At 46.2% G+C, this 72089-nt stretch overlaps 1 long non-coding RNA gene across 1 annotated transcript; it reads left to right on the plus strand.

Moving 5' to 3' along the window:
• The first annotated feature begins 5656 nt into the window (after positions 1 to 5656).
• LOC125942602 (uncharacterized) lies at positions 5657 to 43006 on the plus strand. The gene is made up of 4 exons (XR_007465251.1): positions 5657 to 5763; positions 18067 to 18178; positions 22063 to 22122; positions 40730 to 43006. It is a non-coding gene; the product is annotated as an uncharacterized LOC125942602 (long non-coding RNA).
• The last annotated feature ends 29083 nt before the right edge of the window (positions 43007 to 72089 follow it).

A 72089-nucleotide genomic window follows, 5' to 3' on the forward strand; every position in this document is an offset into this window, starting at 1 on the left:
AAATTAGGACGCAGAGAAAATAAAGAAAGGCCAAGGAGGTTTAAATAAAATTGCTGGAGTGGAGGGACGCCCCTGAGTTGAGGCCGCGTGCCGCCATGTTGCCAAAGGCAGAAAGCGCACCTTCTGCCACGGCAGCCGCAGTGCGTAGTCAGCATGGTGGCGTCCGGACGTTGTAATGGCATCGGGCGCTGCGTACGGCTGCACAAATCGAGCGAAAATGACTCTGGGATTACGTTTCACTTGTAAGTAGCACATTTCGTACTTCATGAAAACTTCTCTGCCTGTCGCAACACATGCTGACAGCTCGCAATCTGTCGGCAATTTGACATCTGACAGTCATTGTTTTTTCCAAACAGGTTTCCTAAGGACACAAATGTGCGAAGCACGTGGGAGCGGGCTGTTCGGCCGGAAGGCTGGAAGCAAAAAGACGGCGATCACATATGTTCGAGGCACTTCAAGCCGGGTTGTTTCGACCGGACCGGGCAGACGATACGGCTACGACCGGGAAGTTGTTCTACCGTGTTTGACGCATTTCCAAAGCACCTGCAATTGCCGTTAAATACACATTCTTGTGCTAGTTGATATCACCGGTGCGGAGCGTGAATAGGAAAAGAACGCACCGTTTGCTATTCGCTAAAATTAAATAGATGACCCCCTAGGTTTCGTAATCGGTTGCCCTGTGTTGTCTTAATAGGTTTGCTCGCAACTACGAAGTGTTAAGTAGCGTCGTTTGGGCAATATACGAGCAGTTGTTTTGTCTTACATTTGTACCTTTGCTGTTCTTATATTTGGGGTTGCTTTACGCAATGCCGCGAGTAAAGCCAGTAGTTTTAAACTGCGCAATTCTCTTTCCAGCTGAAAAGAAAGCGACCACCACTGAGGCCTCGGAGTACTCCAGCCGACAGAGGTGTTCAAGTTGACAAAGTTGTTGCAGGTGTGGCAGTTGAATCACCTACAAAGCAGCATTTCAAATAATTGCTTCATGTTTCTCAAGAGGAGATAACACAGATCAAGAAGTTCAAAATCCTGCAGCTGAGGAAGCAGACATTTAAAAAAAACGAGACTGCTCAAGAGATAGTGAGGGATGTCAAGGACCGAAAGCTCATGTCTGAGGAGGGCATGGAGGCGTTCACTGCAACCTTTTCCCCTGATATACAGCAACTCCTCAACAGGGCAGGAATAGACCACAAATACACGTACCCATCTGAGCTGCGTGCATTTGCGTTAACGCTGCACTTCTATGCTCCGTCAGCTTATGACTATGTATGTACACTCGAAGTTTAATGGAGCACTGCCAACACACCGCACTATACGAGAATGGTACAGTTCCATCAACGGGGATCCTGGTGGTGGTGGTGGTGAATTGTAGCAACAGGCGGGTTTAGCCTGGCGATCAAGGCCGGCAATTGCTCCTCCTGAGCGTCTCTTACAATATCGCTGAATGGTTTCACCATATGTCCATCAAACCAGTCTCTCTTAAGAATTCCATAAGGAGACGTGAAGTTTCTGTGCGGGCTATAACTGATCCCTCGGGAAATACAAGGTGTTGCAGGCACGCATGCGGAAGGTCCTTTTTTTTTGTAGATTCTCCAGGAGAGCGTCCCTTTCAACTTGGAATTGCTGGCACGACCACAGAAAGTGTTCAATATCTCCTGTCTCATCACATGCCGTACAGTTCGGAGAATTGATTCGTCCCGTCTTAAATAACCAGGCCGGTGTACTAGCAGATCCTGTCCTGGTTAGATATAAAAGTGAGGCTTCCTCTCGATGAAATATCTTGGTTATGCAGGACATATGTGGTGGAACCCAAAGCGACCCAAAGTGATTTCGAATGTCCGATTTTTTCACTTGATTACTCTTTGGAGCCTTGACTTTGGGAGGATGATAGAGTGCTGCGTATGCAAGCGCATCAGCTTTTTCGTTGCCAGTAATACCAATGTGGCAGGGAATCCACTGAAACTTTACCGTGAAGCCTTTGTTCTTGAGTTCTTTCACAAGGGCTAGTGATTTGCGTGGGAACTTGATGAATGGCAGACCGCGGTATAGTTGTTGTAACGCGGCCTTTGAGTCTGTAAGGACAACCACATTCTGCGAAGGCAGAGTATATAGTTTGCGCAGAGCAGAAGCTATTGCTACGCCTTCCACAACTGTCGACGAGGCCATACAGTCCAGACGGCCAGACCATGTATATCTCAGAGAGGGAATACAGAATGCAGCTGCACAGCGGTTTTCGTCTACTTTGACAGAGCCATCTATGTATACTTGTAGGTGGTTCGGGTAAGTCGTGTGCAAATGTTCGAGGACTAGTGACTTGGCTTCTGCAGATGGAATGCAGCTCTTCGACTGTAATCGTGGTATACTTAAGTCACATGTGATGTCCTCGAATGTCCAGGGCGGTTCTATCTTTTTCCTCTGTCTCGAGCAGCGCAATCCTAAGACGCGAAGTGTGTTTAGTGCTGCATAAAAATGTGAGCGCGGCCTGTTACTTATACGTCTTAACAGGGCTTTGCCGGGTGTAGACTCACTCAATCGTAGTAACTGGATCTTGAGAGTCTGGGAAGCCTGAAGTCGCAGAGGGCGTGACTCAGCTTCGTAGAGCACTTTCTTGTTCGACGCTGGCTGAGGGACTCCAAGGTAGAGCACTGCACGGGCTCAGGCTTACCCGAAAGCCCGGGCCGGGCCGGGTAGCGCTGTTTTTTTCCGGGCTCGGGTCGGGCTCGGGCACGGCATGTGCTTTTTGACCCGGGCCCGGGCCGGGCTCGGGTATTTTGACGCGGTCCCGGGCGGGGCTCGGACTTTCTGGTGGTGTGCATGTAACGTGCAGTGAGTTGTCCTCGAGCGCCTCGACTCTGAAAAACCTGTTGCCCCAGCGCAGCTGGAAGCTAACAGTGCTACTCTTGTGTACTTCCCTTTTCTTCCGTCGTATTTTGCGCTGTTTGAACCGAATGTAAAAGTCCAGGAAGACTGAAGTCACCTCAAGCCAAAGGGTTCCATTGTATTCCTTACCTAAATCAATGTAATTAATGCTTTCGGTGCTGTGCAAGCCCGTTTGCGACTTGCTGATTCTTCAAAGGCGAATTGGTAAAACGATGACTGGTAAGATAAGATAATTCGTCACGCGGCTGAAATATGGCACTGCGGCTATCCATGATAGCACGCATGTTCTCAACCGGCCGCCTAGCAGCAGCGCATTACGCTGTACCATGGAGGAACGAGAAGCTTTCTTTCTCCATTTACTCCATCCATGCGCTGCGCGCACGACCGGTCGTGGCTGCTCTTCGGCTGTAGTGTACTATAATACGGTTGAGTGGAACGAGCGGCTGGGGCGGCGCATGCTTCGCAGTGAGGCGCCCTACGTGGAAAAATAATGTGACGGCGCTGCGATAGAAGTGGATTGGGCCGCATCAAGGTTGCGCCGTTGGAAACTGCTGGCGATACTGCTCGGCAGGGTCATTCGTACTACTTCGCGCGCTGGTATTTGCATTCAGACCACCCAAATGGTGTTCATAATTGCATATGACATGTATTCATGCCTTAAGAATAAATTCCTTTCATTTTCTTTTTTATTTTCTTTTTTAAATGCCGCTCGGTGATCTTTTTCGGTCTCGGGCTGGGTCCGAGCCGGGCTCGGGCCTAAGGTAAAGGGATGGCGGGCTGGGCCGGGCGGGTAACGTAGATTGTTTCCGGGCCCGGGCCGGGCCTGGGTATCGCCATAAAAAGTTTGGTCGGGCTCGGGCGGGCAGCTCAACGTAAAAACGGGCCCGGGCCGGGCCCGTGCAGTGCTCTACTCCAAGGCAAAGTCGAATACCTTTTCTGTGGATGGCTTCTAAGCGCTCGTATTGGCTATCTGAGGGTGGCATCAGGGATAGCTGGTATAGGATCCGACTGGTAACCAACGCTGTATGTAGCCGTAGCAGCGACGTCGGGTGGTTGCCCCAGCGTATGCCAGCGACTCGCTTGAGCACATGTAGCCTCTGTGACGATGACGCCACAACGTGGTCAACAGCGCGGCGCCAGAGTAGCCTTTGGTCCAAGGTAACGCCAAGAAATCGGACGTTGGTGACTTGTAGAATGTGGTATCCGTCCATATTCAGCTTCAAGCGTGTAGATTTGCTTTTAACTCCAGGAAATAGTCCGAATGATGATTTCGCTGCTGATAGTGATAGTCCAAGCGTTGCCAAGTGGCCCTGAATGGCATTTACTGCTCCCTGGGCTATTCGTGCGAGGCGCCGATGCTGGTAGCTGGAGACCCATATGCAGATTTCATCGGCATATATAGATATCTTCTCTGGTGTTCGATGGTTTAGTACTCTTGGGAGGCTAGCCACGGCGATGTTAAACAATAAGGGAGATAAAACACTCCCCTGTGGCACGCCGCGAAATATCTCTATTTCATCGCTCAAAGTATGACCAAGACGGACTGGGATGCGGCGATCATTGAGAAACGTATGTATGAAGTGCAAGAGATGACCCGTGACGCCTATAACTTGTAACTGGCTGATGATGGCTGTTGGAGACACGTAGTCGTAAGCCTTGGAAACATCCATAAAAAACAGCAAGTGTCGAGAGGCCATCCGCACTGTAATGTTCTATGTGGCTTAGCAGGTCTAGCACATTGTCTTGAGCACTTAGACGCTGGCGAAACCCAGTCATGCACGGCGGTAGTTTTCGACCCTGCTCGACATACTAAGTGAGTCTTGTGCACGCCATCTTCACAGCTGAGTCACTGTCTTTCTTGAAAAACTTGTCCACTGCCACACAGAGACTCTGTAAGGTACTTTGATTGTTGATGACATGTCATTCAGGAAACATATGTTGAGCTTGTGGGCGACAAAGTGGTTGGATATGTGGACTTTGGGCGTGGAATGCGTGATGACGGTGTCCCTGAAGCCAAGAATGCATCTGTGTGTATGCTCATCGGCTTGAACTTGCGAATTAAGTTGCCATTTGGGTATTTTTTTAATTGATTCATTGACAAGAGCAGACAGAGCCGAGCTAAAGAAACAGTATATTGAAAAGCTAACGTCAAACATCACATGGCGACGTGGCTGAACTCTACATAAGCATCAGACTCCATCACATGACGATAGAAAAAACAGGGAAATGAGGACCGGAAATGTGAGGTCTGCTCTTACGAGGCTGATTATTTTAAAGACCAGTGATACAGACCCTTCTCCGGTGTTCATGCTTGCAAGGAGAACGCCAAAAGAAACAAAATAAAGTGGATTGCATTGTTATTTGCCATTTGACTTCTAATTATTGACTACTACCCCCTTAGTGCTCGCCATAGCCGTTAAGAACCACGGTGGGGAGACGCAGTCAGCGCGGCGGGCGCGTTACGAGGCTTGCGGCTCCCGTTTCTTGCCTATGGCAAGATGGCCGCGGCGTGAGTGGCGCGGCTCCACCGCCGCCCATTGGTAGGTCTAGGCGACCTCCGCTCTAGCAGATTTATTTAAACCTCCTTGGAAAAGGCACTGTTTACTCTCTCCGCCAGATACATAATATCACCATAGATAACGCTGTTTGAACATTATTCGCAGGAGAATAGTAAACACACACAAGAGTAGTGGCGCTGCTTACCACCCTTCATCGCGCCTACACGCTGGGTTGCATTTCTCCGGAACAACAGTAATACGAGCGTTTGCAAATGGCGGTGGGCGAAGCTGTGATTCCTGTCGCTATTGGCGTAATAGTTCAGCGGAAATTGTCGCTATTGTGATTTCACTCTGAATAGGAAGGAAGCGGCGCTGGATTGTTACACAAGTAAGTGATTTAAGTGTCCTTTTTTTTTCGTTGTTGGTGCGCGTCGCGCGTGCGAAATGCTCCGCGATGGCTGGTGTTGGGCTCAATTGTGTTGTGTGAGCCACGACCTACTGAACTACAGACCTGCACAGATCTCCCTGCTCCAGCACGCCTGGTCTAGTTCACCCCTTTTCCCGCTAGGGATAGAACGTACGAGCAGAGTGGCGCTAGTTATAACCTGTTCGCTGTCGTCTGCTTCTGCGATCTGTTCCAGCGCTCGTGCCGCTATTTCGGCAGCCCCAGATTGTTTACATTGTTTGTAAATGCATAAATTCACGAAAATAAAAAAGAAAACAAAATTTGCGAATGATTGCTTCTCATTTCAATCACGAGGTACACAAGGAAGAGCGGCGCAAGAAAGGAAAACAACGAGTACAGCCGGCAGACGATAACATTTCCTCCCGTTGCCTTCGCAGTAGAGGAAAAAAATCTGATTACCAGAAGATTCATAGGATAAAATATAGTACAATGGAGACATAAAGAAATACAATATAAAGAACTTGATATATTGATATGATCAACAAGGACATTTAAAAGAATCACGCAGACGATATGTATACGCAGCCCACACACAAACTGCTTGAATTTGCAGACGCTGCAGAAGGCATGTAACTTCAGCTTTAGCTACATGCAGCTTGCTTGAGTTAATTACAGACGGGATAACGTAAACGATCACATTGTGGTATATTGCTGTGTGCCATCATGTAAATCATAACAAAGCAAGGACTCTAGCATCAGTTTTCACAGTTTCATAAAAGCTTTGCGATGCATATTTGACGGGCCGAACAAACACGTAAACAATCACTCCATCAGTGAGTTTTTTCTTTTTCTTGTGTGGAGTGGCGCGAAATTTCCGCATAATATCAAACCTAGAAAGAATTCGTGTACTATTTTACGCGTTATTACATATCAATACAATGAGTACACTTAAACAATTTTTACACACTAGCTGTTGTCTTCGTAAGAAATTGTCACATTAGCTAGCAGCCCGCTACAGAAGAGCAGGCGCATACATTCGAACATGGAGGAAGGAAAATGTATACATGGCTTGCACGTGACGTCACGTCCGCCCGCGCCGCTGCGTCCGCGCCATGCCGGAGCACCGCGCGCGCCGCCTTCGCATCTGATCGCGTGCGCTTATGCGGTCTCACTGTGTTTTCTAAGCGGATTTCACCGCTCCTCGCGAGAAATGCCACCCGTTTACAGTAGGCCTGCGTTTAACGAGGCATTTTACGCAGGACTGATCGGTTCGGCGCGTGCACGATATCAAGAAAAATTGAAACTGTGCGACGATGTGGACCCGTACACGTTGCGACTGAGTGCGGATACGACGATGGACGTTAGCGCTTTTCCCGAGGTCTCACACGGGTGCATTGTAAACTGCCTAGTTTTCTCTTCAAGCTTCGCGACACTGGAGGAAATGAAGGCTTATAAATCGCTTGAATCCCACAACTACTTCACAAGCGGTTGGGTGAAAACACTGTCGGCGAAGCGGCTGCAAGGAGAAAAGGTGCTCCTACTAGGAGATGTAGGCTGCAGCCCCCGTTTTCCATGCCGCATTTTGTTTATAACATTCAGAGGCATTCCCTGGTTAGTCAGTGGTGCGTGCAGGAGACACGCAAGATTGGAGCTTGGTGCAGAGAAGAAACGAACTGATACTGAACGTCCATTTAACAATCACGTAAAAGCGGAGTTTATGTGCTAGGGTCTGAAAATTTTCAAACAGGATACGCAGCTTGCGCGAGTGTTTTGTGGCTGGGAGAATGATGTGCGTACTTTCCATGCTTTATTTGGATCGATATTTCTGCATTGTTTACATGTATGTTTTGATTTCAACAGTTTTCAACGGGTTGTCTGTGTATGTGCGGTCGTCGTCACCGTCGTCGTAGCGGTTTTCGGGTGGCGTTTCGCCGACTCCAAAAGCTCTTGCCGGTGCAGCGGTCACCGCGTCGACCTCGGGAGTCGTTCGTTTAAACCATCGCCTTGCAGCACGCTCGTAGCGCGCAGTGCCTTCATTATTTGCTTTGCAGCCTAGCAAAAGCGTTGGCGCCCAGTCCGGGTTCGTTTCTTCACAGAGCTTGGACGGTCTTCCTACAAATGCAAACAAATCTGATTCTAGTGCAGCGTTAAGTGCGCATTATGTAATATTGCGCAGGCTTAGCTGTTACGAAGTGGGCTGCCGCACACTCGAATGTTTGGGAGATCGCCCTTGAGATCAGCACGCTTGATACGCGCAAGCCACAGGCTGCGCCGCTTCGAGCTAAGTGCTTTCGTTCGTTCGTCTTGCCATTCCACAACCTTCGGAAGCCGAAAAAGGTTCGTGTTTGCCGACTCCTTCCTCGAGCTGCTTTTACTGCGGTTGCAACACCCAACAACTGCGCAAATAGCCATTACAAAACAGTGCCATTCGCATACGACTAACAGTGTGGTGCCATATGGTGGTGCTCCGGGTGCTCCGGTATGGCGGAAACCTAACCCAGCATTGGCGGAAGTGACGTCAGTGCAAGCCATGTATTCGAACGCCGCCCAGCCACCCGCCAAGTAGCAGACGAACAGGTTATAAAAGCGCCACCTATGGCCACCGGTTGAACGAAAGTGGGCGCAAGCTGCTCCCATAGAAGCCGGACATCTGTGCAGGTCTGTAGTTCCAGTAGGTCGTGGTGTGAGCACGCTCTGTAAAGGCCCAACTACAGGCACGCTTCGCCACGCGCCGGCACGCGCAAATGCGTCAAAAGCGTCAGTCGCGAACGGGGTGACGCGTGCCGGCGCGCGGAGATTTTGCCAGCTGCCAATGCTAGAAAACCAGCGGCGCGAGCCGACGCGACGCCGGCGTCCACCAATCAGAGCCTGCAAACCGTCGCCGACGTCCACCAATCAGAGTCCGCGAAGCCTCTGGCTGCTACCGTGCTACGCCTGATGATGCCGCCGATGCGAAGGCGCCGACACCAACGATCGTCCGAGTGCTTCGGACGCACGACGCGCACGACAGTGTTTCTGAAAGACAGTGTTGTGATACTAGGCCGACACGACCCACGACCGTGGGTGGTGGAAGTGCGACATTCGTGCCGGGCGTTCGAACGACGCCGCCGAACCCAACCTGCCGGCCCGCTGGATTCCGCCGATCTCAGTGCGATCGTCTGCTAAAACACCCAACCTAATCACGATTGCAGACGATTGCGGCAACGCCTGTGCTTCTTGTATGTATATTTTCTTGTGCTCGAAACGAATGGAAACTTGCTTTCGAAGTGCGAAGTCTGGATAATCAGCACTCGTCTACCGCCGATGTTGTTTACATTACGCGTAGGCCTAGCGCGTCTGTCGAGTTCGACCGGCGGTGAACGAGCCCAGCTGAGAAACTCTGCCGAAGGAAATGAAATTTCAGTTGCGTTTTGCGCTGCTGTGATTTGAAATATGGCTCTCCTGACTTCGTGCTGTGTGAGGTGTGGTGTAAATGAACCGTGTGGAACTTCAGGTGGTGAACCGCGGCGTGTTTCGTGTGTGAATTATGTGGACTCGGGTTTAACGGGCGAGCTCTGCGCTGTTTCCAGCGGCAAAGATAACTTGCGAAAGCAAAAGACACTAGTAGCCGAACAATGGGAAATGCGCGTACATCTTCAGCCATGCCATCCGTTTAGTTGAAAGTGCACTCTTCGATTCTTCCTGTGAAATCTAGTTCAGTACAAGTTCACAGTACTCCTTCACTCACTTCTTTCAAGTGCAGGTGTCTTATGGGCTAGTTGGCGATAAATCGCTCGTACAGCGCTCAAGAACGCTGACACACTGAAGGAAACGTGATACAGCACTGTCATGTGTTCTTCTAGTTGAGCACTTGGAAAAAAAAAATCTGTTTGCACTATGTGCACCGTGTGCAATGCATAGGAGGACCTGCGTCATAAGGAGGACCTTATGCATGCTGCTGCGTATACCAGGATTGCTTCGATGCCTGCTTGACAAGCAGCACGTACTGAGTCAGTGAAACTGCAATTGGCTTTTGATATATTTTTTGTTTTGTTTATGGAAAGAGCAGGTGGTGTGAGTGCATGCATTGCAGGGAAGGGGTAAAGGTGTCATCAGTGCATTTCGCAGTCTGTATGCTTAAAAGGCTGTATTTCAGCGCTTAGTAAGGACGAGGACAAAGAAGGAGACGAACGGACACACATGCGCTACTCACAACAATGAAGTTTATTGCCTTGACCACGCTGAACAATATAGTGCCATGGAAGTACGTCACCGACCACGTGAGCCACATTGCTCGCGGGGAGCAGGGTGACAAAAAACAGGGCGTGCAAACAGCAATGAAAATTTACTTGTACATGCGCAAAAAAGCAAGTTCCTTGTCACTCAATGCTAGGGAAGTCTTACTAATACAAGAGTCACCATGATAGTTTATCTGCTCACTCTCGATTATTAGACGGGTTAGTTCACACTTGCTACTTCCAACTATCTGAGTTTTGTCAAAGAGAGGGATACACCCACAGGTATGGCAATGAATAGCTAAAAAACCATCTGAAGGCGTTTTGTTAACTTTGTAGTTATGCTCCTTGAGCCGTTCATTTACGCAGCGACCCGTCTGCCCAACGTAACATCGGCCGCACTTCAACGGAATGCGATAAACGACGCCCGATCTGCACTCGGTGAACACATTCTTGTGTTGCTTTTTGCAGCTTTTCTTTACTTTCTCAGTCGGGTCAGTAGTCCTACATAACCTACCCAGCTTGCTAGGTGCTGAGAAAACAACTTGTACATTGTCCCGAGCAGCTAGTTTCTTCAGATTGTGCGACACTTGATGGATATAAGGGATAACTGCTACATTACGCTTCTGAAAAGGAGGCCTAGCATCCACGTTGGAAGAACCAATACTGGTTTTCTTGCGTCGAAGGACACCCTCTGCAACTGACACCAACACATCAGTTGGGTAACCGGACTTTAAAAGCCTTGAAACTTGTTCGTTGAAGCTGGATGGCACTAAATGGCAGCAAGACTTATCAAGTGCGTTATTGAGGCACATCTTAGTAATACTACGTTTTATCAGTTTAGAATGGTTAGAATGAAATGCTAAAAGCGCTTTGTTAGCTCTGGGTGCATAACACCAACATGTGCGGTGATCAGTGAACACTAATTTCACGTCTAGGAACCTAATGGTACCGTTAGCAGGCATTTCGACAGTCACTACAAGGGGAGAAAGACAATTACGTATAGCTGATACAATGTCATCACTCTCTTTTTGTAGCTGCTCAAAGGAGCAATCCAGGAACACGATAAAATCATCTACATATCTAAATATTTGCACGCATTTGCTAAAAAAATCTAGGCGATGGGACAGGCTACGGTCAATTTTTGCTAAAAACAAATCGCTTAACACCGGTGCAAGACAGGAGCCGATACAGACTCCTTTCTTTTGTAACAAGGGAATGCTATTCCATTGAATGAATGTCGAACAGAGATAAAAGTTAAGCATTTCTAGAAAATTGTCGACGGAGATACCAGCTTCACAGGAAAACTTAACGGATCCGTATTCATCAATGCATTCCTCGACGCAACGTAACAAATCATCATGTGGCAAGGAATAATATAGATCTGTCACATCAACTGAAAAGGCTTTCAACCCAACGTCTGCGTGGGCCTTGACAAATTCAATCACTTCATTAGAATTCTTTACCAGAAATGGATCTTTTATTTCCAGCCATTTCAACATGTCATTTAGATAGGAAGCGACTTGCTTGTGCCACGTGCCTTGCTCCGAAATGATGACTCTAAAAGGTATCCCCTCCTTGTGTGTTTTGGCACTGAAGAATACATCTAATGACATGCTATCAGATTTTTCGATACCTTTGCGCAGTTTATCAAGACCCAGGTTCTTGCAAAGTTGCACAGCACGTGCCTTTACTTTAGCCAAGGAAACTGACCTATGCTCATTAAAGACGGCTGACAAAGCATCGTTAGCTTTTCTAAAGAAACACTCGCGTGAAAATAGAGCAAACCCGCCCTCCTTATCCGCGGAAAGGACACAGAGAGAGTGATCTTTAAGAAAGGATGAAACACGTTTCACCGGAAGACCACAGGATGAAGGCTTATGCCGATTCAGGACATTCACTCCCTCAGAATTGAGCTTATGCGCTTCATCTTCAGGAACCCGCTTCGAAACTTGACGTACAACAGAAAGAAGCTCGGCATTTGTCCTTTTAGAGCCTATCCCAAATTTTGGTCCAAGTTCAAGGACGCGGCGCACGTAGTCTGGAAGGCAAATGCCTTCAGGAACGTGGACGCTGCTGCTGACCTTTTGTTGGGATTTGGCAGTAAGGTTCCGCAGATGTCGGAGCTGGATGTTCCAGAGGTGCTCCGTAGCTTGGTCAGCAAGGCGCCGATACTGCTATAGCTGCTCGGGACAATGTACAAGTTGTTTTCTCAGCACCTAGCAAGCTGGGTAGGTTATGTAGGACTACTGACCCGACTGAGAAAGTAAAGAAAAGCTGCAAAAAGCAACACAAGAATGTGTTCACCGAGTGCAGATCGGGCGTCGTTTATCGCATTCCGTTGAAGTGCGGCCGATGTTACGTTGGGCAGACGGGTCGCTGCGTAAATGAACGGCTCAAGGAGCATAACTACAAAGTTAACAAAACGCCTTCAGATGGTTTTTTAGCTATTCATTGCCATACCTGTGGGTGTATCCCTCTCTTTGACAAAACTCAGATAGTTGGAAGTAGCAAGTGTGAACTAACCCGTCTAATAATCGAGAGTGAGCAGATAAACTATCATGGTGACTCTTGTATTAGTAAGACTTCCCTAGCATTGAGTGACAAGGAACTTGCTTTTTTGCGCATGTACAAGTAAATTTTCATTGCTGTTTGCACGCCCTGTTTTTTTGTCACCCTGCTCCCCGCGAGCAATGTGGCTCACGTGGTCGGTGACGTACTTCCATGGCACTATATTGTTCAGCGTGGTCAAGGCAATAAACTTCATTGTTGTGAGTAGCGCATGTGTGTCCGTTCGTCTCCTTTGTCCTCGTCCTTACTAAGCGCTGAAATACAGCCTTCATGATGAACCAACAAGCCCATCTTGCCACTCTGTATGCTTAAGCTGCCCAAATCTCTTCAGCTTGCACTAAAATGCATCTCGCTGTGATACTATAAACTATAGTCGGGAAAAAGATTAACTCAAAACCAATTCCTAATGCATCTTCGCAGAATGTGTTTAATTCACTAGTTAACACTTGCACTGCAGCATTATGCCAATACGCAGCGCAGCATATGCGCTTGAAATAAATACATTTTGTAAAGGTGGACGACTGGGCCTACAATAACAAACTTTGTGTTAGCACTGAAATAAGTGCTGCCATGCATATCAGCCACACCACAACCTCTGTGCACCCAACCTACTTCCTCGGTGGCACCCCCGTGAAGACCGTTCGGACCCTTCCCACCCTGGGTGTAATATTCAGCCCTTCTCTCGACTTTTCCGCACAAGTCACTAGGCTCGTCACATTCTGGGATTTCTGACCTGTCTCTCCCTTCCCTGGGGACCTGAGGTTTTCAGAGCACTCTACACTTCTCTCGTACCACCACAGCTTGAGTACTGCTCATCAGTTTAGTCCCCTTACCAAACTCATCTCGCTGACAAACTTGAGCTTGTTCAGCGCCGGGCAATGCACACCCTCTACTCCCATCTTTTTGATCGTCGCAAGCTCATGCCAGCCTACAAGGATCACCTCAAAGCCCTTAAGTGGTGCACCCTGCAATACCAGCGCAAAATTGCACTTGTCCGTCTATTCTGCAGGGCGCTGTGTGGCTCTCTGGAAACACTTATATTTCTTCTGTCCGTCTGAACAAGCCATCAGGACAGCCTGAGCCCCATCACACCTGTACAGTCCAACGCCGCAACTCCATTCTTATACAGAGCTTTCTCTCCATTAGGACTCCCATTCCTTGCGACCGTAGTGAAACGGCACTCCTGTGCATTGTGCACCGTCGACTTCCCAGTTATTGCCCTGTATGTGCGTGTGATGTGTTCTGCAAGTGAGCAAGCGTGTTTGTGTGTGTGTGTGAGCGAGCGAGCGCGTCATCTAGAGTAAATTCCTGCTCTAGATGGCTGACTATCAGACGCTCTAGCGTGCAGGCATGAGCCTTACTTTAAAAAAAAAAAACTTGCGAGCTGTCTAGAGTGCCATGGTACTGCTAAGGTTATTATTATTGTTATTATTATAGTTATAATGATCCCTACAACCACATTGATGGTGTTGAAGCCAGCATGACACATAATTCAAAATATTTTTGGAGCTTCGTGCACTGTCATTCTTCTAAAGAGAGCACCAAAGAGGTGTCTTCTTGATGAAAATGGTGATGATGTCTTGAACACTGGTGATGCCTTTGCAGAACATTTCTGTTGTGTCTATTGTGTAAAGGATGCTTCAAGTAACCTTCCTTCTCAGCCTGGCACAGTGTTTATGCTATCAGTCAATGAAGACCTTGTTTTCAAGTGTATGAAGTGCCTCAAACCTTCCCTTTCTTGTGGTGTTGATGGTATTCCTCCCACATTGCTTAAGACGTATAGAAGCGTCCCTGTTGTCCCAAGCATCTTCCATAGTTCCCTAAAGTCTAGCATATTTTTTAGCACTTGGGTAGGTAGCATGGATATTGCCCGTGCACAAATCGGGTGCTGCGAGTGCAGTTACTAACTACCAGCCTATATCTATCTGCTGCATTGAGTCAAAAGTGTTTGAATCGGTATTGCATTCCCTGCTTTCTGTTAGTGCTAAGAACATTTTAATAGATGGACAGCATGGCTTTGTATGCAGACGACTTAAGGATATTTAAGACTGTCAACAGTGTTCACGACTGCATTGACCTCCAAAAAGACATTTTCTCACTCTCAAGCTGGTGCAGAAACAATAATGGTATGTACTCTTAAATGCTTCCAAAACTATGGCATTAAGTTACACGTGCAAAACATACCATGTACAATTTTCATACGCCCTTCGGGATGCTCCACTGTCCAGTGTCGATGAAATCAAAGATCTTGGTGTGTACTTCGACAAAACACTAAGCTTCTGTTCACACATTAAATATGCACAAAGTGCCCTTCATGCTCTTGGAATTGTATGTCGTATATTGCATGATGACCACTCACCTGTTCTTTTTCTGAAATCGTATGCTACTGTGTGCCTTCCACTACTAGAGTATGTCTCTGTAGATTGAGGTACAACATGCAAATCTAATTCTGACATCACTGCATGCATCCAGAATAAATTGATATCTGTCTTCCAACACCACTTTTGCCATTCTGGCGACCATAGTCCAGCACTCTCAAATGTACCTCAACTCACACCTCTAGACTCCCTTACACCTCACCCCTTCGATTAATGAAGTTGTTAGTCACTCATCCAAGACTTGTTAAATCATGCCTTTTCGTTCCTGTATAAGGTGGTCCATGGCATTATACTATCCCAAAGCTGCGCAATTTGTCGTGCTGCAACAGTATACCAGGTAACATTCCGCATTTTCTGCCTGGCCTTGTTCCAATAAAGACTGTCCTATATATGGCTCGACTCCAAAAAACATAAGAATTGTGCCTGCATTGACATATTTCAGAGTTCATTTCTTATATATTGTATATATGTAGATAATCATGTTGTATGATTAACTGCAGTTTACGCTTCCTTGTTTTCTTTTCCCTTATATGTTTCTCTATCTCGCATTGTTTTGTCTTCCACATTTGTGTTCTCTGTACATTTTGTCTCGCATATTGCTTTTTAAGTGCACCAGTCAGAGGCCCTCTAGCTGTTTCAGGGCCCTATAATAAACATTTGATTGATTCGTTATTGTTACTGTAATATGAAATTGATCTTTAAATATGTACTAGTATATTAGTCAAGTTCAGTAGCTTTTGTGCAATATTATTATAGTGTGACAGTTTTTTAAAGCATCCATTAAGTGTAATAAAACGCTGTTTGCTTGATCATATGCATTGTGCCATTAATTTCTTCTGGGGTTTAATAATGGTGGGCTGCCATGTCCAGTGTTGTGCAATATATGGCACAGCAATTGTTACATGCCTCACATAACAAATTAAATGTCTTTCTCATTCGAAACATCATTGTAGGCTGAAAACAATAAACAAACTGGTATTTCTTTCCGTTTTTTTTTGTGGGGACTTGAAGTGTATAAATTTTAAAAATAACTAGTTTACATATATTTTTTTTCATATTATGCAAATGAGCTGCCCATACATTTGAATAAGTGCTTCAAGAGTACGAATAAGTGCTTCAAGGCCTCCCGATGCGGTGTTGATGCTTCAAAACAACCTAGAAAAATAAAAGGTTCCATGGGAAAGATTAGACAAACAAGAATCAGGAGACAAGCTACGAAACTGGTAAATTTTGGCTGTTCGAAATGTCTCTTTGTGAGCGCCACAAGTGTTTCAATTATTTTTTTTTTATGATTTTCTCAGAACCCACTTACGCGTTTCCTTCATGCACCAACAAGCATTATTATATTTATAATACAGATTCTTCACGGATACTTTGCGTAGTTCCTACGTAGTTCTTAGGTAATTCTTACATAGTTGGCTGTGCAACGAACTACAAAAAAAGAGATCGTACGAGAGCTATTGATGTGACATGCAATGCTCGTGCAGGTGTTTGCAAAGTGATCTTGCAGACAACGCGAACGCAATCGCTGATGTCGATAGCTTGTGCAGTTATGTTCAAGGAAACCGTTGCAGCAGGCGTACATTCATTAATCAAACGTGTTTTTTTATTTCTAAAATAGCATACAGATCACTGACTTATTGTTTCAAGCTCAGTTTACAGAAGGCTGTTTTAGGCCGCACTTGGATGGTTGAAGACAAAATGGTCAAGCAACAGTGCACCGCAGCTGAGGAGCGAGCGCCAGCACGCGTCAGAGCTAGTATCCTGTGGTTGCGCGCCCTTTTCCTCCAGCCGACGCGAAGCGGCGCGTTCGCTTGTCGGCGCGCACGGAAGCGTGCCGACGCATGCCTGTGGTTGGGGCTTAACGAGGTTCCTTGGCCATGAGGATTGACAAAGTGACATTGCGAGTCTGTGATAAATGGGTGTTGCATTTGTTGTGTTGATTGCATACTGACTAAAACTGAGACGCGTAGGTAATATAAGCAGCGTTGACGCCTCTGGCAGCTCCTTTGTCGTCTGTATGTGGCCGCTGGCTTACTGACGTTAGCATTCCAGTTTGTACTGTGTTGTGCTGTGTGCTTGGCGTTCCAAAATTAAGTGAAGTTGGTGTACCCCTTAGCAAGCTCTCCCAACGCGGTGCAACGCTATGTTACCCATATTTGGCGACGCATTGCATCACAGTGAAATTTTTAGCCCTTAATATTTTTATTTAAGCTTCAGACACAGTGCCCTGGCTGAGCATGCATAATCGCAGTGTTCACACCCGGGATTGGAAGATTGCTTAGCCTTATGTATGAAGACCTCATAGAGTTTGCTCAATGCGCGTGTCCCTTCATTACAATGAAATGACGGTGTAGCGTGCTTGCTACCCTAACCTTGTGACATTTGCAGTGTTAGGTAACGCGGGTGTCACTCGATGCCCTTTCGTTTGTGATTGAGCCCGAGCAGTCGTGCACGATGCAGTCGAAAGTGTCCGCGTGGTACCCGTTAAGGGTCGTTGCGAAGGAAACGGATTATTTTCTACATGGCAATCTGTATTCATATTTTTTTTCTTTTGACAGCTACCAGGCTGACGATTAAACGTTCCGACTTTCACATATTCTGGGAGGGAGGATTGCAACTTAAGTTCTGTCCATATGCGGCTGTAATTGTAAAGCAAATCCATACGATAAGGAATTTTTAATGTAACCTTGACATAAAATAGCGGTGGCCAAACATTCTTTATGGACATTCCACAGTTACAACTATTCCAAACAAGTAGAAAAACAAACCAAAACATATGTCAACACTGATGTTTAAGGAAAGTTCACACTGTCTCGAGTTGCGTAGACTAATTTGCAGCTTATACGCATTACTACAATAATTATTATGAAATGCATGCGAGTTATGCAAGGCAAAATGTCAGCTCTTTTGTCGTATAGAAGGTGCTTCATAAAGTTTTTTTTTGCGAATGAGCTAAACGAGGCCATTAGCACTTTATAAAATACTGTGAGTTGTCTCACAGCAATAACAGTAACTCAGTGATGAGCTTATATGCAAGAGCTTGATTGTATATAAAAATGTTTGTGCTTTGCTTTGGATGACCTGTCAGAAAGTAACTGATATCAGTATTTAATTTGCAGGTGTTGCACCAGTGAAGGATGTCTGTGGGCCACCTTGCATTCAGTTTCTCAGCCATGAGGGCCTGCTTGCAATACCAGTGGCACAGCAGTCTGTTATGTTGTGCTATTTCTGGTAAGTTGTGCCATTCTATTGTACATCGGTGTTGAATATGGAGTCCTAATGGACATTGACTGCAAATGTTGGTGGAATGACAAGGCCTATGCAAGTAGAATAATTGTTGCAGATGCTTCTAACAGATAATAAAGGATGTTTTGTTTTTCCTTTCGCAACATATTGGTTCAGCTTGAGAACGTCAACTTGAAAGTGGTATTGTTTCATACTTGTCTAGGGTGTGCATATGAGTGGTCTTGAAAAAACACTAATAGCGCCGGAATTCAGGATTTGAGGCAACAAATAAAACATGCAGCAATAAAATAATTCTGTCTAGTGTTGCCTTTATGAGTATGCAAAAGCACCTGCATACTGACCTCTAGCACTGTCATGCCTTGGCTCCATGGTAACTAAGTGTAGCCACTGTTAAGCTCATGATTAGCCACTGTTCAGCTGACTATAATAGGTGAATATGTCCCGACAGAATTGCGTGTGACATTGGAAGGTGTCATAAGGTAAAATTATAGCCTGAGCACGCAGCTGTGTGATGTGGTCAGGTGACCAAAATATATGAATATTTAGAAGGGAATGAACAGTACTACTGCCACAACGAAGTGAAGGCGACGGACACAGCAACTTATTCACTTTGTCCTGTCTGTAGCACCATTTGATTCCCTTCTAAACATGCACCAACCAGCCCAGTTTGGAACGCTCCCGCAGTTCATGTGGGGGCTATTCTGCGAGTTTTGTATGTTTTGAACCTGTGTCATGAGGATTCTTTATTGCTCAAAACTTGATGTACAACTGCACAAAGCAGCATCAATAGCTATGTTGCTCCCCCATCTTGTGTCAAGGGTCTGTGCGTGTTTCCTAAGATAGTCCTTGAGTAGTCCTGTTTGTCGTACATAATTGCTGCTTCAGGGCAGTAGGATGTTCTAAACAGCACCAACTGCACTTCCTATTAACTCTAGCACATACTTCTTGATGGAGACTTCGCGTCTTGGCCTGGTCCGATTGACATTTTCGTACGTGCCCATATTGCTTGGCCCTGAAAATAAAAAGGTAGTTCCAACGCTCTCCAGCAATTTGCTTGAATTGATGGCTTCCTTTGTGTACATACTGTATAGCAGTGGTAGGCCTTGGGCTTCCTTGAAGTTCTCCAGCCTGAGACGTCACCTCTGTTCAACACTGTTAAATGCTTCTTGGCAACGCATGCCAAAAGGCAGTGCGAACACACTGTTAAAAGCAAACGTACTTGGGTCTAGAAGCTCCCGTCCACTTCGTGGTGGTATTAAATGCTAAGAGTGCTCCCTTGTGTTCCTGTAGCAACAACACGCTTCAGTGTTCAAATGCACTAATAGGAAAGGCCAAAACACTTTTGAGTGTGGGGCGTAGCTCCAGCACAATGCTCATGACTGAAAATCTTTAGGCCAGATATCAGAGCTTGCCTTCCAGTAGTTTTCCATGAGCACACCTGGCACTGTGGAGGAGACAGTAAAAATGGCTCAACCCTTGAGTAGCCTTGCTTGGCAACTTCTCACAGACAAGAACACTGTCAACTAACCGTAGAACACTAGCTACTGTGGACACCACTGCAGTAAAGTTATTCTGCTTCATTGGCAACTTTCTCCTCTATATTAGTTGAAGTTGGGCTACTAAATGGGTAGAGTGATCTTTTTCTGTGGTTCTTTACAGTGCTAGATGAGTTCGTGTGTGGGGAAAAACTACCACTAGACAGTGATCTTCAATTTCGAGACCACAGGGTTTTCTTTGGTGAGTTGTGTGCTGGAGCTATGCCCAATGTTTGGAGGGTGCTTTCTGCGTAAGCACACTCTGTGGCTGTGAAGCTCGGCACAGGAGCACCAAAAACCGTCCTGAACAAGTCGAGGCATCACCATGTGGAGGAGAGCTTCTGAACCCAGATCAAACATTTGCTTGCAGTGGGGTGGCCACTCTTATATCATATTCACAAGGTCAGCCATAGTCTCAAATCGACTGTTGGGAGAGCTGGAACTTTCCTTTTATTTTTCACGTCGAGCAATCGGGGTACATTGTGTGAAGAGGTGAGTCAGACTAAGCTTTGGCACAAATTGTAGCAAGAGGCACAAACAGCAGTTCAACAACTGTGCGGTTGTTTATGACATCCCGCTGTCCCGCAGCTGCAACTACGCAGGACAAACAAGCCTAGTATATATATGTTTGTCTGTAAACAAAATTGTTTCCTGCACTCGTGTTGTGTAGCCTTCTCACATATTTTCGTGCTGCCACCAAGTAATCGCATAGGTACACTCTTGCAGAACTTGCAATTATGAGGTTCATGCTTTGGAATATAATCAAACTGTGCCATATGAATGACATAGTTCATTACACGTGTTGGTGTAAAAAGAAAGTAGCTGTGCAGTCTGGGTAGCGCTTCAAATGTGCTTGTTTATAGCAATTATTACGTTACTTCCGAAGCTTGAGATTCAGTTATTCAAGCTATGTCTGTGAAAACCGTGCATTATGTTACAAGGAAATGTTACAATGCTCATAGGAAATAGCTCGGTATTATGAGAGGTTGTAGAAACTTGCTTTCAACTTGCTTTCTACAAGTTTGTAGAAAGCAAGTCGAACAGTGTAGCAAGTGTACAGCATTTTATAAAGATACTTTTCTAACTCCCGCATCTGTCATGTTCATGTCTCATAACGAAAGTGTAAACAAGTATGAGTAATTATGCCTTTAGTTTCAGTAAAGATTATATGAATATGATTAATCCTTTCACACGCTATGTACACAATTGTGTTCACCAAGATAGTGCATCAGCAGCAATAGCATTGATTAAAGTAGGGATATTTAAAATGTATCCCATACATCTTGAAACGCTTCTGATTGAAATAGTGCTGCAAGTTTGAATTACACAGGCAAATTGTTTTAGTAAAATGAGTATGAAGGTAGATGGTTGGGTACTTTGCTTGGTGGAAGTCATTGTATGTAGCTGGTTCACTTTCATTGTTTTTCGCAGTGTGTTGCACCAGTCATAATTTTTGAGTGGCTGGATAGGTTCTTTTCAAGCCTGGCAGACATGAAATAGTTCATGTTTGCATATCTGATGTACTTGCAGCAAGTTTTCGTATGGAGTCCACATTCTGTAAACTTGACAAAACTCACTAAAGAAATGAAAACTTTTAATCGATTGTGCAGCTGTAAGCATTTTATGATTCTGAAGATGTAAGAAATGCGGTGAAAGTAAGTTTTCAATCAACACAACTAGTTAGCATGTGAAAGGGTTAAGGAGAGAGACTCCTTGAAACAATTTCTTGAAACATTGCAACATACCACCTGAGGGTCTCCTATCTTAACCTCTTACATCTACTGTTTTGCAAATCACAATGGTGACTGATTTCAATATTTTACTGACCAGCCTTTCGTGTAATATCAACAAAATTAACACGCCTAGTCTTTCATGAAGATAAATTTGAAATCATTTATTGCACTTGCTTGGCAGCAGTTCTGAACTGTTCTTTATCAGTATGGTACTTGCAATTCACCATTGTATTGCTGAGTACAGGTAGAGGTATGGTTAGTTATTTACCAGAAAGGGGGATCCTGAATTTTTCACCTTCTGATTGTAGCATAGACAGTCTTTTGTTGCACTTAACAAGGAGTGGGCTGTGGTAGCTAGGAAATATAGTTTTCCTGAGAATTTTCATACATGCAATTTTGATACTGTCTGCTAGCATATTTGTATTACAGCGTGAGTTTCATAGATTAGAGGCTCTATGAAAGTACATTCTGTCATTGAATGTCTATGAGATGGTTAAGCAGGTTGACTGTATCTAGTTACAATTCCCCGTGTTCTGTGGCAGTTACGTTAGTGTGGTTCGGTGCTGTCAGTATAAGCTTAACATTTCTTTGGTTCTCCCAGGATGGACACAAGCATTGCTGAGGAGACATTTGACCTGCCACTATACCAATACTGTATTTGGTAAGTTCTATTACAGGTTTTATTATGTGTAGTAGTACATGCTATAATTGTGTATAATGTGTTCAGACCTTTAGGCAGGGTGTTTGACAACAGGTGTTTACAAACAAATAACTAAAGATTTTCAAGGTCATTAGTTATGCAATTGTTGCACACTTCTGCATTTTGCTGCGAATTAAATGATGAGCCATCCAACAAGTGCTGCTCTCTTGCCTTGCTGTACAAACCTTCAAATACTGTTAATCGGCTATGGTGTTGGGCTGCTGAGCACGAGGTCACGGGATCGAATCCCAGCGACGGTGGCCACATTTCGATGGGGGCGAAATGCGAAAACACCCGTGTACTTAGATTTACGTGCACGTTAAAGAACCCCAGGTGGTCCAAATTTCCGGAGTCCCCCACTACGGCGTGCCTCATAATCAGATCATGGTTTTGGCACGTAAAACCCTATAATTTAAATACTGTTAATCCTGTATCACAAGTGTACAGCAGTCAGGGACAACTGTTCATAGCGAGAAGTTCTTGTTTACTTACATGCAAAAGTGAGGCAAAGGTCAGGTACACTTTTAAAGTTTTCCGAAACAAGTTCATCATCGTAGTGCATAGTTCATTGAAAGGTTTGTTGCAAAACTCTCACTTCTAAGAACACATCAACAAGTGTCGAATGACAGCTGTCTCTAGAGCCAATGTTTGGGCAAGAGGCTAGTCTTCATCAGGCCACTCATGGCAAAATTTGTTACTCATTGTAGGTGTTTAAGAAAACAGGAATGAATAGGCCACAATGCAAGGTCTACAAGAAATATATCAATTTACTCATCTTTACGATGCAGCTTGAGTAGATCAGCATGAAGACATTATGTAGAACAGAAAGCATCAGTGCTCTTTCACGCACATTATGTCCACTGCGGGACGAAGGCCTTTCCCAGCAATCTACGATTATGTCTCGCTTGCGTCATTTGAATCCATCCTATGCCTGCAGATTTCCTAATTTCATCATGGTGCCTAGCTCTTTACCGTCTTTGATTGCAATTTTCTTTAAGGGGGACATGGGTTGTGGAAATTATGTCCTGCATCTTATGACCAATTCTGATGAAAATAGTCAGGCTTGCTTAGTTTCTCGTGCCGATTTCAAATATGTGATAAGTTTTCTTGTAGGTCCATTTGTTCAGGAGATACACAAATCTGCCACTCTATTGTTTCCGGAGACAATGGGAAAAAACTGCTCAGTACAAAGTGAATATTATTTCATAGCTAGGTACTATAATATGCAATAACTGCAACGCTGCAAAAAGTATTCAAATTAAATAACAATTAGCCGTTCTGCTGGTGATCAAATTTCTTTCCTTGTCCTATGGCTACCACTACAAAAGAAAATTAATAAAATGAAAATGTGCAGAAATTTGCAATTCTGCTCTCAGCACTTTGTAATACACAGATTAGGCTTTCTGATAAAGAAATAATTATTGCTGTAGCTGTTCTAGATCATGAGATATCACTCTGACAATCTGGTGAAGTCACCCAAAAACAAGTTTTGAGAAAAGTGAGAAAACATGCAAAACCTTTTTTATTTGCAAACTTACAGCTGGAACAGCTCAGTAGGCACCAGGCATATAGTCCTGCTGACTTCCAGCCCCTGTGTGCCGCTTTTTCAGGGACTGGCGCAAGTTTTCTGTTGCTTTGTGCTTCTTAGCTGATGCTGCCATTCGACGCCTATTTTTCTCAGCTATGCGGCTGCGACTTTCCTGGATCGGATTTAGACAGTTCTTTCATTATGTCCTCTGAGGCCCTTGCATTGCCTGCATTAAACTTTAATACTGCCTCTGCCACAGCAGCTTCGACCGTAAACAAAGAAGTGTGCCGGTCTTTTGGTCCCAGTGTCCAGATCATTGAATGCATGCTTTCATTGTTATTTTGCGTTTTTCCACGCTGACAGCGTTGAAGCAGCTTATCTGAGAGGCGTTCATATATGGGAAGTAAAGCCTGACACACATGAGGAGGAAGGTTTCGAGGATGTTTTGGAACCGGCTCACCCTTGGCCACTGAAGCATTTTGCTTGCACCAGGAGTTTGGCCCTGGTGGACAAAGAGTGTGATTAGCCGCATCATCGTTTGATGTAATATGATATGTGGCCATCACTGCTCTTTGAGTGGCATCTACATCTCCTTTGTGGGTCTTAAAAGCCCATCTATAGTAAGAGGTTAGCTTTGAGATCAGGTCTGCTGTCAAACGGCCCTTTCCACCAAGACTCTCATGTCCAGGGCCTTTGTGTTTTGCTACCAAGTTGCGCAAAGCCGTCCCCATGTGCTTTTGCATGTGATTCACACAGTCCTCTTTTTCAATTGGGATATATCCACACACTTCATCACCTTGTAAAGCAAGATAACTGCGGCTGTCCCCATCACAAAGTATCATTGTATACCACAAATTGCGCCGCTCCAGTGATCGCCTGAAAAGGATGAGGGCAGCTTCCACCTCCATCCTCCCCAGCTTTCTTATTACTGTTCTGACACTTGTGGCCATCCTTCCATGCTCCATAAGAAGGATCACTCTCCTTAGGCCCTGACTCGCACCCAACACAGAAATTGCTCAGCACAACAAAGTCGAGCACAAGTCCGCTGAACAACTCGATCACAGTGCCGACGCCAATGTGGGATGTATGACCGTGAATCATCCATGACCCATCATACTAAACCGCGGTGTTCCCATTGTGACCGCTGTTCAGTTCGGCGTAAAGTTCGTGAACCGACCGCACGCAGTCGCTCGTCAAATTACGCGCCGCGCGAGTGGTTGCGGGCGTCAGCTTCGTCTTCACGTAGCTCTGCCACATTTTGTGTGAAGAGCCCCACGGCTGATGCCCATCAACGAGAAAATATAATTTAACGCAGTCTGTTGGTTCCCCATTGCCTGCATGGCACGTGTAGCCAAAATGTTCACAGCGAAGGGGTTCATTCATTCAGCACTATTAACGCGCAGCAAGCTCCACACCGACGCAGTCTCCACAGTTTGCGCACATAAAACGCAGCTTCACAGCGAGTCTGTATTCCCGCTCGTCTCAGACGATTTCTAAAGCACCACTGCAGATTTTGTATGTCGCAAATATTAATAAAGTGTTCACTGCACGCAAATCCACAATCGTAAACGTAGTGTCATCAGCCGGGTGAAGTGCATCGTCGGTACTGTCGCCCACGAACTCGCGTTTCCTCTCCGTCGCTGGAGCAGAAGATAACACCGATAGCTTCGCTTTGGCTTTCGCCGCTTCCTCCTCCAGCTGGGAGGGTTGCCGGTAGACCGTATCTTGCCGTACGTGAGCCAAGGATGAAGGCTTGGCGGCAGACAGACTTTGAATTACAGTATCCGCAGCAGCCGATGCGGTTGTTAGGCTTACCGTTGCTGCATCGACGATTTGGGCATTGGACGCTGAGGTTGTGGCGTTTTGCGGCGCCGAGCAGCGTTCTTTGAAGTTTTTGATGAGCGTCCGTCGCACTTTTTTCGCACGAAACTTGTGCCGTGTCCGAAATTGTGCTCCATTTTTGACATCGTGGCTTGCTTCCTCGCTGACACTGGGACAAGATGGTGACCTCAATGCGCGTCTCCAAGTGCAGAGCACAGGATGGCCAATCGGGAGGCAAGCTCAAGTCACGTGCACCAAGTGACGAATAGGAGGGCGTGTTCGTACCTTTTTTTTGCTGCGCATTTTTAAAGTGGCCAATGGTTGAATGGGGCCCGTTCTGGCGGGAATTTGAAGGGAAGAAGCGGCTCTTTCAAATGAGACCAAGATGTCCGCGCTAGCACACGTGGAAGAGCAGGCGCGTGTTCCGGAAAATGTGCCGTTTCAGCATCAGTTTCACCTGAAATTCAGCTAGTACATGTCGTATAAGGCGTCATTGCGGCTAAAATATTGACATGATCGGTATGAAAATAACAATATAGGTCAATAATAGCTATACATTCCAACAATCCAATTAAGAAAGTTTTTCCACGATTTTTGGTCGCCACAACCCGTGTCCTCCCTTAAGTATCATGGCTGTCAATTTTTGTTATTCTCAAGGTTCATTTTTATCATGCCAGGTGTAACATCTTGGGTTTGTGTAAGCACAATGCAATGATAATACTTTTCGAGATAATGATAAGCTTTTCTTCGTGACAGTAGTGCATGACATAAGTGTTCCGACCAATTTTTATTTTCTAAATTTTATGCTACTGATCCAGGAATCCTGTGACTACTTGTCTTAGGTAAGATACTCTGTTGCCTTCTTGCCCTAGAAAACATAACTAGTGCCTTCTTGCAGGCCTTTAAACTGGTAACATCACCACCGACACTAGGGCATGTTCAGATAAATTCAACTAGGCATACCTGGTGACCGCTTTTCATTTTGCTGCCTGAGCCTGACAAGAATGTAATCAATGTTATCTTTTATTTTGTTGTAGCGCAAGCTGAATGACAGGGACAACAGAAAGCCACATTTGACGCACACACAGCACTCACTTTCAACAACAGATTTCTTTTGAGTTCTCATCACTATATGTACCCTCAAAAAGTCATACATGTGTAAAAGTTCGGTAAACATGAACTAAACAAAAAACCAGGAACCCCACACAGATGCAGTTTTTTGGCCACACAGACTTACAGACATGTACACGTTTAATGCGAACAAAGATAATCGAGCTTATTTGGGGATAATGAAATTGAAAGCTCACTGATGCATGCATCACCAAATGTTGGTATGTTTCTAGCTTCTATTTGAATCTTGGTTTGCACTTGCATCTTTGGCAATGGAGGTCAAGAAAACCATCAGCAGCCACATTAGTTACTTTGTTGTTATGTTCTCGTAGCCTATCATTTATACATCTACCAGTTTGACAAATGTAGGACCATCCTGAGAGTGGCTTGTTGGGCTAGTTGGTACATGGTTATACTTGGAATGCCAGCACTGTGCACAAGCGTTTGAAAATGAAAAACAGAGGGGATCGCGAAGTACGAGACAAAATAAAAAAGAACTTGGAGGTTATGCCGTATATACATGGCATTTCACACAGATTGAAAAAGGTTGCGGCAAGAAACGACGTCAGATTGGTTTGGTCCACGCCTTGTAAGCTTTCAAAACTGTGCATGAAGGACTCGCAGCACAGTTCGCGAAAGAGTACGTGCAATACCAAGCATGTCGCGAAGCACCGCACATGCGACACATGTGTAGTGTACAGTATTCCCTTGAAATGTGGTAGAGATTACATAGGACAAACCGGTCGCTGTGTGAATGATCGGACGCGTGAGCATGCGAATCTGATACATACAGGCACAGGAGGTAATCTTCCGCTACATTGTAAGGAGTGCGGTTGTAATCCCACCTTCAGTGAAGTTTCAATCTTGGGGAAGGCTAAGACTCAGCAGGAAAGAGAGCTGATTGAAGCCTATCAAATCTATAAACTAGGGCCCGAGAAGTGTGTAAGCGCGCCATCGGTGTTCCTTACCAAGAAAGAGTTTTTATTTCTTGATCAGTGTAGACATGTATAGATTAGATGATGACCGTATTTATGTAATATTGTGCCTTGCGCATGTTCAGTGCAGACTTGGGGGACGTCGTTTTCATGTATGAAGTTCAGTTGTTAGTCCAGCCACCTTCCTGTCACTTTGTCTATGTCGTCTTCTCGATTTTTTCTACTTCCAAGTTTGTTGGCATTCCAAGTATAACCATGTCTTCTCGATTTTTTTCTATTTCCAAGTTTGCTGGCATTCCAAGTAGGACCATCCAATTCGAGAGGAATGCGGTATACAACACACGCGATACAATCAATGAATTTGTTTTTATGTTCCTTTTTACATGCGGTATCTGCGATTATTTGTCGCCTTGTCTTCCTATACAGGCTCACCAATTTATCAGGTGCCGAAAAAACAATGTTGATGTCACTTTCCAGCAATCTTCTTTCATCTGGAGGAACTATGTATGTAGGGGACGACAGCAACCTTTCTTTTTTTATGTCGGTGCTTGTACCATCCACTTGCTCAGAACCTTTTTCCACGTGGATCAGGTCACCAGCGCCACCTAAATGTGAGACTTGCGGTCCGAAGCTATCGTGCATTCGTTGCTCGCATGACTTACCCAGTGCTTCACTGAAACACATCTTCGCAAGTCCCCTCTTCACAAGTTTTGTATGCGCAGAATGAAATGGTAAATGTGGCTTCCTTGCCCTTGGTTCGTAACACCAGCAAGTTTTGTTATCGGTGAGCACAAAATTAATGTTAAAGTATCTAATGTTCCCGTCATATGGCTGTCTTGCACCTAATGCACGATAGCTTTGGATGGCAAGTCTCATGTTTAAGCGGCGCTGGTTACCCGAGCCATGTGCTCGTGTCAGTCGCAGAAAGACTGCTTAAAGGGACCCTAAAACGATTTTGTATAAACGTACTGAGTTGTTAGAGTAGGTCTTTCTGATCATTAATTGACGCATCTAAGCGTTCCACGTAAAGTGTGTAATTTATTATAAGGTTTTAAAAAGGTACACCCCCCGCAGGGGCGTCTGCATCAGCAGGCGTTTGGTGTGTTGCGACACCACGGACCCGAGCACACGAGGGTTGGCCCCTCCCGCGTCTAACCGTGCGCGGCTTAGCCGTGTCCGGGGAAAAGGGGATCCTGGGGGTTGAGCCAATTTTGGGTGTTTGGACTTTACGGCCCCTCGGCGGAGGCAACACACCCCTTTGGCCTCGGCTTCACGTAGACGGCACCCCGGGACTGACCCACCCGGGGGAAATCGGTAGTTGCCTTTTCCTGTCCTCCTCTTCAATCTTCGTCTTTTTTCTCACTTTCAATCTTTCCTGTCTCCTTCTCACTTCTTATATTCTGATTTTCCAGGCAGCTAGGGTTAACCTTGTGTGAGATAGCCAGCCTTGGTTATATCATATTTGGTTATAGTGGTTGCGTACAGCTGGCGTTGGCAGGTCTTGTTCATAACAACCCTGTCGCGTCCCCTTGTTGGGCTCCGCGGTCGGCGGCTGGCACTGCTGCCGAAATCAATCTAAATTGTATGGCATCCTCATACCCCAAACTGCCTGATCGCCCTCTCATAAAAAGAGGGCGCACCGATGAATCCTTGAACTTCTTCGCAAATACCACCGAAATTTTCCCACGTTTCCACGTGATTCACTGTGAAAACACTGACAAGAAAGCGACAAACATTTCACCCTGCTTGGTTTCAAAATGTCTCACGGAGGTCATTGGAATTGGCTACAAAGCCACCAAGATGGCAAGTGGTGACCTTCTGATCGAAGTAAAAGACAAAATGCAGTATGAGAAACTTACAAACCTGGTGGCTTTTGGCGATAAAACCATATCTGTGACTGCACACCGAACAATGAACACCGTCAAGGGTGTGGTTTCAGACGGCGACCTCATGGATTTGACTGATGAAGAACTCCTGAATGGATGGAAAGAAGAAAACGTTATAAATGTACAACGCATAAAAATCAGGCGTGACAACAAAGAACTACCAACCAAACACATAGTACTTACTTTTGGCTCTAGCACACTCCCGGATGCAATAGAAACAGGCTACCTTAAACTGCATGAAGACCTTACATTCCAAATCCACGACGCTGCTACAAATGTCAGAGGTTTGGCCATGCCTCTCAAAGCTGCCGAGGACGACAAACTTGTGCGAAATGCGCTACAAAAGATCACTCTGCTGAAGAATGTATTGCTGAGGCCCATTGCGCGAACTGCGATGGCGACCACCCTGCATATTCCAGATCTTGCGCAGCGTGGAAGAAAGAAAAAGAGATAATTACAATCAAAGTCAAAGAGAATATCAGTTTCCAGGAAGCGCGGCAGCGTTTGTCACCTTCATTTTCAATGAAAACTTTTTTTGCCGAAGTGGTGCAACAGGGGGCAGCATCACGACAGACCCCGGCGGTCGCCCAAAGCACGCGCAGCGTACTGAGGCGGCTGCCACCTGCCCCCATGGTGGGAGCAGCTAAGGCTGCCCTGCCCTTCCCGAAATCGGCCACACCAGAGCCTTCCACTAGTGCTGGCAGCAGCCATCGCAGCTCAGAGGCTAAGGAGGACCCATCGGCTTCCGGGCTGGTGAGGCCACAGCCTTCGTCCCTCGAGGCGAAGGCTAGACGACGTACACATCGCTCGTTAGAGCGAGTGTCCAGCGCTTCGCAAGAGGCTATGGACACTACTCCAAGCAAGGTGGTGCAGCCAGCACCTAAAGAGCGGCCAAATTCCTTGGACCACTCTAGAAAAGACAAAACCAAAATTACAGGGCCGCAAACGGCTCTGTAATCTAAGGCAACACTTCCTTTTTGTACACACAGCACCAATTTACTTTTATTATGGATACACAAGTCATACAATGGAACGTCAGAGGCCTTATCAGGAACCTCGACGATATCCAAGAACTTCTTAACCAACACAATCCAAAAGTGCTGTGTGTACAGGAAACGCACTTAAAATCAAAACATACAAACTTTCTCCGACAGTATGTTACGTTTCGTAAAGATCGCGATGATGCTCTCGCATCATCAGGCGGTGTTGCCATTGTAATTCACAAAAGCATAGCATGTCAACGTTTGCAGCTACAAACGCCCCTTGAAGCAGTGGCAGTTCGACTTGTCCTTCTGAACAAACTCATCACCATTTGCTCGCTTTACATACCCCCTCATTACCACTTACACAAACATGAATTGCAGTCCTTTATAGACGAATTGCCAGAATCTTATCTTGTTCTTGGCGATTTCAATGCACACAGCAGTCTGTGGGGCGACTCGTATCAATGCGCGAGGTCGTCTTGTTGAACAATTTCTTTTTTCCTCTGGTGCGTGTCTCCTGAATAAGAAGGAACCTACATTGTACTGTATCGCAAATAGAACCTTTTCTTCTATTGATCTTAGCATAGCTTCCCCGTCTCTATATTCAGAACTTGAATGGGAAGTTATAAAAAACCCTTACGGGGAGCGACCATTTCCCAGTACTGCTGAGAGCAACAAGACAATACGAGTCTCCACCACATGCCCGCCGGTGGAAGGTCGATGCAGCGGTCTGGGATAAATTCCAAACACTTACCAGTAAGCTCTCGTGGGCTGACATTTCATCGCTCGGAATGGACGGTGCGGTCGAGTATTTTAGTAAATTCATAATTGATGCAGCCTCTAAGTGTATTCCCCAAACAAGTGGACTTTCTAGCAAACCCCGTGTTCCGTGGTGGAATGAACAATGCCAGAATGCATGTAGGCAGCAGAACAAAGCATGGAGGCAGCTTCGCGATTATCCTACTGCTGAAAACCTTGTAAACTAAAAAAAAAATCAAGTCCCAAGGTAGGAGAACACGCAGACAAGCCAGGAGAGAGAGCTGGCAAACATTTTTATCAAGTATCAACTCGTACACGGATGAGGCCAAGGTTTGGAGCAGGGTCAATAGAGTAAGAGGACGACAAACGCATCCACCTCCCCTGGTACACACGCAGGGAGACAGCCTGGAGGACCAAGCGAACCATCTGGGTGCACATTTTGAACATGTGTCCAGTTCATCACACTATTCACCAGCATTTATAAGATATAAATCAGCAATAGAAAAACAAAAAATAGACCGAAAGAGCACTGGGAATGAGCCATATAACCTACCTTTCTCCCTAGCAGAGCTGCATGCATCACTCACCTGTTGCAAGCAATCTGCCCCGGGCCCTGACCGTATACTATATGACATGTTGAAAAACCTACCCTCTGAAACGAAGAAAACCCTTTGTCTCTATAACTCTATATGGACCTCCGGCGAGATCCCCTCTGCCTGAAAAGAGGCCATAGTGATCCCTATCCTGAAGCAGGGCAAGGATCCATCATCCGTATCAAGTTACCGGCCCATAGCTCTAACAAGCTGCCTCTGCAAAGTCTTCCAGAAGATGATAAACCGCCGTCTGATACATTTCCTAGAATCAAACAAGCTGCTTGACCCATACCAGTGCGGTTTTCGCGAGGGTCGATCCACCACTGACCATTTGATACGTATTGAGGCACAGATACGTGAAGCTTTTGTTCACAAACAATTCTTTTTATCTGTGTTCCTAGACATGGAAAAGGCCTACGACACCACATGGCGGTTTGGTATATTGAGAGACCTTTCCCACTTTGGTATACGTGGTAATATGTTAAATGTCATTGAAAGTTACCTGCTGAATCGCACATTCCATGTTCGGGTTGGCAGTGTTTTATCACGACCTTTTGTGCAGGAAACTGGAGTGCCACAGGGTGGGGTGCTCAGTTGCACTCTCTTCATTATAAAAATGAATTCCTTGCGTCTATACATCCCACGCAACATGTTTTATTCAACGTATGTCGATGATGACTTTCTGCCGTCCTCGACTGCGCTTCCCTTCTCTTGGTATCCATTCTGTAACCCTAATGGTCCACCGGTTATCCATCCTACGCATTACATGGCCTGCCCAGCTCCATTTCTTCCGCTTAATGTCAACTAGAATATCGTCTACCCCCGTTTGTTCTCTGATCCACACCGCTCTCTTCCTGTCTCTTAACGTTACTCCTAAGATTTTTCGTTCCATTGCTCTTTGTGCGGTCCTTAACTTGTTCTCGAGCTTCTTTGTTAACCTCCAAGTTTCTGCCCCGTATGTTAGCACCGGTAGAATGCAATGATTGTACACTTTTCTTTTCAACGACAGTGGTAAGCTCCCAGTCAGGATTTGGCAATGCCTGCCGTATGCACTCCAACCTAATTTTATTCTTCTGTAAATTTCTTTCTCATGATCAGGGTCCCCTGTGAGTAATTGACCTAGATAAACATATTCCTTTACAGATTCTAGAGGCTGACTGGCGATCCTGAATTCTTGTTCCCTTGCCAGGCTATTGAACATTATTTTTGTCTTCTGCATATTCATCTTCAACCCAATTCTTGCACTTTCTCGATGAAGGTCCTCAATCATTTGTTGTAATTCCTCTCCATTGTTGCTCAATAGGACAATGTCATCTGCAAACCGAAGATTGCTGAGATATTCGCCATCGATCCTCACTCCTAATCCTTCCCAGTCTAAGAGCTTGAATACTTCTAAGCATGCAGTGAATAGCATTGGAGAAATTGTGTCTCCTTGCCTGACCCCTTTCTTGATAGGTATCTTTCTGCTTTTCTTGTGGAGAACCAAGGTAGCTGTGGAATCATTGTAGATATTTGCCAAGATATTCACGTATGCCTCCTCCACTCCTTGATTACGCAATGCCTCTATGACTGCTGATATCTCTACTGAATCGAATGCCTTTTCATAATCTATGAAAGCCATATAGAGAGGTTGATTGTACTCCGCAGATTTCTCGATTACCTGATTGATGCCATGGATATGGTCCATCGTAGAATATCCCTTCCTGAAGCCAGCCTGTTCCCTTGGTTGACTGAAGTCAAGTGTTGTCCTGATTCTATTGGAAATTATCTTGGTGAATATTTTATATAATACTGAAAGCAAGCTAATGGGTCTGTAATTCTTCAGTTCTTTAACGTCTCCCTTCTTATGGATAAGTATAATGTTGGCGTTCTTCCAGCTCTCTGGTACACTTGAAGTTGTGAGGCATTGCGTATAAAGGGCCGCAAGCTTTTCAAGCATGATATCTCCTCCATCTTTGATTAAATCTACTGTTATTCCATCTTCTCCAGGCGCTTTTCCCCTGGTCATGTCTTTCAAGGCCCTTCTAACTTTATCGCTAGTTATAGAAGGAGCTTCTGTATCCGGTTCATCACTATTTCGAATGGAAGAAGCTTGGCTGTTTTGGCTACTGTACAGGTCAGTATAGAATTCTTCTGCTGCTTTTACTATGTCATCGAAATTGCTGATGATATTACCATGCTTATCTTTCAGTGCATACATCTTGCCTTGTCCTATGCCTAGTTTTCTTCTTACTGATTTCATGCTGCGTCCATATTTTACGGCTTCCTCAATTTTTCCCACGTTATAATTTCGAATATCCCTTACTTTCTTCTTGTTGATCAGTTTTGACAGTTCAGCGAATTCTATCTGATCTCTTGAGTTGGACACTTTCATGTTTTGTCGTTTCTTTATTAGGTCCTTTGTTTCTTGGGAGAGCTTCCCTACAGGTTGCTTTGGTGCCTTACCTCCCACTTCAATTGCTGCTTCTGAGATCAGCCTAGTTACGGTTTCATTCATTAGCTCTATGTTATCTTCATCTTCCTGTTCTAAAGCTGCATATTTGTTTGCGAGCACCAGCCTGAATTGGTCTGCTTTTACCCTTACTGCCTCTAGGTTGGCCTGTTTCCTCTTCACTAATTTCACTCTCTCTCTCTTCAAATTGAGAGAAATCCTAGACCTCACTAACCTATGGTCACTGCACTTCACCTTACCTAACACTTCTACATCCTGCACTATGCTTGGATCGGCAGAGAGTATGAAATCTATTTCATTCCTTGTTTCTCCATTAGGGCTTTTCCAGGTCCACTTCCTGTTGCTGCGCTTCCTGAAGAAGGTATTCATTATTCGGAGCCTATTCCTTTCCGCGAATTCTACTAACATCTCTCCTCTTGCATTCCTAGAATCGATGCCGTAGTTGCCAATGGCTTGCTCACCAACCTGCTTTTTCCCCACTTTTGCATTGAAGTCGCCCATGACTAAAGTATACCGAGTTTGCACCTTTCTCATTGCTAGTTCAACATCTTCATAAAACTGTTCTATTTCTTCATCATCGTGACTAGAGGTTGGGGCATAGGCTTGTACTACCATCATTTTGTACCTCCTGTTCAGCTTTATTACGACGACTGCTACCCTTTCATTAATGCTGTAGAATTCATCAATGTTGCCCGCTACGTTGTTATGCACTAGAAATCCTACCCCGGATTCTTTCTTATCTGGAAGACCTCTGTAGCAGAGGACGTGGCCGTTAGTCAGTACTGTGTAAGCCTCACCAGTTCTTCTAACCTCACTAAGGCCAATAATATCCCAGGAAATGCCTGATAAGTCTTCAAATAGTCCTGCTAAGCTAAGGACGGCAGAAAGTCAGGTGGGATGATGAGGTTAGAAAATTCGCAGGCGCAAGTTGGAATACGCTAGCGCAAGACAGGGGTAATTGGAGATCGCAGGGAGAGGCCTTCGTCCTGCAGTGGACATAAATATAGGCTGATGATGATGATGATGATGATGTCGATGATGTACAGATTGGATTTAAATCGTGCAACCTTGCAATCAGTGAGCGGCAGGTTCAGCTTGGTGTGAACAGGGTGGCTAAATGGGCAGACGAGAATGGGTTCTGCCTAAATTCACCAAAAAGCACCTGCGTCCTTTTTTCTCGAAAGAGAGGTCTGTACCCTGACCCCGACATTGACCTGCAAGGACAGAGTCTACCTGTAAAAACGGAACACAAATTCTTAAGCATAATTCCTGACACAAAGCTAACATTCATACCACACCTAAAACATCTAAAAAACAAATGCATGAAAACAATGAATATTTTAAAGGTGTTGTCACGCACTACATGGGGTAGTGACAAAAAGTGTCTGTTAAACTTGTATAAAAGCCTCATTCGAACACGCCTAGACTACGGGGCAATAATTTATCAGTCATCCACCCCAACCGCGTTGAAGATGCTGGACCCCGTCCACCATCTAGGTATTCGCTTGTCTACAGGTGCGTTTAGGACAAGCCCTGTAGAAAGCCTTTACGTGGAATCCAATGAGTGGTCACTCCACTTGCAGTGGACCTACACAGCTTTTATGTATTTCCTTGGAGTGAATGCAAACAGTGAACATCCCTGATATTCCACCGTAAATGATTTGTCCAGCTCCCACCTCTTTCATAACCGACCTGCAGTAAGAGAGCCCTTCTCGTTGCGTGTGAGAAGTCTGGCTGAGGAAATGAATGTCCCACTCTTTGAACATCGTCTAATGACACCCACTATGGAGGTCTCGCCGTGGCAGTGGCAGATTGTAGACTGTGATTTGTCATTTTTACATGTTACGAAGCACGCCCCGGTTACACACATTCGAATGCACTTCCTTGAACTGCAGCAGAAATACTCCTGTCCTGGAATTCTACACAGATGCATCAAAGTCTCATGGTGGCGTCTCTTATGCAGCGGTTGGTCCATCATTTTCAGATGCCGACGCCCTGCACCCCCTAACGAGCATTTTCAGAGCAGAGGCCTATGCAATACTGTCGACTCTTAAATACATCAAAGAATCAAAAATACCAAAAGCAATCATCTACACAGACTCGCTGAGCGTAGTAAAAGCCTTAAAATCTCTTAAGAGGCACAAAAAGCCTGTAATAGTATCGCTTTATTCATTCATATGTAGTATTTATGCATCTGGGCAGCATGTTGTGGTGTGCTGGGTGCCAGGAGACCGAGACATCGAGGGAAATGCACTGGCAGACCAGCTTGCCACATCCATCAAGGCAAAAGCTGGCAACACATCTATGCTCGTCCCTGTTCTCGATATGAAGCCATTCCTACGCAAGAGACTTAGAGTCCACTGGCAATGTTTGTGGGACGGCCAGATTGATTCATAACAAGCTTCATTTAATTAAGCCCCGTTTAGGGAACTGGCCATCGACCACGAAATCTAGAAGAAATGATGTCCTATTCTGTAGGCTCAGAATAGGACACACTTATGGCACACATAATTACCTGTTGTCTGGAGGCGAACCCCCGACCTGTACTAGATGTGGGGAAGCACTTACTGTACTTCACATCCTAGTACAGTGTCCAATAATAGAACCTGAAAGAAAAAAGCACTTTGTTCAAGCCTATAAAGAGAATATACCCCTTCATCCAGCAATGTTTTTACTAAAGACCCGATATTTCAGAACGATTCAGTTTTAGCCTTTTTAAACGACATCGACATTTAGCAAGTTCTCCTCCAGGCCCTTGCTTCTAAGGAACTCTGTGAGGCAGTAGTGCCTTGTATCGCTTACAACTTTTTGTACTATATTCATTGTGCCCCTATCACGTCATTGTCATGATTTTATTAATTTTGTCTCTTTTACGCACCTTTAGTGCGCAAGATTTTAGGTCCCTTTGCAGCCACCCTACACCTGCCCACTGTCATTGATCATACCATTGCTCACTCAGTACAATACGTATTGGCGCTCTTTGGTCATAGCTGGCCCTTGCGCCAGAAAACAACATATATCATCATCATCATCATTAAAAAGGTACATCGCTACCGATCGCTGCACGCCAATCGGCTGAGTTTACTGACCAAGTGATCCGATTTGACCATATCATGTCACTGGGCCAGCTATCCGATTGGCTGCCCAGGGCGTGCCATCGATGATTTTTCCAACATTATGGTGAACAAATGTTGTTCGTAGTAGTTTAAATGTTAGGTAATTTGTTTCTATAAAAGGAAAGTACCATAAAGAGAATGCACAAGGACATGTATCACTACACTAAAAGCACTTCCGGCCCACAGCTAGTGTCATCTGCTTGTGTTCAGACGTGCTCCGTGTTGACGAAAGCTGCGCAGTCAGTGTTGGTCTTGTTCTTTCTTTCTGTGAGCACCATGGTTAGCCTTTGTTGCGTTGTGGGCTGCAAATGTAGGGATCGGCGACATGTCAAGCTGTGACATCATGCCCCGCTGCAAGGCATCAGACTGTCGGTATCCAAACGGCGCCAGCATCTATGCATTTGCGGCCGTCACTTCACGTCGAAGGATTGCACAGTAGAGTTTAGCATGTTCAGTATTCAGGTAAATGCAAGCGCAAGTGTACTGGCCGTTTTACCACGTTTTACGTGATGAACGGAGGCACAAACGTGAACTGCTTGCACGGTGCAGCCACCTGGCAGCACAAAGCTCAACCAAACACATAGCTAATGCAGCAGTAACCAAGTTTTTTCTACTTTGCTGCTGGCTCAAATTTTTGGAAGGAGCGTAATCTTGAACACATTATCTTTTTGTATGTTTAAAATGTTTTACACTTTGTTACAGGGATATTAGCTCTCTATTTGGCTGGTTAAGCTCTGCGCCACCAGATGGCTGGACCGTGCATGCCTGATCAGGCTGCTCACGTACGTCTACGAAGCTCCTTCATCACAGCGGTATGGTGGGGCTTTAGTTTACGCCTCTGCCTATCTGTCAGAACACCCAGCTCACCTGTGGTTACCGTAATATTGGACACGCTCGGCGCTGCGACAGAACGCTCGCAATGCACGCTGCTTCATCACTCTCGCTGGGGATCGACGGCCGGGCGGCTAGTGGAGAGATTGGAGAGCCTTCGCGCGCTGGCTCCAAGACAACCGGAAATAGACGCCACACGTCACAACATGATGTGGAGCCAGCGAAAGCAGAGCTTAGCCCCGATCACTCGGTGAACGAGTGATCGGGGCTAAAGAGGAAATGCATGGCTAGGGAGGAGGGTAACTTGTAATCATCCGTAGCTCTCTTAATATGAGACGCTTCACTTAAATTGTGACGTGAATGTTTTACTCTAGCTGTACCCTGCGCGTCTACAAAATTTGTCCGAACCGTTTCAGGGACCTTTTAAGGCACAGAAAAAAGGTTCTAAGCAGGTGGATGGTACAAGCACCAACATAAAGAAAAGAATGGTTGCTGTCATCCCCTACATACATAGTTTCTCCCACAGAGTAAATATTGCTGGACATCAGTGTTGTTTTTTCGATGCCTAATAAATTGGTGTACCTGTGTAGGCATGCGAGAAGGAACATAAAAACAAATTCATTGATTGTATCGTGTTGTATACCACATTCCTCTCAGGTGTAGACGGTCCTACATTGGTCAAATTAGTAGATGTATAAAAGATAGGCTGCGAGAAGACAATAACAAAGTAAATAACGTGACTGCTGATGGTTTTCTTGCCCTCTATTGCCAAAGATGCAAATGCAAACTCAGATTAAAAAAACATTATCGTGAGTAGAAACAGGTGCCAGATGACGCGCTTAAAAATAGAAGCTAGAAACATACCAACATCATGTGAAGCATGCATCAGTGAGCCTTCAATTTCATTATCCTCACAAGAGCTTGATTATCTTTGTTCGCATTAAACGTTTACATGGCTATCAATCTGTGTGGCTAAAAAACTGCATGCGTGTGGTTCTGGGTTTTCTTTAGTTCATGTTTACCGAGCTTTTACACATGTTGTATGACGTTTTGAGGGTCGATATAGGGACGAGAACTGAAAATAAATCTGTTGTTGAAAATTAGTGCTGTGTGTGTATCAAATGTCTTTCTGTTGTCCCTGTTCAGCTTGCACGACAAAAAAATAGAAGATGCCATACCAACAAGTTCCTGTAGCTACCCTCATTGAAATCTGTTGGTTTCGCAAGAAAAAGAATTGTCTTTGCAAAATAAAATACAGAAGCATCTGTTCAATTGGAAGCATTTTTCTTGAATTTTGCCAAATCCACAATTTAGTTAGATCCCAAAGAAAAAGTGTTGTGGCTATGGCCCTAAGAATATTTTGGCACAGACTGCGGGCCAATAGCATGAATTCCAACTAATTACCATGGAGTATCCCTGCTACGATATGAAGTAAAACTTTGAAAACATAACTTTGCACATATTTGCCAAAGTTTAGTTTTTTTCTCTGCATCTATTCATAGCACAGAATTTGGGGGAAAAAGCTCTGCCCTCGCTGACTCTCAAAATCTACGAGCAGTGCTCTTGTTTGGGCATTGTTTTAGTTTGAGCTCTACTTTAACATTGTTTAGGAGAGGCTGGATTAAAAAAAATTCCAAAGTTAAGCACATCACAGAAGTAATGCAGTCTGGGAAGTCATGTTGCATTATTTGTTTGGTTGTTTGTGGGATTGCAAGTCAAGGAATGGACAGAATAAACGGTACTGCCTCCAGCTACTACATATGGGGCCATGCGTGCTTGTTGCAGGTTCCTTTCCTTTAAACATCACAGAAATGCTACAGGTTGCTTCGAAAAACAAGGACTGACAAAGCGGCAAATGTTCGGGTGAACACAATGCATAATTATAACTTTTTAAGAAGATTCAGGTGGTATGTTGACACACTGATGACAGTAACTTTCAATTTTCATTGCTTAAGTAAAAAGAATATTGCACATAGATACTTCTTTCATGACACAAGAACCAAATCTGAAAAGGGCTGAAAGGCACACATGTTGTGGTGCAAGGTATGTTTTCTTTGTATTGTTACTAATTTATCAGCTTGGGGTCATCTCGACAGTATATCTGGCCTGCTTGTTTTGCATCGGAATATTACAACATGAGTGGTTTGAGCTTGTTTAAAGAGTGCTTCATTGTTTTGGGAAACAATGAAATCTGCAAGGTTGTTTATTAAAGCAGTGAAAGTTGAAAGCTATGGTTTGCAGTATGTGGTCGTGGTAGCTATAGCTAAATGCAGAAAATGTAATCTCTGATTGTCATAATGTGCATGTGACATCTTTGCCTGTTCAAAGCAAACCATCAATTGACTTGAGTACTTTCAATCTGAAGCTTTTCATCTTATAAGGCTAGGAACATATACTGACAAGGCTGAGTATGAACCATTTGTTTTGACAAGAGCACTGGTAAGGACATTTGTGAATTGGAAATCGTTTATTGTTCATGTATCTGAGTAAAATGGTGATGATGGGGGTAATATTAAAGAGTCTTAATTGATTGGTCTTTTTTTTTCTTTTTCAGGCAAAGCAGAAGGCACCTGCAAGCAACCAGTCATTCCGATTCTCAACCAATCCTTCCTCTAGTCAGCCCATTTCTAGTGTCTTGTCATGCAACTTGCCAAGGTTGAAGACTGGGCGTGTTGGTATAGCACACTAGAGGTTGGATTGAGCAACATTTTGACGAGACGCACAGAAGAGAAACACACACCACAGAGCGCTACTTGCAACTATCAATTTATTCCCTTGTCAGCGGAATAAATACAGGAAGATACTCAAAGGGGGAGAGTGACAAAAAAAACTTTACAAACAGGGCCATCCGTCAGTACCAAGCCGGCTTTGTCACATGATCATTTTTGCTGCACTCGACATCACAAAAAAGAAACGAGGATACAAAATTGCAGATTAGGACATGAGGAAATCTATTTCTTTTGTGCTAAGCAAGACGGATGGCATGCTTACGCACATACTTCCCATACACAGGCAATCTCAGTGGCTTCGATTATCTCGCATCATTTGGCAAAGAATGGCCAACATCCGCAATCTCTACAATGTATCCCAAGGTGTTCAGCGACTTCATGCTCCTTTAATCTTTCGTTCAGATATCGTCCAGTCTGTCCGATGTACTTCCTGCCGCACTAAAGTGGAACAGAATATACCAGTCCCTCAGTGCAGTCGACGAACGTCTTTCTTTATTATCTGGGAGGGAGCCTTGCATTTCAAACACACATGAAAAAATAGTGGTGATAACGTACATTCATTCGATAGCGCACTGTGTAAAGAAAATTGGTAAAAGATGCAATGTAAAAGTGGTGTTTTCCGCACCGGAAAAATTGCTGAGCACGTGTGCGAAGGTAAACCAAGGTGCCACACAGATACGAGGCTGTGAAACATAACAGAGAATGTTCGTCGACTGCACTGAGGGAGTGGTATATATGCTGTTCCACTTAAGTGCGGCAGAAAGTACATCGAACAGACTGGATGATGTCTGAACGAAATATTAAAGGAGCATGATTATGTTTCAAAAGCAGTCGCCAGACACCTTGGGATACATTGTAGAGATTGCAGATGTCGGCTATTCTTTGAGAAGTGCAAGATTGCATACCTGCCAACTCTTCCGAATTTTCCGTAAAATGTACGAATTTGGACCCGTCTTAAGGTTTTACGAATGTCGGCTCAATTTTTACGGAAAAGTGGTTATATTCGCGAAATTATTTTTTAAAATTCCTAATAAAGTCACACCGTTGCTGGTGGGCAGGGGCGCCACTTACATAGGGGCGCATAGAGATGGGGGTGTGTGCCGTAACCTGTATTGTCTGCAGAGTAAGGACATTTTTCACTCTGTGACGTTGCCTTCGTCATCAGGTCGTCGGACGTCACTGGTTGTCGTTACGTCGCCGTCGTCCCCAGAGACGACGGCGATTTCGGGTGGATGCGGCAGGCACAGTTTCTGTATCAGAGGCCGTGGCTTGTCGTCTCACCTGTCACCTTCGCGAGGCTTTTTTCTCGAGTATAAGCTGTTTTGTGGGCCTCACTTTTTTTTCAGTGCGACTCCGGTACTCCGGTGTTTCGTAGCCGTAGCGCCTATGAAGTGTGATGGTGTGCTCGAAGCCTCGTCAGTACTAGACTCCAGCAGTACTTCCAAGTGTGTTTGTGAAGTCGTACTCCTTGACAGAATTCCCGTGCTGCCCCCCCCCCCCCCAGGTCGCGAGTTTACGAATTTGAAAGTCTTGGGGTTGGCAGGTATGAGATTGTGAGCAAAGATGGCAGCCAAATGACGCGAGAGATAACCGAAGCCGCTGAGATTGCGTGTGTGAGAAGTATGTGTGTAAGCATTCCATCCGTTTCTCTTAGTGCAAAAGAAATAGATTTCTTCAGGTGCTAATCTAAAATTTTGTATCCTCGTTCCTTTTTTGCGATGTCGAGTGCAGCAAAAATGATCATGTGACAAAGCCAGCGTGGTATTGGTGGATGGCCCTGTTTGTAAAGTTTTTTTGGGGTTTTTTTTTGTCGCTCTCCCCCTTTGAGTATGTTCCTGTACAGTGGAATGTCGATACGAATCTCACGGGGTTACGAAAAATATTCGTATTAGCCGAAATTCGTATCATCGAAACACAATTAAAACTAGCTAAATTAAAGAGTCAGAGGGAACTCACTCAGGCACACGCACGTAAAGAGCATCTACAGTATAGACCACTTATAACATAACCATTTATAGTGCAGAACTGGCTACAATGCAGCCTTTTCCAACTCCCATTTACACTCTAATAGAACTCCATGTATACGCATACCTCTTAGAGTGCAGCCGCGACTCCTTCCTCCGCCGCGACTCCTTTCCTCCCATACCCCCACGGCCCTTTGCGCGACTTCCATCGCACAAAAGGCCGTGGGGGTATGGGAGGGAAGGGGGGGCGACGCTGTGCTGCGGCACCAAATGCGTATCTTGCAACCGGGCACAAGGGTAACTGGCGACGCCATCTCCCACGTGAAAGGAGCAAAGCAGGAAGGCAGCGCGGGAGGGAGAGGGGGGGGAGGCGGCTTCTAATCTGCCAACAAATGCGTTCTTGTACTTTGCACTTGTTCCGGCTGTCGGTGTTGTCGCGCGCACCATATCTTGAAAGCAATCTCCACACGGCTCTGACCTTTGTATGCGTTGTGCTTACGCCGCTCAGTTTCCCTTGAAGCAGTAGATCGCACGAACCTTCGCTCGCTGCAGCGGCCGCGCTTCCCAACGCCTGCGTGGGGAAAAGCACAAAAGGAACAACAAACGCTTCACGCCCAGTCGCAGGCTCCGCGCTGTCCGGCTCTGCGTCCGCACCTCCGTACCAAAAGAGAAAGGGAGAAAGCACGTGACTGCGCGCTGTTCTCTTTAGCAGCCATCGGTGGGGCGGCGTTTCTTTGTATCAACCGACACGGAGCGAAAATCGATTCGTAACAACCGTTCTCTAGCACGTTGCAAAGTAATGGGGCTCGGCCGGGACCACAGAAAAATTTGTATTATCCGGAAATTCGTATTAGCCGTGATCGGTATCATCGAGATGCCACTGTACTTATTCCGCTGACGAGGGAATAATTTGATAGCTTCAAGTAGCACTCTGTGGTGTGTGTTTCTCTTGTATGTGTCTCGTCGAAATGTTACGGAATCCAACCTCTAGTTTGATATGCAAGTTCTTTTTTTCAGTAAAGCACAATAAACACACCACTTTGTTCAGATTCAGGTGGCTTGTTGCATTTTGGGCATGAATTTGTATGTAAGCTTTGTACACGTCATGTACAGAACTCAAGTGCAACATGACAACACTGACACGAAGATGAAGCGGTGTACAAGACAATGACACAAGGAGGAAACGTGCAAACACAGCACGTTCAGTGTGGTGTATGTTCGCCTATGTGCATTGATTTCTGCCCCGTTTCAAGCTATATCTGATGTGAGTTATCCATGTTGTAATGTACAACATGGTATAACTTATTTCAATGAAACAATTTTTGCATTGGCTCGAGATATACACCAGCATTATCATTTGCAAAACAAATTTTGCAGACAGCATTGGCACCTAATTGATACGAAGCAAGATAAAGCTGAACAAGTTTGTACGGATTCATGGTATAGAAATGCAAGCATAGAAAACATGGACACAAGAACAAAAAAAATGGTGTTTCTGTATTCCTTTTTGTTCTTTTTGCGTGTTTTATGTGCATACCTTTCCTCACCACGGTCTGTCCATTATTTAATTAGGAAAGTACGAGCATGTACTGTCATCACAAGTATGGACCTCAATTTACAGAATTTTCGTTCTACGGAGCTCACCGTTTATTCATTTGGGAAATACAGCCAATTCCATGATCACAACTACAGAACTCACTGTATTCCATTCTACGGAAAAATTTTTTACAGGCTGTCTATCTTACGGAAACTCCGCTTTTCATCTACGGAAAAGTGTCCGGCAACATTTTACCTTCAACTTTCAACGTAAACTGAAGAATCTTTTTTACAGTCCGCGGGTATGTCACACTGGCAATGCGCCGCTCTTCCATAAACCTCTTCGGCGGCAACTTGTGTCACTGGGTATGTGCAGCTCTTCAATAAACCTTTTTGACGCCAACTCGGGTCACTAGAAATGTACCATTGGCTATGTGCCGCCCTTCATAATAACCACCTTAACATATCAGACATTATCACCAATTACACACAAATCGTAGGGTTAACTGCTAATCTCATTACCTCCGCCAATCAGCTGTCTTTTTTTTTTTTTTCAAGCGAAGCTTGTTACACGGCAGATTTCGGTGATGTCCGTGTACGAAAAAGACTATCATCATCAGCGTTCCCTCGAGCATCGTCGTCTTTTTCCGCAGCTGACTCATTGGTGCCCCTCGGTTTGCGGTGCCACTGCTCCCGCGTTCGTCGTCGTCTGCTTCCATAGCTGGCTGCGTTGCCGCTAATCATTCCAGCATAGAATTTCACTTTTCTGTCGTCGTAATGGGGAGGCTGCATTTACGGGGGTATGAGCCACTCATTGTCTTACACAAGAGACAGATTTAATTTTGAAGCAATTTAATTTCGAAGAATCGCAAGCGGCAATGGCGGGCGAATGCTGCTAACCACGCCGCGGCACCGAACGCAAGCGACAACGTGACCGTTAGTGTCGTTCTCTCCGTCGCCGCCGTCGCATATCATGGTTAGTTTAGGTGCACCCAGAACACGCTTCGCTTATAACTTTGCGGGGGGGGGGGGGGGAGAAGGGTTGGTTAATTTTTTTTTGCTTTTTAAACCACAATATACAACCCCTATATACTCCCATTTATAATTTGTAACAGTCGCTGTGTGACATGGCGATCAGAATAGTATACAATAAAACAGAATTCATAACTTTTTTTTCCTTTTTTTATTTTTGTTTGAACACTTTTTTTTGGCCGCGGCTTCTAACACACATGGCCCAGGGCAGGAAGAAAAAAAAATCATGCACACACTCTCTCTCCCGCACTTTTTCCCCAGAGACAACTCACGCGATTTTCCACACAACACACAAGCTCTGGAGAGAGAGGGGGGGGGGGGGGGGGGCAGGTGTTGTCAGGCCTGCGCGACGGTCTTGTCCGTGAGCAATACCTTCAGGGTGGTGTTAGCACGCCTCCACCGGACAAGGGACATGAAGAGCACGTGGAAGCGCAGACAGCCAAAGGCGACCCAGAGCACGGAAAGCACAAACAACGCCGATGCCAGTGAAGCTGTCGGCAGCCACGACTTTGAGCGGTACTCAAACAGGACGTAAAGCCAGGCCATGGTCAGCACACCGATGTTACCCACGCTGAAGACTAGGTTGGCCAGGAACAGGGTGGCATCCTGACGCGATTCCTCATCCCAGAACCACTGCCACAGGGGCTTGGTGCGGCGACGCACCGGGTAGTGGGCGCCGCATGCGGGGCACACGGCACCGTCGGGGCCCTGGTACAGAAGCTGCTCCAGGCAGGACCGGTGTACGAATGCATCCGTACAGCGACAGGGACACCGAAACAGCGGTTCCTCCAGGACGCTACCTTCCTCTGGGCACAACCTGCACGAGAGATTGGCCATCGCCCTTCCCGCCTCGGCAGCGGCCGAGGACGAAGTCGAAGCACTGCCATCGCTGGCTCTGCTGCTGCTTCCACTGCTGCTGGCACTGCTAGCGGTGCTCGCAGCATCGTCGTCGGCGCCTTTGTCCTCGTGGACGATGTCCGCAGCCTCGTTTCCTTGGTCATCGACGCTTGCGTTGGTGCCCTCGCTAGTGCTGACGTGTGGGCTGGCTGCGATGCCTGTCTCTTGGCTCGCCTCGTCCAGCTGATTTTCGCGCTCCACTGGGTCCTCGGAGCTACTGCCGGCTTTTCCGCTTACGAAGAGCGCCATTGACTCCATGGGCGATGGCTGCATGTCAAGAAGAACGGCGTGAGCGCGCGACGGGGGATCCGAAATGAAGGAGCCTCGCTAGGCAGATGGCCACGTAATGGAAGCCTCAGCGCACGCTGCTTCGTTGTCGTCTTTTGTTTGCTCACGAGCTACGAGATTATAAACCCATCGCAGCCTTCGCGATGGGCAAGAATCTTAGGAAAAACTGTAAAGCCTCGCATATTTTATTTTTCTCTTTTTATTAACAGGTAAACTAGGAACAACAGCTTTTTTGCTCAAGCCGGCGCCGAAGGAGTCGTTAAAAAGAAAAAAAAAAAAACAGACTTAGTTTGCACTATATCGCTCCTCAGGAACCTGCTGCGGAATACCACTCCTCAAATGCGCAAATTCTTCATCGCATTGACTACCTGAATACGAGAGTCCAATTAGGCGACGTGGCATAATTACGAGGTTACTGCTGCAATTTCAGTGTTACCGTGAATGTCCAAGTGGGAGTTGCTGTTTCGGCACGGCGAAGCAAAAGGTTTAGGTTTGCAGTGAATGAATACGTCTATCACTTGAATTTAGTCAATGCCTTTATTTTCAACATCCTTTAGCTGTAAAAAGCAGTGGCGACGAATGACGTCTATATCTAGGCTGTTCTTTTCCAAGAGCAGAGGCGACGAAATTATCATCATCAGCTGGCTGCGTCGTCGCCTTCCGCAGACAGCGGTAATTTGTGCGTGTGCCACGAAATTATCATCATCAGCATTGGCTTGAGCGTGGTGATCATCGTCTTCCTCAGTTTAAAACAGCCGTAATTTGTGCGTGTGGCCCGAAATTATCACCATCGGCTCGAGCGTCGTCGTCCTCTTCCACAGTTTAAAACAGCCGTAATTTTTGTGTGTGCCACGAAATTATCATCATCAGCATTGGCTCGAGCGTCATCGTCGTCTTCCTCAGTTTAAAACAGCCGTAATTTGTGCGTGTAGCCAAAAATTATCATCATTGGCTCAAGCGTCGTCGTCCTCTTCCATAGTTTGAAACAGCCGTAATTTGTGCGTGTGCCAAGGTAGCGAAGCTGGTAGCGAAGCTTCTATAGACCTTTTCATCGGGCGAGGAGAAAAGGGCGCGCGACGAGCCTTTCCTCCTCTCTGGCTTGTGCGAGCCGGCGCGGCGCGGCTTGAATGTGTTGCCGGTCGCGCGCTGCCGGACGATTTGGAGGTGTTTTAGCTAGTTCTGAGTGCAATTTACGGGATTTCAGTTCTTACGAGGTTGTCGAACAACCACTATGTAGCCTTTAGGTGCAGCAGTAGCTATTGTATCTGGAAATTTCTCTTGGATGTACAAAAATGCGACGCGCATCATCAGCCGCGGTGTGTTATGTGTTGTGAACTACGTTGGATGTATCGGTTTTCACTCGACGAAGAGTTGTAAAACATTTTCATCAGCCACCGGCATCGTTCTCACGCATTTTAAGTTTAGTAGACTTCAAATCACTGTCTATGTTCAAGGCCGAAGGCATTGCTCAACACAGCGAGCACTGCGGTTGGCAAACCAACATGTACACACAAGCTTCGTGCTTCGATCGGCATTGCCTTTTTGTCCTGTAAGGCACAATATACAAAGGGGTTCGCATAAAGAGAATCCAACAGCTATGTGTAAGGCCACAATTTCCGTAAGATGGGTGAATGCGTCGTAGATGACTGAACTTACGAGACTGAAAAAAAAACAGTTCATATATGGTCCTCCTTTTGCGGCAAAATAAAACAGAACACGGGATAACGACGCAATATGACTTCGCCTGGTCGTGCCGCATGCTTGGACCACTTGGAACATGCGCTATATGGAACAGACAGATCTATAACACAGCATTTAGTACTGCCTCGGACGCTCGCGCAGTCTGCAGCTAGTCCTTCGACCACTCAAAAAGTGTGATTTACACTGTACGGTATCGGCTATTATTAACCAACTTATTTTAATAAATTTGTGAGCTCAAACCTTGCCCAGCAAACAAGGCAGTCGCCCAATGTATCTACAGATAACAACTTGAACGCTTGTCAAATTAAATAGCACGACTTATTCTCCAGCAGAACGGTACCCACGCTGTTAGGATCGTCAAATGTTTCGTAAGTACTCGTTGCAGCTAAACCAAAGCTTAGAATTACTGTTCTGAGAATGCTACAGTAAGGTAACATTCGTGAAACGAATTTTCAGAAATACCTAACTGATATTCGAGGCTCATTGTAAGCTCAAACAAACGCGCACACCTCACGCTGGGTGCTCCGTCCGCCCTAACGTCTGCATAAACTCCAGCCGCTTAATTATTCTTCAGACTTAAATTCCTTCACTACGCCTCACACGACCATTCCCCACGTAGAAGACGCCATTTCATGCTAAATAGACCGCGCGAGCGCGAAAAAAACCACCAGAAACTGCCGCCGAGCGCATACCACAGCATACAACACGGGCGTTCGCCCAAGCCAGCATGCCAACTGCCCATAGATGGCGCCACTGCCTGCGCAATGGCGGCGCCCATGAAAAAACGGTCTATAGAAGCCATAGAGTTTCTAAATAAAAAACATGAAACTCTATGATAGAAGCCCATACGTTCAAAACATGGCGGTTCATCGGCGGTTCATGTGGCTTAGCGCTATCTGTGTGAGGAGGGAACACTTCTGGCGGAAGAAAAAATTATGTGACGTCATATCCGTAAACAGAAGTGACGTCATTTTGTTCTCAAAGGCGCGAAATTTGTTTTCGGAGGCCTGCCACTACAGCTGCATATTCAAATGCCCCGCAATGCGACTTGATGGGCGTTGCGACCTTTCAGCGCGGAAAGCGATGCAGGAAAAGGTCAGCCGTACGGGTGTCGAAATCGCATCCCTGCACAGAACATACTTTCTTTGGAGGCCGACGAACGCTTTGGGCGTAGAATGCTCGTCCTTTCGTCGGACGCCAAGCCCGTCGGCCAGCGCAGTGGCACGAAAACAACTAAATTAAACAATTATCTGGCTGCCTCAACTTACTGCTTTTGACTGAATAGGTTAAGAAACAATGAGACTACCCACGTCACCAAATTCAGACAAACATCGGCAAGCAAAACAACACAACATGTGAGGGGGGCGTATTAACAGGTTAACTTTACGAGCGCGCCTTTCTGCACAGTTCAAGAGCTGCATTGCATTGCAAGTGATAGTAAAGCCCCTTTATTTATAAAAGTAGCGCCATCCACTTCCCTCCTCCTCCGTTCCACTATCGCGCTCGGCGCGACCAGCGCGATCGAGGCGCGATATCGACAGTGGCGCCGCCTGCGTCGGGCCTGCCGTGGCAGACGACAGCTAACGCGCTACCAGAGGAAATCCGAGGAAAACTTCGATCGCGCCCTGCGGAGACGTTTTTGAGGCGCGATTTTGCTTCGTCAGTCAGTAACTGGTTTTAACAATGCCGTTTTGGAAGTAGCAACGCGCCGATGCGAGATGGCGCAAATATCAAGTGTGCAGCAAGCGTTTGCGCACGCCGGATGGTAAACAAAAAAAGCCTTTTGCCCTCGCCTAGTCGGTTGCAGCAACTTAAGGCGCAGCAGCATGCCATCACAACGAAGTTATTGTCCGTAACACGTCTGATCCGTTTGTGCGTACAGCACTTTCGTCGCACAGGCCCGAGAATGGCAGTCGGAGCGCGCTGGAAAGAAAAAAAATATACAAAAGCGCGACGCGAACTTCCACGTGACACGGATTGGCCAATGGGGGAGCGGAGGAGGCTGGGGCGACAGGAGGCGGCTAAGAGAGGGCGAGGAGGAAGCGCCGGGGTGAGCGCGGTGGCGGCAAGTTGGCGCTGAGCTATGGTCCCTTGAATATTGGCTAGTCTGCCGTCCGCGCGCCGCGCCGTATGGAGAGGGCAGGACGCTTCCTGAATGAAAGTGCAGAGGGCGCTGCGAGCAGTGCTAATGCTACGCTCTTCGCTCGAGCGAGCAGTGCATGGCATTGTGCAATGTGCGGCCAGGCTTACCATCTGGTTAACCTCCCTGCCTTTCCCCTCTCTTCTGTCTCTAGTGCGGCTGGCCGAAAGTTCTCGCTTCTCAACCTATGCGACCGTCAAACAACTTCGTTTTGCGACGAGATCAGTCGCGCGTCTGGTCGCGATCGCCAGTGGGAATGTGCCTTTACGTTGTGCGTGTGCTTAGGTGGCAGAGCTCGTCATTTGCACTTCTTGTTGGATTTTGCCCATCTAGTCAAACATGTTAAAAACGCATTTGTCACTAATGGCTTCAACATACCTGAAGGTCGCGCCCATGTAGGGCCCATTCAAGAAGCGTGGAAAAAGGATAACAATAGTGCTTCACTTAAAGTGATGCCAAGTATTACCGTATCCATCCCAATTCCTTCGGGAAAATGAGGCTTGCCCCAGCTTTCCATATATTTGACGACGAAGTAATCAAGGGGCTCTTCCTTTATAGCTCTCATTTAGAAAGAGCTTATGGTTCTGTTGAAGCAACAGAGAATTTTGCGAAAATAATGAACAAACTGATAGGGATAATGACTGCTCGTATTTCAAAAGCGGGTTTTGTACATGCAGTCACCGAACTACATGTTTGTGAAGGAGTTCCTCGAATATCTGACGAAATGGGAATAACACGCAAAGGCAACAGTTGGCACTTTTCTTAGCTCAAGTACGTACCACTGAGGGCCTCCGAGTGACAATCTAAAGCACGCTGAACTTGCTTTCATACCTCAGTAGCATTGGCTTCAAGTACATACTTACTGCATGTTTGAACCGGGACAAATTCGAAAATTTGTTTGGCATTGTCAGGCAATCTTCTGTAACTAACGATCACCCTACTGCTGCGCAGTTTTTACTTTTAATCAATTCACTTGCATTTTATAACCTTGCAAAACCACCTAAATTAGGAAGCTGTGCTCCAGAACTTATATAACTGCATTGGTTTCTGTTCCCAAGGTGTAACCAAAAAAATTAGATTACAATACTGGACAAATTGATTGAGGTAGGAAAGTTTGGCGATGCCAAAAGTGCACTGGAATGCTGCGCTCTGCGCAGAAGCATTTTGTCAGACCGCACGGATTTTGTGACTGCAAGAAGCCATGACAAGCTCGTATGTCATGTAGCAGGGTACACGGCAAGGAATATTTTGGATGCGCATCAAGCATATCTCGCCAAAGCCCTTGAGGCACTTCAATATCGCGCCACCAGGTATATTCATTCTACATACTCTACGACGTCAGCATTTCATACTTGAAAAAAGAATCTTCCTTATCGCTTCTATCCTTTCGTCGCCGCATTGCCACCCACTCCCTCTTCCATAGGTTCTACTATTCGACGCTTAATCATCCACCATACATTGTCCCCCATCACGCCGGTCACAACGCATTGGCCATCCCCTTTTGTGGTGAGTTTGGTTGGCAGGTAGCACAACCAAACTCACGCACAAATACATTTTCAGCTTCGTTTTTCTACCCAGCATCTAAAGACTGGAATGCCCTTCCTCATCAAGTCGCTGCGGTCACCTGTTCATCCCAATTCGTTCAGGATGTAACAACTTTTTATGTAACGAATTAAAATCATTGTAACACTTGTTTGTATATGTTGTATCCCCACCCCTTATGTAATACCCCTACTACGGGGTCTTTAAGGAAATGAAATGAAATTAAATGAAATTTTAAAGAAGACCTCTGTAAAGAATGTGCGATGTTGCTGACAATTGAAAAGAACACAGCTATAGCTAACAGCGAAGCTTCAGCCTTCACATTGCAGCTTGACTATGGAGGCTTGCTGTACCCCTCAGGCCTTCTAATAATTATTATTACTTTCCTTGAAGATAGCTTCACTACATTTTTTTCCGTTTAAATGACAGCGTGAGAAAAGCATTTTCGACTTTACTGCATTTATTTCTCAGGTGCATTTTCCTGCACTAGACTGTCTTAAAGATGGACAGCAAATCACTTGTGAAATAGTGAAGTTTTACACTCTTCTGCGTCACCGGTTTTTCACAAAGTCTCTCAATAATGAAAGGACAGCAAAGAAAGAAATGCTAAAACATTTGAAAATGCGAAGATGCTAATAACAGCATTTCACCAATTGCATCACAAATGAGACGCAAGCTCAGCGGCCTTGTAATGGTCTTTTTTCAATAATTTTTCGTCTTATTCACGAACCTCTTGCCAATTCATCGGTTGTTGTGTGCTGTAATTTGTTTACATTGTTTTCTAAAGGTTCTTTATGCTTATCTTTATAGTTTGTTTTTGGTGTTTTCGCTCACTCTTAAGAAGTGGTCACTCTCTGGAAGTGCTTTCTCTTTGTCTTGTATAGGTTTTGAACGAGCTTGACGTTTGATTTTTTTTTACCCTCTACTATGCCAAATTGCACACCTCTACCTCATTTTTTTTTTTTTTTACTTTCAACCACTCCGGCCATAACTACCAAATGGCAGTTGGCAGTACAGCATGAATAAATAAAGTCAGTGCTCAACCTGTTCAAGGCTGAGCAGTCGCTTTGCGTTCAGAGGAAAGGGCTTTCTAGTATTTCATTGTTGCTTGTGCTAAAAAAGTTATCTAAACAAAGTTGTCATTTTTTTTATTTTCATTTGGCTCTGAGGCAGTCAGCGAGCAAGGTAGAATAGTCGTATCCTCACTCCACAGGCATGCTTGCGATGCGGCTCAGCAAAAAGTCTTCGCGAATGAATGCCACGTTACGCGGCTAAAACATCTCCTCACAGCCGTAACAAATGTTGCTTTAATGCGACACAAAATCATTAATAAATAAATATGGCTAAACTACGCCGAATGCGAGCGCGCTTCGCCCACATGCAGCCGGGCGGCCGAGCGCCGCGCCCTAGCATGAGGACTGCTCGCAGCGCCACCGCCACCGTCATTCGGAAACAGTCCTGAATCCCGTCGGCGGACGGCAGACTAGCCAATATTCTAGGGACCATACCCCTGGTGTCGAGACCGACGCTTGCGCGCATGCGCGTCCCTCCGTTACCGCAAGCGTGCATGTTTCTGCGCTTCTTCCTTGTGCGCCGGCGATATCAGAGTGCAGCCGCGAGGGGCCCCACTTGCGATTGGCGCTGTGGCGGCTTCGACGGGCAAAAGTAAATGAAGCGTGAGCTGGCGCGCGCCACACCGGTCGCTTTTTGTCGAGTCACGAGCGCGAATGCATATCGCCGGTCGCGAACGCAACAAGTCTTTTTTTTTCTGCACTGCGCCTTTTCGTGGCCAATGATCGTTCCTTATTTCTTTTCACGAACGAGACGTTCTCCCACCGAAGAGCGAGGCAGAAAACACGCTCTATTGAAAGAGCCAGGCAAGATAATGCCACGTACACACTAGCGGCAAAACACGCGCGGCGCGCCGCCGCCGGCTAGACGCACGCCGCGAAAGCAGCCGCGAAAAGGGTTTTTCTTGCCGCGGCATGGATCGCTCCTGGACCGATTTTTTGCGGTTTGCCGCGTGCCGCGAATGAAGGAGACCAATGAAAGCGGCCCGCTTCCGTGACGTGCGCGCGGGAAATGGTGCCATGTGGACCCGCCCGACCGCTTGTTTCTTGTTTCGCACTATCATCTGCACGCGCCAGCTCCCGGATAGTTCGAGAAGGGGAGAGGAGTCTAGTCTGTCACGTGATTGCCGCAGCGGCGCGCCGCCGGTTAGTGTGGCCGCCCTGCCGCTGCTGCGTTTTGCCGCCGGCGGCGCGCCGCGCGCGTTTTGCCGCTAGTGTGTACGTGCCATTAAAGGAACTTTTTATTTCCGTTATATCAACGAAGTTTTGCCCGTCGAAGCTGCCACAGCGCCAATCACAAGAGGGGCCCCTCGCGGCTGCACTCGGATATCGCCGGCGCGCAAGGAAGAAGCGCAGAAACATGTACGCTTGCAGTAATGGAGGGACGCGCATGCGCGCAAGCGTCGGTCTCGACACCAGGGGTGCGGCGCCAGTAGGCGAGGAGGACCGTTTCGCCACGCGCTCGCGAGCCCCGCAATATTTTGTCGCCGAGTGTACATACTTACTGCTTGTTTGAGCCAGGACAAACTTGAAAATTTTTTTGGCATTGTCAGGCAATCTTCTGGAACTAACGATCACCCTACTGCTGCAGTTTTTCACTTGATTCACTTGCATTTTATAACCTTGCAAAACCGCCTTGATCAGGAAGTTGTGCCCCAGAACTTATAACTGCACTGTTTCCTGTTCTCAAGGTGGAACCAGAAAATCATATTGCAATACTGGACGAATTGATTGATGCAGGAAAGTTTGGGGATGCCGAAAGTGCACTGCAATGTAATTGCGCTTTGCGCAGAAGCATTTTGTCAGACCACACCGCTCTTGTGACTGCTAGAAGCCATGACAAGCTCATATATTATGTAGCAGGGTACACGGAAAGGAAGATTTTAAAGAAGGCCTCACGTAAGGAATGTGCGCTGTTGCCGACAGCTGAAAAGCAGGCAGGCATAGCTAACAGCGAAGCTTCGGCCTTCGCATCGCAGTTTGACAATGGAGGCTTGCTGTACCCCTCAGGCCCTCTAAGAATTATTATTACTGTTCTTGAAGACAGCTTCACTACATTTTTCAGTTTAAATAGACTGCATGAGAAAAGCATTCTCGACTTAACTGAATTTCTTGCTCAGGTGCATTTTCCTGCACTAGCCTGTCCTGAACATGGACAGCAAATCACTTGTGAGATAGTGAAACCTACTCTTCTGCGTCTCCGGTTTTTCACGAAGTCTCTCAATAATGAAAGGACAACAAAGAAAAGCTAAAACATTTGAAAATGAGAAGAGGCAAATAACTGCATTTCACCAATTGCATCATATCTGAGACGCAAGCTCAGAGGCCTTGTTAATACCCTAGTTACACGGGCGTGCTAACCGCAGTTAAGACGCACCTCAGTTAACCGGACTGAACTACGGTTACCGTCAACTACAGTTGACATATGTTACACGGGAAAACCTGTCCTCAGTTAGGGCTGTGACGCAGGTCACGTGATACTCAGTACTGCGAATGAAAATATAATTGTTTAGCTGTTCTTTCTAATTATTTTGACAATAAAACTGTATTTTCTTTAAAATGTGTCCATCGTGTTAGTATCTGCACTGTCTGAGCATGTTGATTCGATTGTTTTTGCGGTGTTTGGCAGCAGTTAGGGCCAGTCAGCCAACGCCTGGCCAAAGTCTAGTTCACGGTCGGTACGAAAGCCAAGACAATCCATTGCTCAATTGGGATTTTTGCCTGACCGTGTGCGCTGTGATTAACTGTGATTTATTGGTTCGTTGCTTTTGTGTTTTGCTAGACTGTGTACGGTATTGCTTCGTTTTTTTTTATTTGTCGTTTCTGCCAGCTTTAATCTGGTGACGCCAACTGTGCGATGGCGTTGAGCAAGCCTGTATCGTGTGACGGGGACGAAGACCTCGATGACTTTTTCATTATGTTTGCCGCTCAACGAACAGCGCTGCACGCCAAGCAAATGGAAGTGCTCCGTGTGCTACAAGACATTGAAGTACTTGAAGAGGAAAGACAGAACGCTGAAACACAGTGTCGTCAACTCGTGGCCACGGCTGTTCGGCTTTGTTCCCGTGAGCGGCATGTGTGGTCGCACCCGCGGGCGCAATCGTGGTATGAAGAAACGCTCCCGCACTTTCCCGAGAGTGTATTCAGGGAAAACTTTCGACTCAATCGGTGCACGTTCCGATATATTGTGAGTGTGTGCAAATCACTGGCACGGCAAGACACGAACATGCGCCGAGCCATCCCTCTGGAGAAGCGCGTGGCGATTGGGTTGTATCGGCTGGCAACATCCGCCGAAGACAGAACCGTGGCCAATCTCTTTGGCGTCAGCCGTTCGTCGGTTAACATAATATTCCGCGAGTTCTGCAGTGTTGTTGTGCGGCGCCTAGAACCGCGGTACGTGGGTTTCCCTTCAGCACAAGGGCTGGCAGAGCACCTGCGTCAGTTCACCGCTGTTGCAGGGTTTCCTCAAGGAATTGGCGCCCTGGATGGTTGTCATATTGAAGTGTGCCCTCCGAAAGAACACGCCGCCGACTACTTCAACTATAAGGGGTGGTACAGTACAATTCTTCTCGCTGTTGTCGATCACCAATACAGATTTATGTACACGAACGTGGGATCACCCGGTCGAATACACGATGCGGCAGTGTTCGAGCGGTCACGTTTACCTAGTGTACTGAGCAGCAATTTGTTCAGATTGAATGGCAAATTAATTGAAGGGGTATCGGTTGGGCCTCTTCTCTTGGCTGACCAGGCATTCCCACTGCAGCCTCATTTAATGAAACCTTTCCCAAGGCCAGGTCCTATTGGCTCAGTATCGCATGTTTTCAATTACAATCTGTCAAGTGCTAGACGTATTGTGGAAAACGCCTTTGGGCGACTGAAAGCGCGGTTCCGAATCATGCATAAGGGCCTGGAATGTGATATTGACAACGTAAACTGCATTATCCGTGCTTGCTGTGTTCTGAACAACATTTGTGAGCAGCTAACCGATCACTGTGATGCAAGTTGGATTGAAGTTGCGCGTAGTGAAGATGCAAGGCGGGCTCAGCCAGTATGTACAAGCAGTCGTAATGAGCCACTAGGAGTGGAAGTGAGAGAGGCACTTGCAAAGCATATTGCAGCACGGAGGGCCACCTAAGTGTTTTGACTCTCCACACAATGCCTCATGCACCAGCATGGGGCATTCACAAGCACCCCATGTACATGCTATGTGCTGCACAAATTGAATTTTCACAGTTTGTGAGAATCAGTGCAGTGCTCGACGAGGAAAGTTTTCTTATACATGACAACCATGGACATTACTCCTTACTTTCCAATGTGTTATGAATATTATTTAGCATGCAGTGTAAATGTGTTGTCTCATTTGGCTTTCTTATACTCGCTTGTGTATCAGTTTTAGTGCTGTGTACAAAAGTGGCAACAAGCAGTGCAGGCTGCTTTGTGGCAGTTGCACGTGCACTTATGACTGCACTCTTGGTATGTATTTGTGTTGTGTATGATTGGTAGGCTACAGAAGGCTGGAGTGAATGACTTTTTTATATTCAATGTCAAAGGCACCGGCAGATGGAAGCCCACACTGTGGATAAAATTTGTATAAACAGGGATAAAGTGCCCCATAAAGGCTGGCTGGCGTTTCGAGAGGTGGACTTATGTTTTTCAAAGGCTGATTTGCACATGGTGTGCGCTTTATATTGAAAGCAAGATTCTTTTGTGGCTTATGGAAATAAACACCTTCAAGAGTGAAACGTTGCCTCACCTTTTCAAAGAATACAGTGATAGGTCTGGTTTAAACATTAAGTACAAACAAGTACAAGTGGATGTATGGGACATCCAAAATTAGTACTTTTACGAACGAGTTTGAGGAAAGCAAAACAAAAACAATGTTGGATCCCTTCCATTCAACCTTTATTTTGCCTAGAAGCAAAATAGCTGTTCACCATTTCGGCCATATTTTTGTTGATCTCATTGGCCTCCTTCTGGAGTTCCACAAGCTCCTTGCGCAGCTGAAGGGACTCTTTCGCATTTTCTGCTGCTCGATCTTCTGCGCGGCTGAACATCGTCATCAAATTTTGCAGCACAGATGATGGCCGCTTTCGCTTCCTGCTGCTTGGTGGGCAGCTGGCAGCGGGACTTGCGGCATTTTGTGCTGCTCCACAATTCTCATTGGTGGGAGCAGGGCTCTCCTCCAGGCATCCTGTAGAGGAGTCTTCCTGGTCTGTAGTGGTTGCATCCCACGATGCAACCACTTCAGCATCATCAGGTGCCTCATACACTGCTGGCACCTGCGTATGATAGGAAAAGACAATGACGTATATATGTAAAGTCAAAGTGCACCACTGCAAACTAGTTGCTGGATCAGCAGCATATCTACTTGAAAACCAGCAGACCAACCAACTAAGCTCCGACATGTTGCATGCACCATGATACACGTCAGAAGAGAGAGTTCTCTCCAGTTATGGCAACTACTGCTTCTAGCACTCACATTTGAAAACAAATGAAAGTTTTCAATGCAAAGTACGTTCTGGCAGATCAGTTATGCGGAAGCCTGCAAGGTGGAGAACATTTCACGCATGGGAAAACTGTCATCCACTCGGTGTAGCTTCTTCCTAGAGTGAGGTGGATGGCAGTTTTTCACTTTCTGTGCCGCTTGAAATTCTGCTATATGACAGCCATATAGAATCTCGACTGCAACATTGTTTGAGAAAAACATTTCTGCTCTTCAGATACTACAAATGTGCTATCTACTGTTTACACTTACGAGGACATTCTATGCCATATCTCATTTTGTTGATGATACCTCCTTTCAACATTTAATACAGCTTAAGATTTTCGTGTTTGTTTTCACTCAAGTTCATACGCTCTGATGCATTTGTGCAAAAATGTACAATGAAGTATGTACAACTTCAGGGACATGTAGTTCACTCCGCACAGTGGAGATGCATGTCTCATGGAAATGAATGTGCTATACGTAGCTATTTTTTTGTTTCTGCTTGGAATATGTTGTGTCTAATGATGTGAACTGAGTCTATATAAATGTCTAATTGAGTCATAAGTTACTAAAGTGCACTTGTTACCGTATTCTTGCATTATATTAATAAATTATAATTTATGCTGGCATTGTTTGGCGCTATGCTAACTCTGAGGCAGCTTGCTCGCATTGCTGTGTGCCTAGCCAAGCAAAGCTGCATGCATTTAGTCCAGAAGCCCTTGGTCATTCTTTTGTAAATCTGCAATTAAAGTAAAATTGTATATGCACTAATGCATGCAGAAACGGCACATTTTTGCAGGCTGTGCACTCACTCACATTCCTACTCACGCCCAGTCATGCTCATTCCCACTTACTAGCACACATTCACTCATACTTGCGTCTGCTTGCACTCACTGGCACTAACTCACATACATGCATCCACTCAGACTCGCCAACAATCACCCCCATTAATACTTCAATCCACTGAAAATCACCGTCACTGAATTTCGTTCGTAATGTTATTAACTAGCACCACATTATTATTCATCCTATTCAGTTCCAATCAAACTCACCGGCACTCAGTCCTTTGAAATGAGTGGGGAGCAAGTACGAGTCAGAGTACTTGTGAGTGAGTACACAAACCCATGTATAGCACTGTAATTATAAATAGTTGAAATTACCTCCACGCTCTCTTCCACAAGGTCACTGTCATTGACTGGAAGTGTTCCGAGAAATGAATGCAGCTGCCAATAAAATGGCCACTCAACACCTTTGGATCCGGTTGATGTGCCACAGCGCCTGAGTTTCCTAAAAGAAAGTTTCCTTCAGTGCACAAAACTCTTCACAGCATGCAAATGAAATGTGCTTGCAGTGTAATTACCAGCCTTATTGGGGAAAACATTATGCAGTGCTATTTATTACACAAATAAAAAAAATGCACGAAACACTGCTTTCGAAATTTAGATATCGCCCGCCTCTTTGAGGCTGTCCACACAGAAGGTGCAGGAAAGAAGATAGCACTGCGATGCTCTTGAACATTCGGCGGACTGAGGATGTGCACAATATCAATATAGCTCAATAGGACTTTTTCTTGTGCAAGTTGATGGGTTCTGCTAAACAACGTTTTCGGTGGCATAAAGAGACATATGAAGGAATAACGCATGCACATAGCGCTCTCACATAGCTTTCGCAAGGGAGCCAATCGCGACGGAGTCGATCCCGATCGGTCTCGACCGCGACGAAAGTGCGCGTGTGACACACATAATACGGGTGTCATACGACACAATTTTGATCGCGATCAAGCCTGATCCGGATCGAAATTCTTGATTGCGATTGGCTCCCTCGCGCAGCAGACACAACGGTGCCAATCACGACCGAGAAATTCGACCCGGATCGGGCTTGATCGCGATCAGATGTACACTGTGTGACACCCGTATACGATTAGGCCCAACTGCACCAGCAGCCGCCGTGCGCCAGCGCTTATTTTGCACGCTGTTGAGTTTCCGCATCGGATTTAGCCTACACATACACACAAACACAGTCGCTACGCACTATCACAACGTGATTAGTGAAGAGTTCGTACTCACCGGTATTGCTTATTTAAGTTTTCAAGCTTCTGGCGAAGCTGCTTCACTGAGAACGGCACTTCACCGGCAGGCAGGCGTGCGTTGAGGCTGCGCGTCATCTCATCGTATATACGCGCATTTCGCGTGTTCGACCGCAGCGCGGCAAGATTGTCTTCCCAAAGGCGTATCAACGACTCTGTTGTTGAGACAGACCAGTTGACACGCCTTTGAGAAGACTTTTCGGCCGTCACCTTGGTTGGAGCCGCGCCGCCTTCGTCCATCCGCATGGGTGCCGCCATTTTGTCTGTTTGCTTCGTTAACCTGAGCTAACTGAGGTGGCCAACCTCAGTTTGCAGTGACCATGGTTAGTGGAATAACCGCAGTTAGGCTTTCCGTCTAACTGGGTGTAACTGCGGTTGGCCGTAACTGAGGTGCGTCTTAACTGCGGTTAGTACGCCCGTGTAACTAGGGTATTCTTTTTTTCTATAATTTTTCTTCTTATTCACGAGCCTCTTGCCAATTCATCGGTTGTTATGTGCTGTAATTTGTTTACACAGTTTTCTAAAGGTTCTTAATTCTTATCCTTATAATTTGTTTTTGCTGTTATTGCTCACCCTTAACTGGCAGTGCTTTCTCTGAGTATTGTATAGGTTTTGAACGAGCTTGGGTTTGATTTTCTTTTTTACCCTTTACTATGCCAAATTGCGCACCTGTACCTCATGTTGGTTATTATTTCCCTTTCAACCACTCCGGCCATAACCGCCAAAAAAGGGCAGCTGGCAGTATTGCATGAATAAATTCTGTGCTCAGCCTATTTAAGGCTGCGCAGTCACTTTGTGTTGAGGAAACCGCTTTCTAGTATTTCATTATTGTTTGGGCTAAATAAAATGATTTTTTTTCTCTGAACAAAGCTATCAATGTTTTATTTTCTTTTGGCTTTTAGGCAGTCGGCGAACAACGTAGAAGAGTCGTATCCCCGCTCCACAGGCATGCTTCTGATGCGGCTCAGGAAAAAGTATTCGCGAATGAATGCCACATTACGCACCTAAAACATCTCTTCACACCCGTAACAAATAGTGCTCTAATGCGGCACAAGTTCGCGACGGCAGAAAATCATTAAAAAAGTCACAGGCCTGCGCGGCACACGCAGCACAGTCACAGCGTAAGCTGGTGGAGCGGCTCAAGAGTAGCTCCAACTTGGGCGCCACATACAACAGGGTCTTCGCGGCAGTCTGTTCGCCTCGTTTTGACGAGAACGATCTGAACTGTTCGTCCGGCGTCAACGGCCAGCTGCGGCTTGTAATGCTCTCTCCACAGCAGTCTGCTGAGCCCGATCAAGCCTTACAACTTACATGTCGGGCGCGCCGCGTTTGCAGGCACCTTAACTAGATGGCGCCACCATACTGGTGCAGGCTCGGCAGCTCGGGAGCGCGTTGATTGCGCGCCTCGTCTGAATCGCATATCGTCGTCTGCGTCCGCGGACGCTGCATTTGCAGGCATCTTACCTAGATGGCGCCATCATACTGGCGGAGGCTCGAGTCGTATCACCCTGCGTTTGCCAAGGTGTCACAGACCACGTGAACGAGGCGCAGACGCAGGACCAAATTCCAAAGCTGACTTATCAGCTTCGGAAAATAATCCCACGAAAGCAACGACAATTAAGAGTGGGTCCTCTGGTGCGCCAACGAACGCCGGTTGCTGTCCAAAGACCGAGTCATAGCCCAGAGTTGTCAAAACACAACAAAATATATTTTTCACACAAGGCAGTTACACACACTTGCACACTTAGGCTAGACACAACACAATACAAATCAGATGGGTATTAACAAACACAAGAAAATAATTCACGACAAGCACTAAAAGTCCAACACGTAAAGTACAAAATAAAAAGGAACACTAGTTAATTAAGTGTCCAATCGTATTCACCAGTGTTGGTCTTGGAGTCAGACGATCTCGGCGTCATCATCATCATCATCAGCCTATATATTATGTCCACTGCAGGACAAAGGCTTCTCCCTGCGATCTCCAATTACCCCTGTCTTGCGCTAGCGTATTCCAACTTGCGCCTGCAAATTTTCTAACTTCATCATCCCATCTGGTTTTCTGCCGACCTCGACTGCGCTTCCCTTCTCTTGGTATCCATTCTGTAACCCTAATGGTCCACCGGTTATCCATCCTACGCATTACATGGCCTGCCCAGCTTCATTTCTTCCGCTTAATGTCAACTAGAATATCGGCTATCTCCGTTTGTTCTCTAATCCACACCGCTCTCTTCCTGTCTCTTAACGTGAGTCCTAAGGTTTTTCGTTCCATCGCTCTTTGTGCGCTCCTTAACTTGTTCTCGAGCTTCTTTGTTAACCTCCAAGTTTCTGCCCCATATGTTAGCACCGGTAGAATGCAATGATTGTAGACTTTTCTTTTCAACGACAGTGGTAAGCTCCCAGTCAGGATTTGGTAATGCCTGCCGTATGATCTCGGCGTAGCTCGCGGCAAATCTCGAAGAAGGAACTTCTTCCGGAAATGCAGACGCTCGATGAACTCGTAGACTAGCTTGCCGGGGAATCCCCTTCTTCCGCAGACGCTCGGTCTTCACGTTGTATCACTTCACCGGTGCGGACTGAACTCGTGAACTCCCGAATTCCACACACTGATTCTCGCACGGCGGTTATATAGCTTCCACAGGCGTTCTCGAACATTCCTATCGGAGTAGTGATCTCGTAGCATGGCCAAATCTTGGGAAGCTTCTCGTCTTTTCTCGTACCTTCGGCCGCCGCCGTCGGAGAGTTGTGAAGGGGGGGGGGTGATGACTCATGCTGTTGGAGCACGCTCCCTCTGTAGTTATCTCTTTCGACTCGCGGGTGAGAAGGTGTCTCGGCGCGTGCATGTGCTCTCTCTCTCTCTCTGGTTAACGTCGCTTTGTCGAGGCTCTTCTAGACGTTTCGGCGCCGTTGTTCGCGTCGTTGTTTGAGGCGTATGCGCTCTCCCCCTCTGTTGAAGTTGCCGCGGGGCCGGCGTGTTCTTTCGCTGGCTTGCGTGACACGCGGCGCGCGCTTGGTTTACGCGCTCTTTTGTGACACTGCCCCCCACTCTAAGAATATTATGCAATAGTAATCAAGAAAACACAAAAGAAGCGCGCACAAGAGTCCACTACGCACGAGTGCGTAAGTCCATAAATCAGCCCAACACAATTCACACGTCACTTCATTCGCAATACATCGAATACAAACACAATTCACACAGGTACACTTGGACTACACATACCTCGCGTAACTAGCACACTTATCTTACACAATAACACATCTCTCGCGTAACAAGTACACTTGTGCTATACAATAACACATCTCTCGCGTAACAATTACACTTGTACTATACAAAAACACATATTTCGCGCAACAAGACAAACATATGAAATATTAACATGTCGAACAAGTATACAAAACTCTGACATGTTAGTTTACAGAACAAAAACAAACACTATGACCATGATGCATAAATAAACACTCGGTACACTCAACCAAAACACTTTGCACCACAGATAATCGTCAACGGTTCTTAAATTTAAATTTCCGGTCCTTGGTTTTTCGATGGAAGGGTTTCGAATTGTGATTATGAGCCCCAGTCGGTTTATTTTCGGAATCGGGCGTGCAAGGGAGCTGGAAAGGCCTTTCCTGAGCCTTTGCTTGAGCTCGGGTGTCTGCTGCCGCGGTGTTCTCGACAGCTGCTGATGGATTTCCGCGTGGCTCTTCAATAGTCGATGTTTCTATCTTCAACTCTTCTTCCAAAGGTTTCGGATCGTCTGGGGCGCGAACTCCCTCGATGTTCCCTAGAATTAGGTCATACAGGGTGCTGTCCATGCAAAGCGCAGTGTCATTCCCACTGTAATAGGGGGTCTCGACCTCAATCTTGGCTTCGGCAAGCTTCTTAGCCGTACCATCGACCAGGTAAACTAAACTGGTTTCACCCGTGAGCTCGTCGTCATTGACCAAGTCTCTTCTCACAATCACTGTGCTGCTGCCGGTATCGATCTCGTAACACCGTGACTTGTTTTCCTGCGATTTTTCCCGCAAGTACAGGGAATCCTTTAACGAGAAATTCTGGGCGTGGTGTCATCACAGCGTTAACTACCGGAATTATTTTCCCGTTTCGTAGTTCTACAAAGCCGGCGTTTATGTCTTCTTGGTGTTTTGGCGGGGCATACACACAGGATGTCTGTGGAGCTTCTTTCCCTCCGTTGCGACGTGTATCGGCTTTGTGCCCAGTTCGCCCACATTTAAAACATTTGAATTCATTGGGGCGCGTAAAATTGCTCCGACAATTGCTAGCGTGGTGGCCCAGTCGGTTACAGAGATAACATCTTGGGACAGGTTTCTGAGGGTTCCTCCTTTATTCGGATGCCGGTTTATTTGTGTCCTCTGGCTCCTCTTTTTGATCTTGGAGAGATTGGTGCCTCCCTGTGCTTCCAAACATTGGTCTGCCAATTCCAACATATCTTGAAGCGACTTAGCTTTCCTTTCTTTCAGATAGAGTGACAGGCTCGGGTGGCAACTGATGAGGAACTGCTCCTTGATCAGAAGCTCTCTAAGCGCACCGTACTCCTCTGCAGTCTCTGAAAGTTCGGTCCACCTATCAAAATAGTGGCTGAGCCGCGCGGCAAATTGCGTAGCAGGCTCGCCATCGGCGGGCTTTCCGGTCCTAAACTTGTCTCGGAAGCCTTCTACGGTGAACCTAAATCTCTTCAGTAAAGCGGCTTTCACCCTTCTGTAATTAGAGGCATCGGTTGGCGTCAGCAGGTACACACTAAGTGCTTCGCCACTCAAACACGTGCTCAACGCAGTGGCCCATTGATCCTCTGGCCAATTCTGGCTTTTAGCAACTGTCTCAAATCTGTGCAAATAAGCATCCAAGTCATCTTTTCTTTCATCGAATGCCACCAGCAGCTTGCTTGGGTACAGTCGGAAGCTAGTTTCTTCCCTTTCAGTGCTATCGACTCTTGCCTGAGCGGGAGCGCCTGTGCGCTGCTGCAAACGAAGTCGTTCGAGCTCTAACTCATGCTGTCTTTGTCTTTCTCTCTCAGCTATTTCGGCTTCTCTTTGTTCATTTCGCTCCTTCGCCTCTCTTTCTCGCTCCTTTGCTTCTCTTTCTTCTTTGGCCATTTCGGCCGCTAGCCTCTCTCTCTTTCTAAAGCTTCTTTTTCCTTCTGGCTAACCCACTTCCGTAGTTCCGCTCCGGAAAGAGCCATCTTCTCACCAAGGGCAACTAATTTCTCTAGATCCATAATGCCCTTCAAAAATCTAGCCGCGTGCAAAAAATATCTGCCTAGATTTCAACAATCGAAGTGCTCTCTGCACGCAAGTTAGCGAAACGTGGTGCAACACTCAAAATCGTTTACAATAGCAATGTAAACGACCCTAGGCTCTTTCTCCCTACCATGGACACACAATTTGCAGAAGAAAGGTCCTGTGGCGGATGCCAGAAATGTTGTCACCGACCCCGTGAACGAGGCGCAGACGCCGGACCAAATTCTAAAGCCGACTTATCAGCTTCCGAAAATAATCCCACGAAAGCAAGGGCAATTAAGAGTGGGCCCTCTGGTGCGCCAGTGAACGCCGGTTGCTGTCCAAAGACCGAGTCAGAGCCCAGAGTTGTCAAAACACAACAAAATATATTCTTCACACAAGGCAGTTACACACACACTTGCACACTTAGGCTAGACACAATACAAATCAGATGGGTACTAACAAACACAAGAAAATAATTCACGACAAGCACTAAGAGTCCAACACGTAAAGTACAAAATAAAAAGGAACACTAAGTGTCCAATCGTATTCACCAGTGTTGGTCTTGGAGTCAGACGATCTCGGCGTAGCTCGCGGCAAATCTCGAAGAAGGAACTTCTTCCGGAAATGCAGACGCTCGATGAACTCGTCGACTAGCTTGCCGGGGAATCCCCTTCTTCCGCAGACGCTCGCTCTTCACGGTTCATCACTTCACCGGTGCGTACTGAACTCGTGAACTCCCGAATTCCACACTCTGATTCTCGCACGGCGGTTATATAGCTTCCACAGGCGTTCACGAACATTCCTATCGGAGTCGTGATCTCGTAGCATGGCCAAATCTTGGGAAGCTTCTCGTCTTTTCTCGTACCTTCGGCCGCCGCCGTCGGAGAGTTGTGAAGGGGGGGTGATGACTCATGCTGTTGGCGCACGCTCACGCTGTAGTTATCTCTTTCGACTCGCCGGGTGAGAAGGTGTCTCGGCGCGTGCATGTGCTCTCTCTCTCTGTCTGGTTAACGTCGCTTCGTCGAGGCTCTTCTAGACGTTTCGGCGCCGTTATTCGCGTCGTTGTTTGAGGCCTATGCGCTGTGTCCCTCTGTTGAAATTGCCGCGGGGCCGGCGTGTTCTTTCGCTGGCTTGCGTGACACGCGGCGCGCGCTTGGTTTACGCGCTCTTTTGTGACACTAGGGTATTTTCTGCGGCCCGATAGCGAGCGCTTGCGTGGCTCAGTGGTAGAGTATCCGGCTTCCACGCAGCGGGCGCGGGTTCGATCCCTGCGGGAATCGGGTACTTTTTGCGCATTTCCGGCGATAGCGGCTACGTGGCCACCAGCTGCGGCACCATCGCGACCCGAAACGGCTATTGGAATGAGCCCATACTAATTTACGCTGTAAAAAAAAAGAATGTCTAAACTACGCCGAACCCGAGCGCGCTTCGCCAACACGCAGTCGGGCGGCCGAGCGCCGCGCCCTAGCATAAGAATAATCAGATCAAGGGGCTTTGGCATGAGGACTGCTCGCAGCGCCACCGACACCGTCATTCCGAAACAGCGCCACCGCCCCGTCGGCGGACGGCAGACCAGCCAGTATTCTTCTCGCTTGACTACACGCTGCCGGCACAATGGAGAAATCGCCGGTGCGCACATGCGCGTCTTGCGCTGTAATCTGGGCGCGATTCTCCGTATGTACAGCTGTTAGAATGCATCGCGTGCCGTCTACAGTTGGGAATCACACAGTTTTCCCACACTGAAAGGCTGTTCAGAGGTGCTATTCTTGACACGCATGGCGGCTGCACGGCCGCCATCTTGGCTGTCTCATTGGCTGTCCAGAGGTCTCGTGTTTTGAAATTTGTGCCGGGAAACGGCAGTTTTGCAAAATACAATTTTGCGTTTTCATCAGAATGACTCAACGTGACGTGGAGCTGCAAATTTTATCGATTAATACTTTTTTGTGGTCCTTGGCACCTACATAGCGACTTTAACGTTTTAAAAAGAAAGTGGACGGTAGCGTGCAGAAGCCAGTGCAATGTATCTGCAATTTCGCGAATATGTGGTGGCGTTCCAAGATAGGTGATGATGATATGTGATGTTTCGTGGCGCAAGGGCCAGGTCTGGCCAAAGAGCGCCATGCAAGTGATTATGGATATTTCATTGAACAGTGAAGTGGAAACGTATGAACGCGGCTGTATATGGGCCTAAAAGCAGAGTCGGTGCACAGTGCGTAAAACATAAATGTATTAAAATTATGACAATGGCTTTAAAGTGTCCTGTGAGACGTAAAACATGTTTTGAAAGAATGATTTTCTAAAATTTGTAAGTGCCAGTGGCACTGCTGCCTCATCAGGAACCTTGCGTGCAAGGCTTTGGAGGCACGTGCCATACAAATGCTAGTATCGCAGCAGTAGCCTCTGTTGAGAGGTCATGCTACGAATTTATCTGGCGTAGAACTTGTAATGAATCAACATCATGTAAGTAGTTTAAAAGTGATTTGCTGTTAAAAATTGAGTCCACATGAAGGAACATTGCTGGATGAAGAGGAACGTTCTGTTTGTAGGCTAGAGGAAAGTGCTTTTTTCTTTCAGCTTCTGATTCGCGGCACTCTATAGATCCCACGACATGTAGGACGGTCAGCGTCTCTCCGCATTTAACGCAGATGGGAGGTTCAGCACCAGACAGCAAATAAGAGTGGGTCCCGTAGGTATGGCCTATCCTAAGTCGACAAAGAATTACTTCAGTTCGCCGTATTTTTGTTGTTGGTCGCCAATTACCCAACTGAGGTTTAATTAAATGCAGCTTATTCGACGTTTCAGTGTCCCACATTTGCTGCCAGTATGTCCTAATTTTTCTGCGGAGAAAAGGCTTCAAGTCTGTCACAGGGACAGATATGAAAGTGTTGCTAGCTTTCGCTGTAAGAGATGTGGCCATCTGGTCTGCTAGCATGTTCCCTTCGATGCCTCTGTGGCCAGGCACCCAGCAGATAACAATAAGCTGGTTAGATAAGTATGCAGTGCACAGAAGTGAATAAAGATCGTTGAGTACAGGGTTATTGTGTTTGCGGAGTGACATTAAGGACTTTACTACACTCAAAGAGTCAGTGAATATGATAGCATTGGGTAGATTGGTTTTCCTGATGCATTTAACAGCCGCTATTACTGCGTATGCCTCCGCGGAAAAGATACTTGTTTCCGGGTGCAAGACATCAGATTCTGAGAAAGACGGACCAACGGCTGCATTAGACACGCCTGCATGGGACTTCGATGCGTCAGTATAAAATTCCGGGTATGAGTACTTTAGCTGCAGTTCGAGGAAGTGCATTCGAATGTGTGCCTCTGGAGCGTGCTTTGTAACATGAAGAAACGACGTATCACATTTAATGAGCTGCCACTGCCATGGTGGTAAGAGCTTTGCTGGGGCTTTTAGATGAGGTTCTAAAAGTGGGACACCCATTTCATCACTGAGCTTCCTCACACGTAGTGAGAAGGGCTCCTTTGCCGTAGGTCGGTTACGAAACAGTGTGGTGCAAGTCATATCATTTATGGTAGCGTAACACGGATGTTCAGGGTTTGCGTGTACCTTCAGAAAATATGCAAAGCTAGAGTATGACCTCTGCAAGGTAAGTGACCACTCGTTTGATTCTGCGTATAGGCTTTGTATAGGACTTGTCCTGAAAGCACCCGTGGCCAGGCGGATACCTAAATGATGAATCGGATCTAGCATCTTCAACGCGCACGGTGCGGCAGAGTGGTACACAACGGCACCATAGTCTAAACGTGTACGCACAAGACTTTTGTACAGGTCCAATAGGCACTTCCTGTCGCTACCCCATGTGGTGTGGGACAGAAGCTTAAGGAGGTTCATTGTTTTCATGCATTTCGTCCTGAGGTATTTGATGTGGGGTATAAACGTTAGTTTTGAATCCAAGATGACTCCTAAGAATTTATGTTCACTGCTGACAGTGAGTTCATCCCCATTAATAAAAATACTAGGGATTGGCGTTGCGCCTCTCTTCTTGGAGAAAAGCATGCAAGTACTTTTCTGCGTGTTCACTTTAAACCCATTTTCGTCCGCCCATCTACATAACTTGTTTAAGCCAAGCTGGACCTGGCGTTCGCAGATAGCAAGATTGCAGGATTTAAAACCTATCTGCACATCGTCGACGTATACAGAGTAAAACATGGTGCGTGGAATAACTGTGTGAAATGAATTTATTTTTACGACAAAGAGCGTGCAACTAAGCACGCCTCCCTGTGGCACACCGGTCTCTTGGGTGAATGTTCTAGACAAACTGTTGCCCACTCTTACACGAAACGTGCGGTCAGAGAGATAGCTTTCGATTGTGTTCAACATGTTGCCATGGACACCCATTGAAGAAAGGTCGCGAAGGATACCAAAACGCCATGTCGTATCGTATGCCTTCTCTAGGTCAAGAAATACTGAAAGAAGGAATTGTTTATGTATAAAGGCATCCCTGATGTTGGCCTCGATGCGAACGAGGTGGTCTGTTGTCGATCTACCTTCTCGGAAACCACACTGGAAGGGGTCTAGAATTTTGTTATTTTCCAGGAAACAGATTAGGCGTCGGTTTATCATTTTTTCTAAGAGCTTGCACAGACAGCTTGTTAGAGCTATTGGTCTGTAACTGCTGGCTAGAGAGGGATCCTTGCCTTGTTTAAGTATGGGGATAACAATAGCTTCTTTCCAAGCAGATGGAATGTATCCAGCTGCCCATATAGCATTGAAAAGGGATAGAAGTATATTTAGTGTTTCCGAGTGTAAGTGTTTGAACATTTCATAGATGATGCGATCACTACCTGGCGCCGAGTTGTGGCAACAACTCAAAGATGCGTGAAGTTCAGCTAAACTGAATGGGCGATTGTACGCTTCATTTCTTCCACATTTGCGTTAAATGTGTTGTCGCTCTGCGTGTTCTTTGAATCGCAGGAAAGTGTGTGTGTAGTTTGATGCACTCGAGATTTGTTCAAAGTGCTCACCTAGGAAGTCTGCCTGATTTTCCAGGCTGTCTCCTTGGGTATTTACTAGGGGTAGAGGGTGAGACTGTCGGTCTTTTAGTTTATTTACTCGGTTCCAGACCTTTCTCTCATCAGTATACGAAGTAATGCTGGATACATACCTCTCCCAACTATCTCTCTTAGCTCGTCGACGTGTTCTTCTGCCCTGCGACTTTGCGTGTTTAAAATTAATGAGATTTTCGGCTGTTGGGCAGTCACGTAGCAGCCCCCAAGCTTTGTTTTGTTTTTTCCTTGCCTTTTGACATTCGGCATTCCACCACGGAATGCGGCGTTTACTAGACAATCCATTCGTTTGTTGAATGCATTTTGTGGCAGTGTCTATTATAAAACTAGTTAAGTAAGCCACATCATTGTCGATATTGGTACGAGAAATGTCCCTGTCTAAACGTGTCAGTTCTTTGAATAGTTCCCAGTTCGCAGAGTCAACCTTCCACCGAGAAACATATGGGGCGCATTCATCCTGTGTTGTATAATTTAGAACTATCGGAAAGTGGTCACTTCCATAAGGGTTCTTAATAACGCGCCATTCGAGGTATGGCAGGAGAGTACTGGATACTATGCTTAAGTCAATTGAGGAGTAGGTGTTGTGTGCAATGCTATAGTACGTCGGCTCCTTCTTATTGAGCAAGCATGCACCAGATGAATACAGGAAGTTTTCGATTAAGCGCCCTCTTCCATCGCAACGGGAGTCTCCCCATAGAGTGTGATGCGCATTTAGATCTCCGGCAACAATGTATGGCTCAGGAAGTTCATCTATGTAATTTTGAAATTCGGTTTTGTGAAGTTGATAGTTAGGTGGTATGTATACAGAGCTGATTGTAATTAGCTTGTTGAACAACACCGCTTGCACAGCAACTGCCTCTAGGGGCGTACGAAGTTTTAGTTCTCGACAGGCAACACCTCTATCAACTATAATAGCCGTACCGCCGGATGACATGACTGCATCATCACGATCTTTACGAAAAATAGAATATTGTGGAAGAAAATTTGTTTGCGTATGTTTGAGGTGTGTTTCCTGAACACACAGCACCCTGGGACTGTATTTGCGAATGAGTTCTTTAACGTCATCAAGATTGTGAATAAGGCCCCTGATGTTCCATTGAACTATTTTCGTCCCCATATTGAAAAGGAGATTGGTGCTGTGTGCTTAGGTGTGAGATAACTTAGACTACAGAGCCCTT

This window comes from Dermacentor silvarum, chromosome 1 (assembly GCF_013339745.2).
Source record: "Dermacentor silvarum isolate Dsil-2018 chromosome 1, BIME_Dsil_1.4, whole genome shotgun sequence".
NCBI classification, from domain to species: Eukaryota; Metazoa; Arthropoda; class Arachnida; order Ixodida; family Ixodidae; genus Dermacentor; species Dermacentor silvarum.